This window comes from Durio zibethinus, chromosome 24 (assembly GCF_047325235.1).
Source record: "Durio zibethinus cultivar Kanyao isolate XHJ-2024 chromosome 24, ASM4732523v1, whole genome shotgun sequence".
Taxonomy (NCBI): domain Eukaryota; kingdom Viridiplantae; phylum Streptophyta; class Magnoliopsida; order Malvales; family Malvaceae; genus Durio; species Durio zibethinus.
Window position 1 is genome coordinate 15767383 of NC_143185.1, and position 72089 is coordinate 15839471.

Consider the following 72089-nt stretch of genomic DNA (forward strand, 5'->3'; position numbering starts at 1 on the left):
AAAAGACGTGGAAGGAATCAAATTTTCACATGATGACGTTATCATAATCATCGCTGTTATATATAATCATGTAGTAACAAATATTCTATTTGGCAATGGGAGCTTGACTGATGTTTATTATTACATAACAATACTAAGAATGAGAATCAAAGAAGAGATGTTAAAACCATTTACTACCATACTACTTGGCTTAAAAAATGAACCGATATCAATAAAAAGACTAATCAAGCCACCTATCACACTTGGTACCAAGTCGAAAAACATCACATAGGTCATAAAGCTCATAGTGATAGACGTGCTTTCAACTTTCAATATGATCTTAGGCTGACCTAGTTAGTCTATTACATGGCTAATTGGCCCAACTTCTCATTTAAAGATCAAGTTTTTGACATTGAATGAAGTTAAAGAGGTAAGAGGAAACTAGTCCACGGCATAATAATACTATGTCATAATGATAAAAGGTAAGACTAGGAAACAGACTAACAGTTCAACCAATGAGGAAAAGTTAAAAAAAACAAAGATGACTGACATAAAGATTAAGGAAGTGAAAAAAGCAAAACGAAACAACCTTAGTTAAAAGCAGCACGAAATTGACAAAAAAAAATGTGTTTTTAAGCCGTTCTGAGCTCTTAAGCTCTATACTTGTACAAGTCATAAACTTTTGCAATTTTTGAATACAATTACAGAAGTTGAGCTCTTAAGCCTGCATAAACACTTGTCAATAGAATCGAGTTTTCAAGCTAGCCATAAGAAAATTTGAAATACAAATCTTCGTTTTGATTCAGTTATACTTTTTTATTATATGCCATCCTACTAACAACAAAATACTATCAATTAGGATTTGTCTTTTTTACAAGAAACAATCTCGACCTAATTAAACAAAAAGAAATAATTGACCAGAAACCTAAGGTTGATGACAAAAAACCAGAACCAATAGAGGACATCATCTCTATACCATTCTTAGAGAATAATCCTTAAAAATGTACGCTAATTTAGGTCAAGCTTAACCATAAGAAACATCTAATTTAGCTATTAAAAAATAATACCGATCTGTTTGCATGGACATCATCAGATATGCTAAGGATTGATCTCAAGGAAATGGTTCATAGGTTACACATTGACCCAAACATGAAGCTAGTTTAGCAAAAAAATTAGATCTTTGCTCCAAATAGGCAAAAGGTTAATTAAATTAATATTTAAATTCAACTGATAATATAATAAATTCAACTCACCACATTAAAAATATGACTATATCCAACCCTCACTTATGGTTTATTTGGATGAGCGGTGAGATTGATTTCAATGAGATTAAAAATAATGAAAAAAGTGAGATTAGATATTGTAGCGGTAAGAATGGATACTGTAATGATGAGATTAAAATTTGTGATGGAATATATATTTGGATGCAAACGCAACGATAGTGATGAAGTGAAATGTAGTAAAAAGAAAAAATAATCATTAAAGACATTAAATAGAAACTTGTATAATAAAATTTTTAATATATTTTTTACATTTATGAATTAATTTTTATAATAAATAATAAATTTATTAAAAATTAATAATAATGTTTTACAATTAAAAAATTTTTAGCTTTTTATTTTATTAATTAATTTATTAATTATATAAAAGATTTATTAAATAATTATAATGATATTATTTGAAAATATTTAAATAAAAAACTAGAATAACTAATAAAACAAATAAATAATAAAAAAGATAAAAACAAAGCATACAATTGATATGGATATTCTCATCTCTGCACATAAATCTTAAGGGTAAAAAAGAAAAAAAAAAAAGAAGCATGGGTAATAAAGGAAAGAATGTGGCGATGAAAGTGAAATGTTTTCACTGAACCCTGAAGCTCCAATTAGTTTTTAAACCTCCAATGCAATTGAAAAGCATGAAACGCATTGAATTGTGCTTTTCAAACGCTTCATCAATCTAGTGAAATGCTTTAATGGATCTCAAAAAAGCTTCAGTTGAATCCAAATGAATGCTTAGTCAGGTCAGCCAATCAGTTGATGTTGAGCAGCCCTAAACTAAGCCAAAAAAGAAAAACCTAACCCCAGTCTGGTGTACTAGGCATTGGTCACATGGTCAAGTTTCCAGAGTTTACAAGGATTTTTTTTTTCATCAATCAAAACTAGCAAATGCAAATTTATGAGTCCAAACCAATGTATGATATTAGCTCTCTATTAATAAACCTCTTAACTATACATGAGTTAATAAGTAGCTATAGTTTATTTTGACAGTTTTCATGAATAATGACAATCTTTTTATTTCTTACTGTAGATACTACAGCAGATTGATATTTGTTTACTTCCTGTCTCGGACTTTGAACTAAGCTGTCTTGACTTGCCAGTGGTATTGGTGTAAGTTTATTTTGGTTTGGAATAGCTTATCCTTTTTGAATATTATCTAGATTAATTAACTTTTCATCTTTAGGATTAAAAGACTGAGTAGAAACTGTTCTAGATTTATTCTACATTTGTCATCTTTTTGATATTGAAACAGAAGATGCTAAAGATGATCCATGTCTTTCATTTCTAATATTTTTTGTAATAGTGCTAGTACTTCAGGTTTTACTACCATTTCAAAGTCATTGGCGGCAACATAGAATCTTTTAACAAAAATTCTTTGTCCATCTGTTTGGGTAGAAATTCTGAGATACGATGAATGAATAGTTTGAGTCAATAGAATTTTGGCATAATTAATCATGGATATTCTTGTTTGTAAGTGATATCTTAATGAATTTGAGTATTTCTGTATTACTTGGTTTAGTAGTTCAAAATTTTCAATTCCATCCATTGCTAGTTCCAAGGGAGGACCAGACATAAGTTTTTCAACTTCCCATATCTGGTAAGGTTGGAAGAATTTTTCTTAGTATGTTCCAAGGAGATTATGGTATGTTCTAAAGAGATTATGGATAGAAAAATGAATATAACAAAACAGTTTTTGATTTATTCCACATCTGTGATCCTTTTTGATATTGAAACAGAAGATGTTGAGGACGATCAATGTCTTTCATTTTTTTTTTGTAGTAGTGCCACTGCTTCAGGTTCTACTACCATTTCAAAATCATTGACGGCAACATAGAATCTTTCAACAAAAATTCTTCGTCCATCTATTTGGGCAGAAATTTTGAGATATGATGAACGACTAACTTGAGTCAAAAGAACTTTGGCATAATTCATCATGGATATTCCTATTTGGAAGTGATATCTTGATGAATTTGAGTATTTTCTAAATTACTTGGTTTAGTAGTTCAGAAATTTTCAATTCCATCCATTATTGGTTCCAATGGAGGACCAGACATAAGTTTCTCAACTTCCCAAATCTAGTAAGGTTAGAAGAATTTTTTATTTCTTGAATAGAATATGGTTTTCTTCAAAGAAATCTACGTCTTTCTATTTTAACAGATATGAAGAACAAAGATTTTTGAAAACCAATTCATCAAAAAACTACTTTTTTTTTAGCTGGTTTAACTAAGAATTCAACTAATTTAGTCATCTTTTTTCTAAAATTCGATTTGTTTTGAGAGAGATGGGATTTTCAAATATTGTTGAACATATTGTATATGTCAACAGGAAGACTAGGATTGTAGAAAGTTTTTATTTCTACATTTGTCATTTTTGTATCTTTCAACAATTTTTTTATTGATTGTACAATTTTTGAATAAGAAATAAGGGTCTATTAGTTTGGATCCTAAGAAAATGGTGAAAGATTTTAAGGATTTGTAGTACTGGTTGTATTACAGGTTTTTGTGGGAAGAAAAAATAGGGCATTTAAGGAATCTAATGCGGTAAATATCCTCTTTAAGGGTTAATAAAAGGTGTATATCCCTGGTTAAGATATGATTTAGTATTTGTAGAGGAAAAGAAAGAAGAGGAAACTTTTTTAGTTTGCCTTTTTTGTATTGTTCTCTATCCTTCTTGCTGCTGTAGAGGTTTTTTAACTCTATCCCTCTGGCCTGCTAAGATAATCTACAAAGAAAATTTTTATCACCATTAATAAATTCTAAAAATATATTGACATAAAAAATTATACCACCTAATCCATCTTGGATTAGTTTCTATTTTTCTATTTTTAAAGAAATCTCGAACATATTGGTTATCAGTTCTGATTGTAAAATGTTCAAGTGCAAGATAAATATGAAATTTAAAATTAGTATTTTTAATGGCTAATAATTCTTTTTCAAATATAATATATTTGATTTCGTTCTGTTTGAACTTGTTAGAATTATAACCATAAATAAGTTTATTGTTTTGAACTTTTGCTTTTAAAACACATCCCTAGTGTTCATTTAAAGCATCTGTTTCCAAGATTAGATAATCACCTTGTTTAGGTAAATATACTTTTGAAATAGTAGCAAGTTCTAATTTTATTTGTTTGATAATACCAGAATCTTGGTCTATCCAAGAAAATTCAATATCTTTTATCAATTTTTCTTGTAGAATTTTCTCCTTTTTAGAGAAATTTTTGAAGAATTGTTTTCCATAGTTAAAAGGACTAAGGAATTGTTGCAAATGTTTTATATTTTCTAGTTATTCTGGAAAATCTTTAATTTTTGAAATAATATGATCTTGAAGAGTAAAACCATATGATGAGAGATTTAATCCTAAAAATCCTATTTTAATTTTTTCTAACTCAATCTTTTTTGAACTGAGTATAATACCATGTTTGACAAACTCTTAAACAATAATATTAAGATGTTTTTTATGCTCAATTAGATTTTCAGAAAAAAACTAAAATATCATCAATATATACACAATAAAATTTTTTATGTTTTGCAAAAATTGTCCATTCACCTCGAAAGATTTGAAAGGCATTACATAATTTGAATGACATAATAGTCCATTGGTAATGGCTTGTTGGTGCACAAAAAGTAGTCAATGATTTTGACTCTTTGGTAAGCATTATTTGCCAAAAACTAAAATTACAGTTAAATTTACTAAAATATTTAGCATTTTTTGCTAAATTGATTAAAACATCTTTTTTAGGATAAAATATCCATCAAAAACAAAATTTTGGTTAAGCTTTTTATAGTTGATTATCATAGGGCTTGACCACGTTTTTGTTTAGAATGTTTTCTGACAAGAAATGCAATACTAAAATGAGGGCTATCTGTTTGTTCAATTAAACCTTTCTTGAAAAGTTTTAAAATTTGAATTTCAAACTTATCTATATCCTGTTTGATATAAATCATAGGTTTAACTCTAATAATTTTATCTAAGTCATTAATTTTTAGTTCAAAAAAACAAGAACGTTTTTCTCAAAATTTCAGTTGATTTTCACTGAAATTATCTTGGAAAATTTTATATAACTAACATTTTCATTTATTTGTTTTATCTTGGTCTGGTTGGCTTCAAGACAAAATTCTTTATTATCAACTCAATACCTCACTTGTTGTCAAGTTGGTATGAATGTTAGTAATACTTATCTTTGAGTTAATATCATAAATAAACTCTAATTATTGTATTTTTTAATGTGATATCTAAATTAAAAAATTTTAAATAGTTACTTAAATTTCATTTTTATTTATTAAGTTATTCCAATTTTAAAAATCATTAAAATAAGTGTTAATGTGGCAATCAACATTGATGTGAATTACATGTGATTACTATATGAGAATAATGCGGATACCACATGTCATATTTTAAAAAATAAAAATACAAAACTTTTTAAATAAAATAATAAAAAAAAAACTTTTTTTCTTTTAGTTTTTTTTTTTTTTAATATTACAAGATACAATCACATCACTATCACGTAAAAATCATGTCTCATCCACATCACTGTTAACTACATTAATGTTTATTCTAACGATCTTAGGGATTAAAATAATTTAATAAAATTAGATACCAATTTAACATTGTTTTTATTAAGTAGCACATTAAAAAAAAAAGGTGTAATAGCTCACAGCTATTTAGGGTATCCTCTCTAATTCTTTTATGTCTATTCCATCTTTGTTAGTCTCATACATGAAATCCATACCACATATGCATAATTGATGAATCATAAATTAAACATCACCACATCAAGCCTTTCTTTTCCTCTGAAGTGTTTTTTTTTTTTTTCTTCTTTTTGAAGGCAGCGAAAGGATGAACTTTATTCATGATGAAGAAAAGCTGAACAAATTTGTCTCAAAATAGTCAAAACAAAAAATGGCATAAAATATAAACTCTATACACTGTTAAGTGTATAGATCAAATATAAACTAAATTAAATGACACATTAGTATACCAGGACCATCTCGAATCAACATGAAAGCCCAAAAGTGGCCTTTGACAAAGTAAAACCAAATTAAATAAAAACAGACTTGGCATGTTTTTTCTTCTAGAAAAGAAGTGTGCAAAAAATGAGCCTTGTAAGCTATCAGCAGTTCCTCCACATTATCTGGAAACCTTGACATGAACTCCAAGAATTCATTCTCTGTATATTCCAAGATGTAAAGAAAACTCCAATACATTTTCAACAACTCCTTCTAACTAGTAATCTGCAAAACTCAATCTTGAGGAATCAAATGATCTCCCAAACTGCTCATCAAAAGAATTGGCCTAGAAACAGACTTTTATCATGTGTTTTCTTCTTCTTCTGAAGAAGAAGTGTGCAAAAGATGAGCTTTGTAAGCCATCAACAGTTCTTCCACATCATCTGGAAACCTTGATATGAACTCCAAGAATTCATTCTCTGTATATTCCAAGATGTAAAGAAAACTCCGATCCGTTTTCAACAACTTCTTGGACTTAACAATCTGCAAAACTCGGTATCTAGGAATCACACGATCTTTCAAACTACTCATCAAAAGAATTGGCCTTGAAGCCAAAACATTCTTATCAAACTTTGCCACATTAAGAAAGAACTCAATTCCTAACTTCATTTTCTTCTCAGAGACCCTAAAAACACCCGGGTTCTTCCTAAACATAACCAGGCAATGACTGTCTGAAAAACCAAAAGTCTTAAGTAATTCACATTTCTTCTTAAATGTTTGTTCACTCAAGCAACTCAAGGTATGAATAGCATGCACTAACATCCTCCAATCAGTCGAAATCCCCATATCTACAACCCTCGTAACGAGATCCCTTAATGCCGATTCTCGCATCCTAAAAATCCTAGGTTGTCTCGTTAACAACTTTGAGAGCTGAGACCCAACAATCCCACAGCTTTCCAAATACTCAATGTTTCTCGACAACTTTGATATGCCATCTCTAGCAATAAAACCATTGCATCTACTGAAGACCTTAAACAAGTCTTCATTATTATTCCCTAAAATTTTCTTGACAAATTGGATAGAAGGAATCAACTTTTTATCTAAACTACAAGTTAAAAGCGTAGAATTCCTAGAAAAGAACTTACCCAGATGGGGTTCCACAAGACCCAGATCTTGAAAAAGTTTGATTGTTCGCCTAAGATTCTTTTCTACATCAGCAAACAGAATTTGGGGCTCCAAACGGACAGCAAAGGCTATTTCGGCATTGGAAAAGCCAAGACTTTGAAAAAAATTGGCAACCGATTGAGCCTTTTGGACGGATTTGACATGAGAGTAACGGTTAGAGATTGAAACAGCTTGGGTTTCAGTGAAATCCAAGTTTTTTACAAGATAATTGAAAAGGGGCGGATTCGAAACAGAGGTGGAAGAAGAATATGAGAGAATAAAAATAAATGATTTGGGTTTTAACGAAAAATTGAGAAAATGGAAGATGCTTTGAGGGTTTGCATTAAGGTTTTTGAGGAATTCTGTGCAGCGGGTTTTAGGGTTTAAAATTCAATCTTCATAATGCAGAATTGCAAATTCAATTCTAAATACACTCTCGATCAAGTAACGACGACGTTTAGGGTAGAAGGATAAAATAAGCAGCGACGCCGTTGCTGGAAAAACAAACTTCTTTAAGGTGGACTTTTTATTCATTGGTCTAACATATGTTTTTGTTTTCTTATAGATAATGCAATTTATGATAAAATGTAATACCTTCCATTTTAATCATTATAATTTAACGCTAAAATTGCCATATGAAATTTATAAATTATTTAGATTTTAACCATTATTAACATTAATAATCTGTAAATTATACATACATGAATATACAAAGATAAATCAAATATATTTTTTTTCTTCATAGGGTCAAACTTACTTTACATAAAGGTATAGATAATAATAATATTGCTTCATTTATAAATTTGCAGCAAAAATAATAAGCTGAATTAAATCAAAACAATCTTCTATTAAAGTTTTTTTTTTTTTAATTTTATGATTTATCCAATCGAATTTTAAATTAAAATTTTAATATTATATCAGTGCATCTTATGATTGTAAGTCTAAAAAAATGCTAGGATACTTTGTTTTAAATTGGACATCCAAAAGAAAAGGCAATTAATCTAGATCTTATTTATTTAATCATGATAATTAGATATGATAAATCCAAAACTTGCGTTCTAACGAGAAAAACTAAAGTACTAGAGAAGGCAACAAATATAACCAGAAAAGATACTCTAGTAGAAATTACACAGCCATTTTCTCATGTTTTTAGGCGCCAGGTTGGTATAGCCAGGAGATGCTTAGCCCTACGACATACTAGACCACAATCCTCAGTCATGTCCAAGTCAGTAGCCAACATATCATCCGGGAGTTCCCAATCGAAGCAATGCACCAATTGTGCCACCACAAGCCGAACAATAGTGAGACCCAGTTGCATTCCAGGGCAGCCTCTGCGGCCAGAACCAAATGGGATTAGCTGGAAGTTGCGTCCACGAAGATCAATGTCACTTCCAACAAATCTCTCTGGATAAAACTTCTCTGCATCAGTCCAAACCTTTTGGTCCCTACCTATGGCCCATGCGTTTATGAAGATTCGTGAATTCTTGGGTATGTGATAGCCATTCACTATGCAGTCTTCCATAGATGCATGCGGGAGCAGCAATGGTACCACGGGGTGAAGCCTAAAGCTTTCTTTCACAACCATGTCTAAGTACTTCAATTTCTCCAAGTCTGATTCTTCGACCATCCTCTCCAGGCCTACCACATTTTCCAGTTCTTTTTGGACTTCCTTTATCAACCGTGGATGTCTGATGAGCTCGGACAGTGGCCACTCAATTGCAGCAGCTACAGTATCCATTGAAGCTACAAGCATGTCCTGCAAAAATTGTCATATAGAAATATTTTTTAGACCAAAAGGCCCAATGGAGTGAATGGAAAAGTAAATGTGCTCAAAAGAAGAGTACCGATATTATTGCTTTCATATTGTCTCGCTCGACATGGTACTCAACAGTTTCTTCTGATCCAATGAATCCCAGCATGACATCAACGAAGTCCATGATTCTGTTTTCACTTTTGGATTGAACATGCTCATCAATTATCTTCTCAAGGAAGTCGTCAAAGACCTTGGCAATAGTTTTCAGGCGCTTTGTTAGACCCTGAAGATCAAGTCCTTTAATTTGAGGAATGAAATCAGCTAAATTAAAAGCACCAATTGATTGAGTGCCCTGTCGAATTATAGCTTCGAAGTCTTTTTCGTTGAAATCATCATTACTATATTTCTTTCCAAGCACCATTCTACAAGAAATATCAGTAGTAAGAGATGAGACCTTAGTACTAAGATCAACAGCAACTCGAGCAGAAGCAGCCTCTTGAATATACTGAATTAAAAGAAAAAGCTCTTCCTTTCTCATGGAACTGAAAGAATTGATTTTGAGATTACTAAGCAACTCTAGAGTGCACGTCTTACGCATGTTGCGCCAATAGGACCCGTATGGAGAAAAGGACAAGTTCTGCTGATTGTAACCAACATGCTTGGCACCTTCATGAGGCGGCCTGCTAGCAAAAACAAGGTCATATGTCTTAAGGAATAGCTCGGCAGCTTCAGGGGATGAGACAACAATTACAGGCATCAGGCCAAAGCGTAAGTGCATTATCGGGCCATACTTCTGGGCTAACTGTTGAAGATCTTGGTGAGGTATGTTCCCCATCATGAAAAAGTTTCCAAAAATAGGAAGCCCTCTCGGACCAGGAGGTAATCTCTTATTTTTGGCCCTTCTTTTCCATCTCAATGCTTGAAAGAAAAAGATAAGTGCAGCAACTGCAAGAATTGTCCATGACCACTCCATCACCGGCAGCTTGAACAAAAGTTAAAGCAGGGAAGAAGCCTGAGACACGGTCCTTACTTCTGCAACTGGGTTACTGATATCATGGGGTGGAGCTTAAAGACAGAAGGGAAAACAAACAGAAGCAAAGTTCAATGACCACTTGCCTCTACTTAATCTAATATTTATCTTATCTAGAACAGTCATAGTACACAAAAAAATTCGAATTAAATGTCGTATAATGAATTAATATTTTGCTTTTTAAATATACAACAAATGATGTCACATTTCTATAATAATTTTTTGGAACAATCACAACATCACATTTGTTCAATTCAGTTTCATATCTGATCATGTCTGAAGCTAGAGTTAGAAAAACAGGAAAAAAAACAACTTCATTTTAAATGTTGCAGAAATGTTAAGTTATTTTTGAACAGTGATAGACCCTTAATGTCCGAATTCTCTGAATAGGTTTAAGCCGGCGCTGCATATAGGCTTGCATTGAGTCTAGAAAAATAATGTTTTAATATTTTCTCCTTCATCTTATCGCTTTCATCTAGTTGAATTTGATATCGAGTTGGGGATCACAATTTTTTCTTCTGTCAATTTTGTGTCTCCAAGCCAGCTGGTTCCAGCTCAGTGGTATCCTGTAGCTGAGTTATCAATTTTCTCCCTTTGTCTCTTATACTTGTTAGCATCATTGACCTTGAACACTTGATAACAAATTACTTAATTCATAATCTCAGTAGAATTCTCAGCACATCTCCTTTTTGTGCAATTAACTAGCAGTAATTATTCAAATACAAAATGGACAAAATGAACCTAAGCGCAATTAGTTGTCGAAGCGCGTCGTCTGGGTGCTCCCAATCAAAGCAATGAACAAAGTGTGCCACCACAAGCAGAGCCATAGTGGGACTCAGTTGTTTTTCAGGATAGCTTTTATGTTACGGACTTAAAGAGAAGTCATGAATTTCACATCAAACATAATAGAAGAATTTTTGAGGTATAAAAAGATTCACATCATTTTTACCTTGTGAGGTACTTTTTGTAGGATAAAATCGTGAGATCAAAAGAGTCAGAGCGGATAATACTTCACAAGGATTTGAACCATGACAAAAAAATTGATCTAAGACATCGAAAAGATGAATGTCTGAATCTCGAAACCGCACGAATTCGAAGTTTAAGTTTCGACCCGTAACATTTACGGTCAGAACCGAACTGGATTAGTTGCAAGTTGTGTCCTCGGATGTCAATGTCACCTAATAAATATCTATGGAAAAAGCTTCTGGGCCAAGGACCCATAGGATGATGAAGATTCGAAATTCTTGGGTATGTGAAAGCCATTAACTATGTAGTCTGCCAGAGCCCCACGAGGGACCAACAACGGTACCTTAGGTTTTCTCTTGCAACCATATCCAAGCAGTCCAATTTCTCTACATCAAATTCTTTCACCATTCTTTGCAGACCCACCACATTTTCCAACTCTTTTTGGACTTTATTCATTACCTGTGGAAGCTTGATGAGTTCGGATAGTGTCCATTCAATTGCAGTTGCTGAAGTGTCCATTGCCGCCACCGCCACAAGGATGTCCTGCAAGGGAATTGTCGGCAAGAAGTACGGTTTCTAGATTCAAGGATACCGTGAAAATTAGAGAAGAAAAATATAGATTTAATGGTTTTAAATTTCAAGTCCTATTTTTTATCTTTGGGAAAATCAAATATTGTTTGTTGAGATGTGGGAGATCATTTCCAAGATTATGGCTTCAATATTGTCTCACTCGACACGGAACTCAGTTTCTTCTGATCCCGTGAATTTCGACATAATATCAACAAAGTCCTCGGTTTCATTATCATCTTTGAATTGAACATGCCCATCAATTATCTTTACAAAGAATTTATCAAACACCATGGAAAACACTTTCATGAGCTTTGCTAGGTCTTGAAGATCAAGTGCTTTAATTTGAGGAATATAATCAACTAAATTAAAAGCCGCTCTTAGTTGCATTCCCTGATCTCTAATTACAGTTTTGAAGCCCCTCTCATCAAAATCATCATCCAAATATCTTTCTAAGCACCATTCTACAAGTCATGTCAGTAGTAAGAGATGGGAACTTAGCACTAAGATCAAAAGCAACACGATCACAGGCAGCGTCTCGAATGTAGTCAATGAAAACATGAAGCTTCTCCTTTCTCATGGACTCGAAAGAATTAATTATTTTAACGTTACCAAGTAATTCTAGAGTGCACATCTTTGATCTTACGCATGTTGCGCCAGACCCGTATGAAGAGAGGGACAAGTTCTGCTGATTATAAGCTATATATATATATATATATATATATATATACTTGCCAGCTTCAAAAGATGGCCTGATAGCAAAAACAAGGTCGTATGCAACAATTATACGCACCGGGCCAAAGCGCAAGTGCATGATGGAGCAATAATTTTGAGCTAAGGGTTCAAGATCTCGGTCAGGTTTGTCCTCTAACATGAGAAGGTTTTCAAGAATAGGAAGTCCTCTCGGACCAGGAAGTAGTTTCTTCTTGCCCCATCTTTCCGTGCCAATGCTTTAAAGAAAAAGATAAGTGCAGTAATTGCAAGTGCTATTTCAATCAAATACACCATTGCTGGAATTACTTTGCTGGGATTCAAATAAGGCTGAGATACCCGGTGCTTTATGTTAGGCCAAATGGCCCCAATCTAATCACACTAACGAAAAGCGAAATCAAATAATTAATCAAATATATAAGAGACAACAATTTAACATAGTTCAGTCTAATTAACATACATCTACATATGAGAAACAAGATTCACTAGTTGTAGAGAATTACAAACATATATAAAAACATATAAACCACTCAACAATCAATACCCATAGACCCTCTCAATCTCCTCTAGTTCTATGGAGTATTCTCAACCCAAACAAACACATACCCATATGCACACTTTCAATACAACCAAACACATACCCATATGTACCCATACATCATACTTATGTGGACCTTTTTAGTCTCTTCTAGTCCACTCATAAACAAATATACACACCCATAAGACGTAAATCTTCAGTAGTCTTATGAGGTGTCTATTCATAAAACTCTATAACTCTTATACATCTTTTTTTCATACATAACACTGTAGAAACTTCACCTATTTATAACTATATAAACTTGCCTATTAAGAATCCCTTTCCTTTTATAATTCTTTTTCTGCAAGTTAAACTTGCCTATTAAGAATCTTCTGTCTCTTAAAATTTTTTTTTTCAAGTCTTCTTGTCCATCAAGCAATATCTAACAAATCTCAAATAAATCTCTAACAAATTTCAAACAAATCTCTTATAGGATTTGAGTCATTATTTCTAACAATCTCTACCTTGACTTAAATTATATCAATCATCTGTTTTTATGCTAGACATACTTGGTTTCACCTGTAATGGAAGTATCACCATCATTTTCTTTTGTGTATTTTCATGCTTTACGTAAATCGATATTTAAAACACAAACTTGAACTTTTTTTTTTTACTTGGGCTTATCTAAGCTTGTCTCTTCCCATGTCTCGAACCATGCTCTGATATCACTTGTTGGAAATCACCATAGTTTTGATACCACTTGTTAAGCCAAATGGCACCAATCTAATCATACCAGCGGAAGCGAAATCAAATATTAATCAAATATATAAGAGACAACAATTTAACGTGGTTTGATCTAACGATCTACTTTTATAGATGAGAAATAAGATTCGCTAGTTGTAAAGAATTACAAACATACATCAAAACATATAAACCACTTAACAATCAATACCCATAGACCCTCTTAATCTCCTCTAGTTTTATGGATTATTCTCAACCCAAACAAACACATATCCATATGCACACTTTCAATACAACTAAACACATACCCATATGCACTCATACATCATACTGATGTGGACCCTCTCAGTCTCTTTTAGTTTACTCACAAACAAATATACACACCTATAAGAGATAAATCCTTAGTAATTTTATGGGGTGTCTATCCATAAATCTTACAACTCTCTTATATCTTTTTCTCATACCTCTCATCTAGTTCATTCACAAACAAATATACACACCTATAAGATGTAAATCTTCAGTAATCTTATAGGGTATCTATCCATAAATCTTACAACTCTCTTACATTTTTCTTTCATACCTAACCTTGTAGAGACTTCACCTATTTATAACTATACAAACATGCCTATTAAGAATCTCTTTTCTTTTAAAATTCTTCTTTTGCAAGTCAAACATGCCTATTAAGAATCATCTTTCTCTTAGAATTCTTCTTTTGTAATTCTTCTTGTCCATCAAGTAATATCTAACAAATCTCAAATAAATCTTTAACAAATCTCAAATAAATCTCTTATAGGATTTGAGTCATTATTCCTAACAATTTTTACCTTAACTCAAAGTTCATTAATCATCTGTCTTCATGCTAGACATGCTTGGTTTCACCTATAATAAAAGTCTCACCAGTCTTTTCTCTTGTGTATCTTCATGTTTTACGTAAATCGATCTTTAAAATACGAACTTAAACTTTTTTCTTGAATCGAGCTCTTCTAAGTTTATCTCTTTTTATATATCGAACCATACTTTGATATCACTTGTTGAGAATCATCACAGCTCTGATACCACTTGTTAGATCAAATGGCCCCAATCTAATCACACTAACAGAAGTGAAATCATACAATTAATCAAACACATAAGAGATAATAATTTAATGTGGTTCGGTCTAACTGCTTACGTCCATGGATGAGAAACAAGATCCACTAGTTGTAAAAAATTACAAACATACATCAAAACGTATAAATCACTCAACAATCAATACCTATAAACCCTCTCAATCTTCTCTAGTTCTGTGGATTATTCTCAACCCAAACAAACACATACCCATGTACACATTTTTAATACCACCAAACACATATCCATATACATCCATACATCATACCTATATGGATTCTTTCAGTCTCTTCTAATCCACTCACAAATAAATATACATACTCATAAGACATAAATCCTTAGTAGTCTTATGAGGTATCTACCCATAAAACCTTACAACTCTCTTATATCTTTTTCTCATACCTAACTTTGTAAAAACTTCACCTATTTATAACTATATAAACTGACCTATTAAGAATCCTTTTTCTCTTAGAATTCTTTTTCTACAAGTCAAACTTGCCTATTAAAAATCTTCTTTCTCTTAGAATTCTTCTTTTGTAAGTCTTCTTATCCATCAAGTAATATTTAACAAATCTTAAACAAATCTTTAACAAATCTCAAATAAATCTCTTATGAGATTCAAATAAGGCTGAAATACCTGGTGCTTCAATACGGTAGGTATCTCCACCAAGATAACAGGGTAAAAGCCTGAGACAGAGCCTTTACACTTACAGCTAAGGCATTTTGAAAGCTAAAAACTTGGAGCTTGAAGATAAAAGGGAAAATGATAATTAAAAAAAAAAGGTAGCGAAGTTCAACGCCTTAATATACATAATACATTGATGCCCAAAACATTTAGTGAAGAGTTAAAAGCTACAAAATTAATTCATATAAGATCAAACCAAAAGGCTTAACTCTCTGGGAATACTCAGGTTGTGAACTTGAGTATGATAGACATAGATGGCCAAATAGGTTTCGATTCTCAAAATAATTAAGAATATAGTTTTAATTTTTTATTTTTTTAATACAGTTTTAGTTTATGCAATTATTTTAATCGGTTATCATTGTACTGTAATTAAAAGATTAGTAGGATGTCCATTTTTGTTTTCAAGTACAATGAATTCAAACAGCTAGAGTCTCAAATGTCAATATCAATTCAATTTAAATATTTAATCTTTTGATAGATCAACAAACTTTTCAACTTAAAAAATAAAGATTTTAGCATCCAACACATTTAAATTTTAAATATTAATATTTGAAATTTTTTTCTTTATTTCATACAACAACTTACTTTATACTAAAAAAATTTATTGCCAAAAAATTGAATGCCATGAAGATTAAAACTCATCATCATAAGCCACTTTATTAGATCTGATCAAGAGTTAGGCTATGCACCCAAAACTTATAGATTCATTCAAATTTTGAGAGAATTTGGATAAAAAATTAAAACTTGTTAAATGAACTTGAACTTAATTTTTAGATTTATTTAAATTTCGATACAGATCTTAAACAAAAGATTTAAAGTCTGAACTCGATTTGACCTAATCCAAATTCATATATATATATATATATATATTTTTAATTTTTATATATATGTGAATTATATATAAACTAATTCACATATATATTATATATATTTTATTAAACTTAATTTTTATTTTTTATTTTAGATATATAATTTTTATTTTTAATTTTAATATATATGTAAATTAAATATAATCTCATTAAACTTAATTTAATTACATATTTTCTAATTTTTATTATATAAATAAAATTTAATGGGTGAATTTAAAATTTATTTATTTTTAATTTAGAGTGGATTTAAAAAATTTTGAAACCTAAAATTTCAAACTGAATCAGACTTGAATAAATATATAAATTATTAATATCAAATATAAATTTAGCTTAGCCCAATCCATTAACATTGTCTTACAAATGACATTGATTTATTTTTATTCTTATTTTCTCTTGATCATATTTATTTTTTTATATTGTAAAAGTGTTGCCATTTACCATCACATTAAATAGACTTAAAATATCTTTAGAGAATTTTATATTCCATTCAATTCTTGCATTTTATATTTAAACCACATATTAAATTTACTGGTGAACGTTTGCAAATCTCGGATCCGTGGCGCAATGGTAGCGCGTCTGACTCCAGATCAGAAGGTTGCGTGTTCGATTCACGTCGGGTTCAAAACCTCGATCCCAAGCGGATTCTTAATTTTGCTACTTTTGCCGCCCCCACACGGGGCAGCTCATGATTTCCTTCCATCCTAATACTCTGTCCATCCCAGCATTTTAACACAGAAGCCCCTATCTTCTACAAACAACGAACGGCGAAAAGAAAAGGAAAGAAAAAAAATTTAGGATTCCGAATATTGCTAAAGCTTTTTGTTTTACTAGTAATAAATTTCAGATATCAGGAATTTACGGTATAGCCAATAGGATTCCAGCTTAGGCTACAACCATGATTGTCCAAGGCTAAAAGACATAAATACAAGCCAGCCAGCGGGCGTTTCCCCCATCCCTGGAATGAAATGTAAAGGGAGGGAGTGAAGGACCTATATCTGGAGCATAATGCATTCCAAACATCCGATATCCCATCCAAAACCTGTAAAATATAAATTTTAAGTTGAAATATTACAATGAACTCTTCAGTCTATAACATCAATAGATGGATGATAGTTCAAATAGGCTTCAATGTTCTTCTTGTCTAAATCTTGCAAGAATACTGTGCTTATTGTCCAGATCTTGCAAGCATACACAAAGAATGGTGTGAGTAAAACTTCAAAGAAACCTAATTTTATTTGTCTACAATTAGATCGTGTTCGAATAGAGGATGTAAAATTGTGGCTCAGACAAAAGAGATAGAAAACGACCTATAAAATGAAAATATGCTGGAATTCAACTTTCTATGGAGAAGAAACCCTCAAGGACATGTAGTGAGAAAAAAAAAGTTATTAAAATGAAAAAGTCTTCAATCTACAAGATAATAACAAATGCAGAAATATCCAAGCACCCCTTAAATGTTGCAACTTCAAAGCTACTTGGTCATTGGAAGAACAAAGGCGGCCACTTTCTATTATTTTTCAAGATTCTGATGCTGGGTAAAGAGAACATACGAAGTCCTTGATCTGCTGACTGTCAGCCTGTAGAAGGTTTGTTCTTGCTGCCACCAACAAAGAAACTTTATTTCAGACAGAACCAATGTGAAAAATCAAAGTTAATGTTAGGACCACCAGTTTCAAAAATTTTAAAACTACCTGCTTCAGTTGACAACTCGAAGCCAACAAAAGACAGAATACCAGGGCAGTTAGCATAAGCTATGGACATACGATGTAAAACAGAAGTATGTACGTCTCTTCCATCTGCATTATAAATGGAGATGTTACCATCCTCGTGTTTCCACTGCCCTTCAAACTGTCCATTTTCTGCATCTCTTATAACTAATAGATTTGGAGGATTTGCATTAAAAAATTGCAATGCAGGTGTTCGCAGTTGCTCCTCACTACAATATGAGCGAAATCACGGACAGCCCTATTTGCAGCACATTGCCGCTCAACTGTCATAGAAAAAGAAAAAAAAAATTGAATGAAATCAACATAATGAGCAATGTCCAAAACACTTTCCATACAATTGACATTTTATTAGACTCTTACAATTTGTATATTCATGTTTGTCTATGTTGTGTCAAACATATATAAAACACAAAAATTACCGTCACAATTTGTGTCCATGCCAAACACAACCCTTTCTCTTATATTTTTTGGCTAAATTTACGTTTTCTCATAAAATTTTAATCCTGCTTTATTTTTTTATATTTTCTTTTATGATTAAAATTAACGTGCTTTAAAACAAAATAAATGGTAAATGCATGACCACCCAAACGATAATACCAATTCAAACATATTTGTTTCATATAAAAATGTGATTCAAGAATAACTATACCTTCTTGGTCAATTAATCCCACTTATTCTCCTCAGTTCGACCCTCATCTTTGTCATTTCCCTACACTTCGCATTCAGCTAATGCTGGAACTTTAAAAGTTTTCTTGGCTTTACGTTTTGCCATTTACACTAATTTTTTTTTGGTTTAACGCCTAAATTAGAATTAGCACATAATTTTTAGATTTAAATTCTGAAAAGAAAATTGAGGGAAAGCCTAATTCGGTGCCAAGATATTTTCCTCCACGACAAAGACCTAGTATTGTATGAAAAGGGCAATTAACAACAAGGCTTCAAGTAGAGTTGGCAACCCAACCCGTCTTTGGAGGGTTCCGACCCGACCCGACCTCCTAGGTTTTTTTTTTTTAATAAAAAAATTGAGTGTCGGGTCAAGTTGGGTTGGTTATTGCTAAGAAAGAGTCAGGTTCGGGTTTTAGGCAAAATTGACCCTACCCGATATTTATATAAAAATTAATTTTTTAATTAATTATTTAATTTTTTATTTATATATATTTATATAATTATATATTTAAATATTTATATTTAAAAAATAATATTTTATATTTTAAAAAATAATATTTTATTAATTTCGAATCAGATCGGGTACAATTTATACAAATGTCGGGTAGGATCGGAGTTAGGTATGAAAAAAAATAAAAAAATTTTTGGGTAAGGTCGGGTTCGGGGCAAGCTAAAACCCTCATCAACCTGACTCATTGCCAACCCTAGGCTCGAGTCATCTTTGAATCATTAATTCTTTTGAATTTCCTTTTTTTCTCTCGCTTCTCTTTTACGATTTGCAAAAGGTTTTGTTGGGGGCTTGGAATACAAAACTTGCGATCCAAAGTAGAGGTAATTATTCTCAATTTGGGCTTTGAATAGGCTTCACTTCACTTAGAACTTGAATATGTAGAAAGTTTGTCTTTTTTTTCACTCCAAGAAAAAACTTAGAGATATAAATTTTCTTTTCTATTTTCTAAAATTTAAAGCATGTATTGGATTTTCTAAGATAAATTGAAGTTGACAAAATATTTCGACGAACTTGACTACTGAATTTGTTAAATTTTGTTAAGATTTAGCCAACATATTTAGTTCACCCTAAACATTTAGTACATGATAATTATTTGTATCTCCTATTCAAAAAATTATATTTGAATTCTCCTTTTATCGATTAAAAAATTGAAGAAAATAAAACAAAATGATATATGTGATATTGGATAACACAATGAAAAATGTTATATTTTTTTTATCATATAAATATCATCTTGCCCGCTTCAAAATTCGTACTCTAAGACTTTTTAATAATTTTTTTTACGCTCTTTGATATATACTTGTAATTTTATCTTAATGGTTTAGGTCAATATTTTTTTGTACTTTTTTATAATTTTTTATATATAATATTATATTACAAATAAAGATTATAACCATTTTCAATATGTATCAAATAGTACATCCATATAAAAAATTAATATAAAAATCAATCAAGCAAAATCAACATAAAACTTGTGTGAATCTAAAAGTCATAGGATTTGAACTCTTCCTTACTTTTGGGACAAAGCTTGTTGGCAAACAGCTTCTTATATTTAGTTGTCTTTAGAATTGAATATGTTTAGGAATCAAATTAGGTCAAATCTAATTGATTTTTTGAAAAAAAAAGTTTATCTAAGTCTCGTTCATCTATCATGGAATTTTAATTTTTCATTATGATGAAAGTGTAAACATTTTTAATTCAATGCAAATATTTAGTATAAGAGTAAATACTTAGAACTAGTCTGCGCTATTTTTTTTATCCTTTACGTTTTAGTTTAGTGGTTAAAAAGATTTTATGAGAATATAAAAAATTCTAGTTTCGAGTCAAAATTTTTTTTTATAAGAGTTATACCTTTTCCTGATTAAAAAAAAAGGAATACTTTGAAATTTTTATTTCAAAAATAAAATACTTGTACTTTTATTTTCCAAAGTAAAATACTCTTTGTCTTGTAAGCACTTGATCATCATCACATCAACTATTGACTTCTCTCTACCTCTTGTTGTCTTTTTATACTTTCATTGTCTTTTCTTTTCTCAATTTTTCCCTTCATAATCATTTTGATTTGAAACTACCATTAAGAAAAGCATGATATTTCAACTCATCTCAAGTTAATTGAATTAACCATAAAAATAAACTAATTTTTTAAAAAAAATCTATGGCTCTTTTTTGTTTAATGAAGGGTATAAGTATAACCCTTAAAAAATTAAAAAAATCTTTGTAAACCAATTCACAGTTCATTTATAGGTAACAACATAAACAATTATTCAAGCTCTTTAGAAATTATCTTATTCTCGTTGTTGTTCAAGACTTTTTCCTACCAATCAATTAGCCATAGATTCTTTTGTCTAGATATATGCTTATGTTGCCAAGTCTATCAAAAAGATTTTATACGGCTCTCACCATTGGTGCCAAGGGATGATAGGTGATCTTTTGCTTTATTAATATGAAGGAGTTTAAAGAGTAGGATTCAATTTCAAGTCGATTGATTCCTAATTTTTTGGGCAATTCTATATAGCCCCCTAACTATGACAGGTCAATAAAACAATCATCAAGAGAGCTAAGAAATCCAGCTACTAGATTTACATTTTAATTCTCACTCTTTTAATGATCCAATGGCTCTGACATTTTTATTATATTATTTTTGTCCCAAGTCCCAATTGTCATAGACTTTAAGCTTAAACAATCTTATTTATGGTTTTCTCCAATTTCATAGAATTTCTCTTTTCTTTTTATTTCTATAATATTTATTGAGATATGAATATATTAATTATCTCTTTACTTTTTTAATTTATTTTTTTCTATATGACATTGTATGGATTTTTTGTGATACATGAAACCTCAAGTCAATATCTATTTTTGTAACGCCCTTAATCCCATATTAGAATAATGTGTGGATAAAAATTGATATATAAGTTAAGACTTAAACCCAAACTTGTGAGGCACCTTTTGTGAGACAAAACCATGAGACCTTCGGGTGAAAGCAGATAATATCTCGCAAGTTTAGTGCGGGTCTCCACAAATAATATAAGAGCGGTCACTAGTCAACAGGAATTAAATGCTACATCATGAGTCACTGAGGTTACACAGTGAAGCTGTATGAGTACTAACTATTAACATGATGGGAAGCTACCTCTAAAATCTCAACGTTCAATGTGATCTTGGTTATATTGTTAAACTCGACTTGATAAAGAAGTCAAGTTTTAAAAGTAAGAAAATTATAACGTCTACAATCCGACATTGAAAGTATGTGTGGATTTGACTTAATATATAAATTGAGACTTAATCCTAAATCTGTGAGGCATCTTTTGTGAAACAAAATTGTGAGACCTTCGGGTCAAAGTCGTCAATACCTCACAAGTTAGGTATGAGATTTTACAAATGGTATCAGAGCGGTCACCAGTTGACAGAAATTAAGTACCATATCGTGAGAGTCACTAAGTGCTACATGATGGGGTTGTGAGAGTTACTAAGTGCTACATAATGGGGAGTTACCTTTAGAATCCCAACATTTGGTGTGATCTTAGTCATGTGATTGGATTCGGCTTGACAAATAATGTCAAGCTTTAAAGGTAGAGAGATTATAATGCTTCCTATCCCATATTAGTATGATATATTTATAAAAAACTAAACCCAAACTTGGAGATGCCTTTTGTAGGACAAAACCATGAGACCTTCGAGTCAAAGTGGATAATGTTTTGCAGGTTAGGTGCATGCCTTTATAAATAGTATCAGAGCGATCACTAGTTGGCAAGAATTAAGTGCTACATGTGGGAGTCATTAAGTACTACACGGTGAGGAGCCACCTTTAGAATCTCAATGTCTAGTGTGATCTTAGTCTTATGGTTAGAATCTCAATGACAAGACATCAAGCTTTAAAGGTAAAGAGATTGTAATTTTCTCAATCCCATATTAAAAGAATGTATGGATAAGAAATGATATATATTAGAGGCTTAAACCTAAAACCTGTGAGATACCTTTTATAGGATAAAACCATAAGACCTTTAGGTCAAAGCAGATAATACCTCATAAGTTGGGTACGGATATTCTCAAATGGTATCAGAGTAGTCACTAGTTAGTGAAAACTAAGTGTTACATCATAGAAATCACTAAGTGCTATACGGTGGAGTCGTGGGAGTCACTAAGTGCTACATGGTAGGGAGCCACCTCTAGAATCCCAACGTCTAGTATAATTTTAGTCTTGTGGTTAGACTCAGCTTGATAGAGATGTCAAGATTTAAAGGTGAAGAGATTATAACACCTCCAATCCCCCATAAAAGAATGTGTGGATAAGTAATGATATATATGTAAAGGCTTAAACCTAAAACCTGTGAAGCGCCTTTTATGGGATAAAATCGTAAAATTTTTGGATCAAAGTAGATAATATCTCGTAAGTTAGGTGCGAATCTTTACAAATTATATTAGAGTGGTCACTAATCAGCAGGAACTAAGTGCTATATCGTGAGAGTCACTAAATGCTACATGATGGGGAGTCACAAGTAGAATCTCAATATCTGGTATGATCTTGGTCTTGTGGTTAGACTCGACTTAACAGGGATGATAAGTTTTAAAGTTTGAGAGATTGTAATGCCCTTAATCTCACATTGGAAAAACATGTGGATATGGTATAGTGTATATATATAGAGATCTAAACTAAAACTTGTGAGGCATCTTTTGTGGGACAAAACTATGAGACTTTCAGGTCAAAGTAGACAATACCTCACAAGTTAGGTGAAAGTCTCCCATTATGTTAAGGGATTAAATATTTTTTATTTGAAAATATAAATTATTTAATTTTTTATTTTAATAGAAATTAAAATTATTTAATTCACTTGATCATTTAATTTTAATTATTTTTAATAAAATATCACATGTCCTATTTTATAAAGTAATGGTAATCGTATTTTAGTAATTTAATAAGTGATTAATTTTATATTATATTAAAATTCAATATGTAATTTAATAAAAACATTATAATAATTTTGAAACAAAATGTCACATGTCAACTTCTTATAAAAGCACTCTTAAAAACATCTATGTAATTATGGTATAAGGGGTATTATAGTAATTTTGATCAATTATAATAGGAGGGGCATTTTCGTTACTATGGTATGAATGGTATCATAGTAATTTTGATCAAATATAGTATGAGAGATATTTTTATAATTATGGTAAAATGGCATTATAGTAATTTGGTCAATTATAGTTGGAGGGTATTTATGTAATTATAATAAAAATATTATAATAATTTTGACTAATTATGAGAGAGGAGTATTTCTGTAATTATGGTAAAAATGTATTATAATAAATTTGAATATGTATGAAAATCATATCAAATAAACAAAAGGGTTGTCATAACAGTTTTATGACTATTTAGACGAATTTATAAACAAATGGAGTCACTATTTTAGTTATGTGTGATTGCCATCTATTAAAACTTACCTTTTTATTAAAATTTTAAAAATTAATTTAAAATTTATTAAAATGATGATTTTAGGGTTTGAGAAATAATTTAAGTTCGAGAGTTGATTATGCATGTGGAAAGATTAGCACTTCCACGTCGCTCATTTAAAACGATATCAATTAAATTATATGTTATCATTTAATTTTAACAAAAATGATCTAATTTCCTTGATTTCTTTTATTTATCACAATTTGGCTTTTTTTGTTATTATCTTTTATTAATATTCAATTTTTATTTAGAAAAATAAATTAGAACTTTATTATCGAAAAAAATTCTTAAAATGCTTCAATATATTTATAACATTAAAAAAAAAAATTTTCATCTAAAGATTTCTTAAGCATCACTACTCGGAATACTTTAAATCTTATCTTAGGAATCTCGTATTTATTTGCCAAAAATTAAATGAAATGCATGTAATGTAAATGATAAAATATTAGTGTACATGTTTTATTTATCTATTTTTTTTAAAAATTGTTTATTGATTATTTATTATATTTTTTTAGAATTTTTTAAAAGAAAAGGAAAATTTTTATTGTATTAAAATTTTTTTATAAATACTCAAATATATTGATAGTATTTAAAAAAAAAATTTCACCTAGAAATTTTTTAGATATCACTACTTGGATTACCTTAAAATCTCATCATTAGATTTTCATTTTTATTCTAGATTTTTTTACACTTATTATTATTTTTATTATTTACTTTAAAGATTTAAAATTTAAGTATGCATAAATAAACAAATAAATAACTTAACAAAAATATATAAAAAATTAAATTAAAAAAAAAAGCAAATATCCAAAAATGTTGGTCAAAGTTAGTCAACGATTCAGTAGTGGTTCACTATTGGTTCGGACCGTTCGACCATTGACAAATGGTCCATAAGCAGTTCAGGTGCGGTTCAAAATAGTTCAAATGGTTCACGTCTATTCAAGAGTGGTCTGATTGAATCGATTCAAGGCTGTTGATAGGAGTGAGAACTGGCTTAAGTCCACGTGTGGGTCGCTTATGGTTTTTTTTTTTTTTCTATATAAGCCAAAGTTTTTTTTTAACTTTATTTTTAACTTTTCTAAAAAAAGAACCTTTAGGTTTTCAAAAAGAACCAAATAACTGGTAACCACACTATCTAGATTCCAATGTTGTTCTACAGCATCGTCTGCTGCTGGCTGCTAGTCACCAGCTTAGGTTAGCTCCAAACAATACCAAAAAATTTTCTTTGATGTCCTCTACCTATTTCTTACCTTAGTTTAGCCTAGAACGGCCCCAAAAGCTCTAGATCTAGATCGAAATCCCTCGACCTTAAAACCCAAAATGCCTCTGTTCTGTTGCTTCAAATGCCCCTTCCTTTTAGTATGTTCTCCACCTAGCTTTGGCCTATCTCTTATCGAAAGATCTGAGCCCAAAGCCTTTTCAAATCAAAAGCTTTTTTTTTTTGTATTTTTTATGTTATTTTCAGGCACTGTGGTTGCTCCCCTCAAAGAAGATTGTGATATTCTCTTTTTTTTTATGTGATTTATGGATTTTTTGTGGTTAGGCCAAATTTTTTTTATTTTTTTAATGGTTTTTTATTGGTTTTCTAGTGGGTATGTTCGATCGAAGAGATTTGGTTTTTAGAAAAGTCACGGCATGGTGGGTTTTTTCTTATTGGTGGGTAATTTTAGCTTGGGGCAATGGTGTTTCTTGGGTTGGCTTCAGGTGGTTGGTCGGCTTGTGGTGTTGGTTGGTCATGGTAATGGGTTTTTGTGGGTGAAGTATGGTTGTTTTATTGAAAACAAGTAGAGGTTTTACTCTAGAAGAGGCTAATAGTGTTGTAGGTAGTGGGTTTAGGGTTGATTTTTTAAAGTGGTGATGAGTTAGGCTCACGGTGGTAGTGGAAGATATATGGTGATAGTGTCTGTGGGTTGATAGAGGTAGGGATTTTTCCTTTGGTCGAGTGTTCTCATTCAAAATTGGCCTCTTTTTTGATGATTTATGGCTAGGGTTTTATTATGTTGTAAGATCGTTAGAAGGACTGAGGGAGAGAATAGACTATTGGGTATAAGGGTGGATAGGTGGTAGTTGAAATTCAGCTACGAAATGTGGTAATTGAGGCTAGGAAACATAGGGTAGGGTGGTGCTAGGGTAGAGCTGGTGACTGGATAGAATAGATGGGCTTGTCAGGGTTAGGGGAAGTGCAGGGTAGGGCTCTACGGTGGCTTGGCTTTATGGTGCCGTGTAAAGCACTAAGTTGTAGTTTCTTTCTTTTCATTTTTTTTGGGTTAATTTTTAATTGAAAATAAAAGGTTTCGAGTTGGGATTTTTCAACTTGGGTAGTGGGCCTTTAAGCCTAAATGTCTTACTCTAAGCTTTTAGGCCTGAATGACCCACGTAACAGACCCGTATGGTCAAGTCCAATCACAACTTGAATAGCTTAAAGTGGACTCAAATTGGACATAATATCGTAATTAATCTAGATAAAATTAGGTGTCTATAGTTGTCCATATTTGTATATTACTAAAAATCAAGAATAAGGCAAAGACATTGACAACAACTTTGTTCAGGCCCATTGACCTTAAACTTTTTTTTTTTTTTGAAATCTTGATTTCTTCTTCTTCTTATTCTTTTTTTTATTTTTTTATTTTTGTTTTTCTTGAAAAGCTCATCTTATTAGCAACTTCAAAGTTTTTGAAAATAAATTAAAACTAAAAGTTTCTCTTAATAGAGGCTCCATAATTTTAAAAATAGATTGTAATAACTTCGAGATTATTCTCAAGGGCCTTACAAATCTCAAAATTGAGATAGATTGTACTCAAAAGACTTACAAATCTTACTCGAAGATCTTAAAAAATCTCGATACTTATGAATGCTCCTCTCATTAAAGGCTTTATAACTTTAAAATTTTAAAGTTAAGTCTACAACTTTAACTCTATAACTTTAACTCTATAAAATTTTAAAAAATCTTTATACTTATAAATGCTCCTCTCATTAACTCTATAACTCGAGGGACTTACAAATCTTGACTTTAAATAAATTCAGTTCGAAAGACTTATGAATCTTGATTAGAGGACTTAGAGACTATGCCCGGAGGTCTCATAAATCTCGACACTTAAATGCTCATCTAAACAGAGGCTCCACAACTTTTAAAATTTAAAATATTATGCTTGAAAGACTTACAAATCATGACATTAAATAGATTCAGCTCGAAAGACTTATGAATTTTGTTCAGAGGATTTTGAGACTATGCTCGGAGGTATTATAAATCTCAACACTTAAATGCTCTTCTAAACAAAAGCTTTACAACTTTACAATTCTCAGCTCAAAGTGCTTATTTAAACAAAAGTTCAATAACTTTAAAATTTTAAATTTTCTGCCCAGAGGACTTATGAATCTTTCTCATCTTTGCCTGTAGATCTTGGGGATTTTGCTGGCAAAACTTAAAAATCGTTCTTATTTTCAATCGAAGGTTTTTAAATTTTCTCATCTTAAATATTTAAAAAATCTCATCACTTTTTATCTGAAAATTTTTTTTCTTCAAATCTATCAATCATTTCAATATTTCTTTCTTTAAATTTCACTTTTGTTTTTTCAATCCTTTTTTCAAAATTTTTTTCGCAAACATTGAAAAAGACGTCATTGTTTCAAAAACTTACAAATTGATAACTACAATGGTTAATCACAATGATGCAAATTCAAATCTACAAATGTTTACTTCAATGAAGTGAATGCACATGACCTTACCAAGATATGAATGCAAATACACTCTACAAAAGATGTAAATAAATTTTACGCAACTGCTCACTAAATGATGCAAATGCATGAATAAAAGATGATGCAAATGCTCGTCTAATAATGCAAACACATATATCCTAAAAATGTTTTTTTTTCAATGATGTAAAATGCAAATGCTTAAAAGAAACTTCTTTATAGAATTCTTTACAACTCCAAATCATTCAATCATTCCTTTTCCCACATCAAATCATCTTTTAACTTATTTCCATAAGATTTTCCTTTCCCTTCCATCGTATCTTTCTTTCCATTCCTTCATTTTCACTTCACATTTTCAAACCTAACCATGCCACATTCATGTGATCGGTGCCAATTTATTCCAATCAAAAATTCAAAAAATTCCTCTGTTGTTGTTATTTAATCAATCAAAAACATATACCAGAAACAAATGTGTCTCATTTCATGTTTTTTTGCCTAAATATCATATGCATTTATTCACCCTAAAGTTGATTTTTCCTTCTTTTTTTTTTTAAAAATAAAAATTATTTCAAAAGATTGGTTTTTCAATGAAACAATATTTTATTTTGTAAATCAAAACTCACATTGCATTTACAAGATTCTTGCCAAATGTAATTTTTCTTTTACACCAAAATTGATTTCTCTACTCTTTACAAAAATGCCTAACAAATAGCTCAAAATTGACCAGCAAAATTACCCCACTTAACTAAATCTCATGATCAAAGAAAACCAAAAACATGACTTTCAAATCTCTCAAGAATTGGTGTTCACTATTATGGATGAAAGAGTGATCTTTTCCGAATAGATTGAACAATCTATCATATCAAGGTTTTGGTTCATTAAGGAATGCCTTATAACTTGATAAAAAAATAAACAATCTTTCATCTAGACGCACAAATTAAACATGAATTTTCTAAAAAGCATGAATTCTTTGAAAACCAAACATGTGTGACATTTTCTTTAGTATCCAAATATGGCATTTTAATTAATGTTAAGACTAGTTGTGAAGGGTTAAAATTTTGAAGGGTTATTTCGGAATAGAAGAATAACGCTCAAATTTTCAAAATTCATCTCTTTAATGGTTTTCAAACTTTCAAAGCATCCACATTCTTGAACCTTTCAAAAGCACGGTTTACTTTATACCACTTTTTCTTATTTCGCTAGACACAAAGATTGGCTTCAAAGTCTTCAAATTTGCTCTAGAGTTTTTTTTTAGAATTTTCAACCTAGAGCTACATCATTTTTCTTTTTTTTTTTTTTTGATTGTTTCATCATGCACTTAATAGTCCAAATTTTATCCAAGATGGGTTGATAGTTCAAATGGTTGGACTGTGGAAAAAAGCAAAAGACTTACAAGTTGTATAGTAATCCCACAAGGAAAAGCTTTTCAGTTTAAGCATTTATACTTAATCAAAATGGAATTTTTAAAGCACGTAATGTAGGTCAAAGTTTGGGATTTTCAATGAAAATAATATATAGGCCCAAAATAAGTGTTTAAATATTATCAAACAAATAATTACTTCAGGATGCTTATCTTTTCATTTTCCTATTTTTGCCACTTCAACATTTTTTCCTTTTTTATTTTTCTTTTCCTTTTTCACCTTTGTTTCCCTTTTTCTTTTTTCTTTAAATAGATTTCAAACTTTTAGAAAACTTCTTATGGAACCTTTTCTCTCCATAATATGGAGGGTGGTCCTCAGTTAAAGTTCATTTACAATCAATTCATTAGGCTCAAAAGATAGCATAGGATTAATTTTCTTATTTGTGAAACGATAATCAAAAATTGCCATTTGTCATTTCAAGCACAATAACTTAAACTAAAAAGTAATTCCTTTTAAAAGAAATTTTTTTTTAATTTTTTTTTTAAAGAATTTTTTTAGTTTCCTTGACTTTTGAGTTCTTTTGGTTTTTCTTGGTTTCTTTCAACGATTTGTGCTTTTTTTTTAGGCTTTTAAAGTTTTTGTTTGAATTTATTTGAACATCTTGAGTGCATGATGTAACAATCATATTTGTTCTTCTTCTTTTTTTTTCTCTTTTTATCATTTTCTTCATGCTTACATAATTTATACATAATTCATCAAAAGGTACTCTAGTTCAATATGCCATACGAAAAAGGTTTATATGATGGGAATCATGTTGAAAAGGTCTTTAGATTGTTCATATCATCCCACAATGAAAGAAATAGTTATGGTGTAAGCCATGTTGTCTTCAGGGTAATGAATGGTTTTGTTCTTTCGGTTAATGTGCCCCAAGACATTGAACACTAATAACTTTAGGAAAGGAATTGAAACATTATATGTTTATGGCTAATTGATGAGATTCCAGTGAGTGGTTTTATTGTTAAAAAGTAAGCATAATCTTGACAAATATCAAATTACCAACATCAAATCTAAAAAAAAAAAAAAAAATTCATGTTTGCCAAATTTTCAAGAAATCTAAAAAGCCTTTTTTCAAAGTAATTGTTTTATTGATCATCGCCTAAGAAAAATTATCCCTTTTTATATGTCATGGTATGATCAAGTGAAGATGGGATTAAAACTTATGCCCTTTTAAAACATGATAGTGCTTGTAAAAGGTATTTTTTAGGGCAGGTTTATTCCAAATAATGATCAATAGTTTTTCGAAACCTATCATGATTTGAAAATCATTTTTTTAATTTTTCACTTATCCTTTTTTCTTGATTTGAAAAGTATACTATGTGGGTTTTATTTTTAAACAATTGCTTGAAAAAAAAATAAAAACAAAAATAAAAACTATAAAAACACTTATTCAAAAATCCAACAATATTGATTCCACGAATAGATACAACCTAGCAATATCATGTGCATGCCATGCATGTGTACCAAATAAAATTTCAAAAGCTTAAAATCTACTCTTTTTCAATCATCTAAGACCTAAAATTTCTTTTCATATCTTAACTCCTTAAATTTTGTAATTGGACTTGAGACAAAGTAAGTCTCTATTGTTCTATAAGCTCCAGAGTCAAAATGCCACCATTGATAAGATTTTCAATCTTTTCTTTCAACTATCTGTATTTTTAATTGAATGGTCGATTACCCCTATGTGAAAATCGCATTTGCTATTTGGATCATATCTTTTTGTTGATGACTTTGGGTTTATTTTCAAAGGCACAAGAGTGACGTATCGATTTTCTACTAGTAAAGGCAAAAGATTAAAAATAGGGATAAGAAGTTTCTCTTAACTAATTTTGGGTCTTTCTTGGCTTATTCTTGGTTAGGTAATAGATCCATATAGAAGGGTTGGATCATGAGCAATTTTTTGAGGTTAGAAGTTTGCTTGAAACTTTGACTGACATGGGTAGGGATTTGACAAGGCATTATTTATGGCATGATAGTAGGGGTGGTAGACTGGATGAGGATAATGTAGGGCAAAACTTCTATCTTGTTGCCCTTTATGGGTTACAGTTTGTACATCTTTTTCTTTCTAAGATGCCTTATCTTTCTTCGCTTATCTTGCATTGAGCTTTTCATTCTTGATCGCATTCTCTATTATCTTTCTAGAAATTACTATATCTGTAAATCTTTTCTTGGCATTCTCAATCATGTTGACATAATAAAGTGCTTAAAAAGTGTTAACAAACAAGAATGTGATCTCTTTCTCTATGAGCATCATCTAAACTTGGGTGGCTGTATCTTTTCACTTTTGAGCATACTTTTTAAAGCTTTTAGTAGCTTTTTTCTTCATATTTTGCAATGGCAGATTATCTGGACCAAATCTATAATATGCTTGTATTATGCGATAAATGCCTTAACTAACTTTTTTCATGAGCTAATGTGACTTCTATCTAATTGAACATACCATTTTATGACAGATCCCGTGAGGTTATCTTGGAAGACATGGACTAATAGTTTATCATTATAGGCATGAGCAACCATCTTTTGGTAGTACATAATGACATAGGTCATAAAGCATTCAGTCCCATCATACTTTTTAAATTCAAGAACTATGAACTTTGAAGGAATTATCATGTCTAGCTCCAATCATAATTCAACTGTATTCATTGATCCATAAATATCCATCCTCTTAATAACCCATAACCTTTCTTCTATCAAATTCATCTTATATTGAGATTGAGGCTCCTCTCTTTCCTTTGAAATATTTGTTTTGAGCTTTTCTGGTTCTCTAAGATCCTATAATTGGAATCCTCTAATGAAGGGTTTGGATTATGATTGCACTATTCGAAAAGTCTGGGCTTGATATAAGGTGCAACCCAGTAGATATAAAAGGTCGTCATTATCATTTTGTTATGGGTGTCCCTTTTAGGTAGCTTCTTCCCTTTGCCAATTTTTCTCATTATTTTCATCATCATGTTAAGCAATTCTTTTATTTCATCTTGTACTTTCTCTATCTCATCCATTCTAATGGCCCATTCTTCTTTCATAATCTTAGCTCAAATATTGCACAAAATAGTGGATAAGCTAATTTGAAACCTTGGATAGTTGAGCTATCTCGGACCTTTTATTACCACAATTTCAAAATTAGGCTTTTGTTTCATTTATTTACTTATGCCATGACAAAAAAATAGTTTTTTTTTTAATTTTTCATGACCTAAAAAAAAGGGAGAACTTAAAACTCTTTTTTTTACAAGATCCTTTTAATGTGTAAACTTTTTTAAAAAAAGCTATTTAAAAATGTACAATTGATGCATGATATGCATGGATGCAATAATAAATTTATGCATGAAAGTGAAAGGTGAAGCAAGATAAATTTTCATATATGCATGATCCTAAAAATAGAATCTAGAAAAAATGAGTTTTCATATATATATGATCCAAAAACAAAATCTTAATAATTTACAATTCTCTTAATTTCTTTCAATGAACCACCTTTCTATGTCAAGAATTTTTTTGAAACTTTTTTTTAATTTTTTATTTTGGACAAACAAATGATAAAAATAATTCTACTCATTTTTTGGACTAAATACTATTTTTTTTAATTTAGAGGAAAGATCTAAAAAAAATTTATTTCTTTAAAAACAAAAGAAAACTTATCCTTTTGTTTTTTTTAGGAAAGAAAAGAAAAAAACATTTTTTACAACTTTTTTTAAATGCAAAACATTTAAAAAAAAACCCATGAAAGATATAAAAATTTAGACATACATACACTAATTTAAATTAAACAAAAAAATAAAAGGCTTTTTTTTTGTGAAATTTTTGTTTAAATTTTGGTAGTAATATATAACCCTTTTATTATTGTAAAAAATAAATATGTTTCTTCACATGTAATAATTCGAGTATTTTCTATAAAATGGTTTAACATAGCTCTACCCTTGACTAGGCTTTTAAGGGTCATTGTATGCTAGGTTAAGATTTATACAACTAAAGGTTTCTAAATTATTTCTTACATTATCGTCCATTATAAACTAGTAAGGCACCATAATCTTCACCTATGACAGGTCACAAACTAAAAAGTTTCAATTTGAATGAAAGTATTTTACTTGTTATTACGAAAATTATCACCTCATGAGAGTATATGTACTTTAATTCCTTCTATAAGGGCAGAGCCTGGGTATAGAGCTTATGCATGTAGTACAATATGCTGTTGTGTGTGCAAATGCCCCCTAATTTGCTAAGGATAATATATACAGAGAAATAAAATAAAAAAATAGTACAATTAAAATGCAATGCAAATGATTCTTTTAATTGATTTATTATTTTTTATTATTTGATTTTTTTATTTAAAAGGAAACAAAATCAATATCAAGGAAATTAGAGTTAAACATCGATTAAGACTATTTACGTCAAAATTGAGAAAAACATGCAATTAATTTTGACCTGACTCTAAAAAAAATGCATCTCTATTAAAGTTACCAAGCTGTCGTAATGATTTTGGGAATGCTTAGATAAATTTAAAAATAAATAGTCGCCACCAATCTTTTTTGGCTATGTGTGATTGATCACCTATTAAAATTTATCTTTTTAATAAAATCTTAAAAATAAATTTAAAATTTATTAAAAAGATAATTTTATGGTCTGCAAAATAGTTTGAGCTAAAGAGTCGATTACATGTGAGAAAAAATTAGCACCTTCATAGCATCGTTTAAAATGATACCAATTAATTATATGTTATCCTTTAATTCTAACAAAAATGGTTTTAATTTTGGAATTTAAAAGTAATTTCCTTTATTTCCTTTATTTATCACAATTTGGCTTTTTTTGTTATTATCTTTTATTAATATTCCATTTTTATTTAGAAAAATAAATTAAAACCTTGTTATTGAAAAAATTCTGAAGATGCTCCTTGGTAGCATTTGAAAAAAATTTTCTCATCTAAAGATTCCTTAACTATCGCTACACGAAATACCTTTAAATCTCATCCTAAAATATTTATTCTTCAAAAATTAAATGACATGCATGCAATACAAATGATTAAATATTAGCTTGCATGTTTTATTTATCCATTTTTTAAAAAAAGTTATTTATTGATTATTTATTATATTTTTTAGATTAAAAAAAAAAGAAAAAATTTTATTGTATTGAAAATTTTTTATAAATACTCTAACACGTTGGTTGTATTTTAAAAAAAACATTTCACCTAGAAATTTCTTAGATATTACTACTCGAATTACCTTAGAATCTTATCATCGGAGGATTTTCATTTTTATTCTAGATTTTTTTACACTTATTATTTACTTTAAAGATTTAAAATTTAAGTATGCATAAATAAACAAATAAATAACTTAACAAAAATATATAAAAAATTAAATTTAAAAAAGTAAGAAAATACCTAAAAGGATGGTCAAAGCCAGTTTTGTAGCAATTCACTATTGGTTTGGACGATTCAGTCAGTTCAGAAATAGTCTGCAAATGATTCAGGCAAGTCCAGGCAATCTAAACATGGTTCAAAAACGGTTCAAATGGTTCACATTGATTTAAGAGTGGTCTGACTAGACCGATACAAAACTACTGAAAGGAGTGGAAACTAGTCGGATAAGCAGACCCTGAGTTGGGTTGGGTCCACGCACAGGTCACTAATGGCTTTTTTTTTCTATATAAGCTAATGTTTTTTTTTTACTTCATTTTAAGCTTTTTTAAAAAAATCCTTTGAGTTCTTAGAAAAGAACTAAATGGTCGGCAACTAAACTACCCAGAGTTTGGTGCCGACCCGTCTTGCCATCTGCCATCGACCACCAGTCATCGACGCCAGTTAGCTTAAAAAAAACACCTAAAATTCCTTTTGATGTCCTTTACCTATTTCTTACCTTAGCTTAGCCTAAAACAACCCCAAAAGCTCTAGATCTAGGCTGAAAGCCCTTGGTCTTAAAACCCAAAAAGCCTTGTTCTGCCACTTCAAATGCCTTTTTCTTCTAGTATATTCCCCACTTAACTTCAGCCTATCTCTCTCTAAAGATTCAGCCCAAAGCCCCTTCAAATTGAAAATTTCTTTTTTTTTATATTTTTCTATGTTGTTTCCAAGCGCTGTGGTTCCTCCCCTTAAGGAAAAATGTGATTTTTTCTTTTTTGTGTCTATGTGATTTATGATCTTTTAGTAGTTAGGCCAAAATTTTTTTAGTTTTTTTCAATTTTTTTGAATAATTTTTTATTGACTTTTGTATGGGTATGTTTAATTAGGGAGATTTAGTTTTTATAAGGGTCATGGCAATGTGGGTTTTTGCTTGCTGGTGGACAGCTTTAGCTTGAAGGCAATGGTGTTTTTTGGGGTGGCTAATGGTGGTTGGTTGGCTTATGGGGATAGTGGTCACAACAATGGGTTTTCATGGGTAAAATGTGGTTGTTTTATTAGAAACAGGTAAAGGTCTTGCTCTAGTAAAGGCTAATGGTGTCATAGGCAGTGGGTTTAAGGCTAGTTTTTTTTAGTAGTGGTGAGCTAAGCTCACAGTGGTAGTGGAAGATAGATGGTGATGGTATTTGTGGGTTGATGGAAGTAGGGATTTTTCCTTTGGCCAAGTGTTCTCGATTTAAAATTGGCCCCCTTTCTGATGATTTGTGGCTAGGTTTTTATTATGCTGTTAGATCATTAGAAAGACTAGGGGAAAACATGAATTATTAGGCATTAAGGTGGGTTGGTGGTAGCTGGAATTCAGCTACCAAAGGTGTCGATTGAGGCTGGGAAACATAGGTTAATGGGGTACTAGGGTGGAGCTGGTGACTAGATAGAATAAATAGGCTCATCAAGGGTAGAGAAGGTGCAGGGTAAGGCTCTAGGGTGGCTCAACCTAATGGCACCAAGTAAGGCACCAAGCTGTAGTTTTTTTCTTTTTTCTTTTAGGTTAATTTTTAATTGAAAATAAAAGGTTTTGAATCAGGCTTTTTTAACTTGGGTAATGTGCCTTTAAGCTTAAATGGCCTACTCTAAGTTTTCAGGCCCGAATGATGCACGTAATAGGCCTATATGATCAAATTCAATCATGACTTGAACAGCTTAAAATGAACCCAAATCAAACATACAATTACGATTAACCCAAACAAAATTAGGTGTCTATAGAGGCATTATAGTAATTTTCATGAGAATTATTTTAATATATGTTATTTAAGGTTTAATAAGTAATTTAATAGGATATTATAATAAATTTCAAAAAATTTTCACATGTCAAATTTTAGCCAATTATATTAGGAGGGGTATTTTGTAATTATTATAGTAGGATATTATAGTAATTTTAACTAATTATAAAAAACGAAGTATTTTTGTAATTATAGTAAAAAAGCACAATAGTAAATTTGGATACCTATTGATATTATATCAAATAAACAAAAGGTTATTATAATAATTATCAAGGAGATTGTTTTAACATATATTATTAATTTTAAAACAAAATGTCATATGTCAACTTCCTATTAAGCATTCATATGGGCATTAATTATGATAGGTGAGATATTATAGTAGTTTTAATCAATTATAAGATAAAGGTATTTCTGTAATTATGATAAAAATGTATTATAGTAATTTTGACCAACAATAAAAAAGGTATTTTCGTAGTTTAATAATAAGATAAGGGGTATTTCTATAATTCAATAATAAGTGAAGAGGTATTTCCATAATTATAATATATGGAATTTTAGTAAATAGTTATAAAAGAATGAATATTTTTGTAATTATTAAATAAAAGCATCATAGTCAATTTATGAGAAAGAATATTTTTATAATTATGATATAAAAGTATTATAATAAATAATTATAAAAGAAAGGATATTTTCATAATTATCATATGAAGGTAAAATAGTCAATTTAGACATATCAATTTCTTATCAAATAATAGGAAGGATAATTTGTTAATTTTCTTAAGATTTCTTTTATATATGTATGTTTGTATATATGTGTGTATAGCTGTCAATTAGTTTAAATTAACAGGTTAAAAGAAGCAATCATTCTCTCTATTGTGACTGTTAAAGGTAATGTTAGGTCCAAAGGGTATTTTTGTTATTTTTCCTAATTAGAGATTGTCAATAGATAACTAGGGGCATTTTTTGTTTTTGGGTTGATTTGACATGTGAATCTAACTTACAATGTCAGTGCCACATCAACTCGACCACGTCATCGCTCATCTCTTAAGCTCTTCACCTTTTGCCTATAAATAAGACTCATTACGTACTATCCAAGCATATGACTTTTCTTTTATTTTTGCTTTATTTTCCTCTCATTCCAACCTTTCTTATTCTAACTTCTAACTTAAGCGTCGGAGTGCAAACACAAAAAATACTATTTACTTTTGCTTTTAGCCATTTACTTTTTTGTAATTTTAGGGTTTTGTCCTTCAACTCAAAACTCAACACAAATATTTGGTGTGTCAGGTAGAAGCAAAAATGCATCTTTTAGTTGAGCAAAACAATATGTTGCCTAAAAAGAAAGTCTCTGAGGAATGAGAGCCAATCGTCCCAACTAGGATCAAAACCTCATAACAGCCAACCTATGGATTAACTTGCGTGGGTACAAGCAAGGCTAACTATGAAATAATTTGAGGCCTTGATCGAACATATCCAAGCCCTAAAATAGATGCTCCAAAGCATAACACTATCCTAAACCTCAAAAGTACTTAATTTGGTCACCCTTGGTAAGCAACCAAGCTATGAGAAAGTTGAAGCTTTTTAAGCCTCTAAGGAGGAGAAACATATCATTCCAACTACCCATCACCACCACCCTAATCATAACTCTACCCATGCCACCACCTAAAAATCCAAACAACCTTTAACTCCAATGAAACAAAGATCTGGAAGCCAGGATGCAAGCTATAGAGAAGGAATAGAAAGAAAAAGCAATAGCTTTTGAAAACATGCAAAAATCTTGGAAACCTCACCTTTTACTAAAGAAATCGATCGAACCATGCTTCAAAATGCCAACTTTGGAAACCTATTATGGTACCTTTGATCTTTTTGATCATTTAAAGCTTTATCAAACTAATATGATGATACAAGGTATAGATAAAACTATCATGTGTAAAAGTCTAGCCACGACCTTTAAAAGATTAGCTTAGTCTTGGTCTTGGTATTATAGTATGAAATCGAGGTCCATTATCACCTTCAAGGAGCTCAACCATTTCTTTTTGCCAAGATTTGTAAGCAGCTGAAGAACTAAAAAAACCATTCTAAGCTTGATATTGATCCATCAAGGTAGAAATGAGTATATAAAAGACTATGTTACGTGTTTTAATGTGAAAGCTTTACAAGTGAAAGATCTATAGTAGACAACTATACTGGCTACCATCACTAACGGACTCAACGATAGAGAAAACTACCTAAAGCTCACACAATCCCTCAAACTACCAAAGACATTGCTGACGTGCTATTTGTCATGGAAAAATACATAAATGCTAAAATTACAATAAAAAATTGAATAGAGAAAGACACATCTCTCATTCGTGGTGGACGAGATGAGAGAAGCTCATCTCCTTTCCTCAATTGGAAAAAAGGCAAGGAAGTTTATAATCGTCATCGAGAGAAAGACCAAAATGGTACATTAGGGCCTAAAGCTCGAGCCGATAATGAAGCTACATTGTACTAAACATTTTCAAAGAAAGGATTCTGATGTAAATTAAAAAGGACCCTGAGCTTAGATGGCCCAAGTTGTTGAGGCAAAACACCTATTGAGATCATAACAAAAATATGAGTTTTATAGAGATTTCAGCCACAACACTGAAGATTAGTTAACCTGAAGAATGAAATAGAAAGTCTTATCAAAAGAGGTCAGCTAGGAAAGTTCATGGTTTGATGAAAAAAAAGTCAAGATAGGCCAGACTACAGAATAAGGAATCATAGAAAAAAGCTAGTGAGGAATAAAAAAGATAGACTAGATGGAAATTGAGGTAGTGAATATCAGAGAAACGAGCAAGAAGAAAAAGGTTGAACGATAGACAATAAGCCCATCACATGCATAATCACTATGATTATTGGAGGAAGTTTTACTTTGGCTAAAAAAAAATTTAAATTAGGGAATGATCATTGCCATAAGGTCCTTAGCCAAGAAAGAAAAGAGCTAGAAAAATGAATCGATCTTTTTCACGTCAAAAGACATGGAAGGAATCAATTTTTCACATGATGACGTTATCATAATCATGGCTGTTATATATAATCATGCAGTAACAAATATTCTATTTGGCAATGGGAGCTTGATTGATGTTTATTATTACATAACAATACTAAGAATGAGAATCAAAGAAGAGATGTTAAAACCATTTACTACCATACTACCTGGCTTCAGAAATGAACCGGTATCAATAAAAGGACTAATCAAACCACCTATCACACTGGGTACCAAGCCGAAAAACATCACATAGGTCATAAAGTTCATAGTAATAGATGTGCCTTCAACTTTCAATATGATCTTAGGTTGACCTAGTCAGTCTATTACGTGGTTAATTGGCTCAACTTCTCATTTAAAGATCAAGTTTTTGACATTGAATGGAGTTAAAGAGGTAAGAGAAAACTATTCCACGGCATAATAATACTATATAAAAGGTAAGACTGGAAAACAGACTATCAGTTCAACCAATGAGGAAAAGTTAAAAAAGACAAAGGTGACTGACATAAAGATTAAGGAAGTGAAATAAGCAAAACAGAACAACCTTAGTTAAAAGCAATAAGAAATTGACAAAAAAAAATGTGCTTTTAAGTCGCTCTAAGTTCTTAAGCTCCATACTTGTCCAAGTCATAAACTTTTGCAATTTTTGAATAGAATTACAGAAGTTGAACTCCTAAGCCTGCATAAACACTTGTCAATAGAATCGAGTTTTCAAGCTAGCCATAAGAAAATTTGAAATACAAATCTTCGTTTTGATTTAGTTATACTTTTTTATTATATGCCATCCTACTAACAACAAAATACTATCAATTAGGATTTGTCTTTTCTACAAGAAACAATATTAACCTAATTAAACAAAAAGAAACAATTAACCAAAGACCTAAGGTTGATGACAACAAACCAAAACCAATAGAGGACATCGTCTCTATACCATTCTTGGAGAATAATCCTTAAAAATGTACGCTAATTTAGGTCAAGCTTAACCATAAGAAACACCTAATTTAGCTATTAAAAAATAATACCGACCTGTTTGCATGGACATCATCAAATATGCTAAGGATTGATCTTTAGGAGATGGTTCATAGGTTACACATTGACCTAAACATGAAGCTAGTTTAGCAAAAGAATAAGATCTTTGCTCCAAATAGGCAAAAGGTTATTTAAATTAATATTTAAATTCAACTGATAATATAATAAATTCAACTCACCACATTAAAAATATGACTATATCCAACCCTCACTTATGGTTTATTTGGATGAGCGGTGAGATTGACTTTGATGAGATTAAAAATAATGAAAAAAGTGAGATTAGATATTGTAACGGTAAGAGTGGATACTGTAATGATGAGATTAAAATTTGTGATGAAATATATATTTGGATGCAAACGCAATGATAGTGATAAAGTGAAATGTAGTAAGAAGAAAAAATAATCATTAAAGACATTAAATAGAAACTTGTATAATAAAATTTTTAATATATTTTTTACATTTATGAATTAATTTTTATAATAAATAATAAATTTATTAAAAATTAATAATAATGTTTTACAATTAAAAAATTTTTAGCTTTTTATTTTATTAATTAATTTATTAATTATATAAAAGATTTATTAAATAATTATAATGATATTATTTGAAAATATTTAAATAAAAAACTAGAATAACCAATACAACAAATAAATAATAAAAAAGATAAAAACCAAGCATACAATTGATATGGATATTTTCATCTCTGCACATAAATCTTAAAGGTAAAAAAGAAAAAAAAGAAAGAGCATGGGTAATAAAGGAAAGAATGTTGCTATGAGAGTGAAATGTTTTCACTGAACCCTGAAGCTCCAATTAGTTTTTAAACCTCCAATGCATTTGAAAAGCATGAAATGCATTGAATTGTGCTTTTCAAACGCTTTATCAATCTAGTGAAATGCTTTAATGGATCTCAAAAGAGCTTCAGTTGAATCCAAATGAATGCTTAGTCAGGTCAGCCAGTCAGCTGATGTTAAGCAGCCCTAAACTAAGCCGAAAAAGAAAAACCTAACCCCAGTCTGGTGTACTAGGCATTGGTCACATGGTGAAGTTTCCAGAGTTTACAAGGATTTTCTTTTTTTTTTTTCATCAATAAAAACTAGCAAATGCAAATTTATGAGTCCAAACCAATGTATGATATTAGCTATCTATTTATAAACCTCTTAACTATACATGAGTTAATAAGTAGCTATAGTGTATTTTGACAGTTTTCATGAATAATGACAATATTTTTATTTGTTACTGTAGATACTACAACAGATTGATGTTTGTTTACTTGCTTTCTCGGACTTTGAACCAAGTTGTCTTGACTTGTCAGTGCTATTGGTGTAAGTTTATTTTGGTTTGGAATAGCTTATCCTTTTTTAATATTATCTAGATTAATTAACTTTTCATCTTTAGGATTAAAAGACTGAGTAGAAACTGTTCTAGATTTATTCTACATTTGTCATCCTTTTGATATTGAAACAGAAGATGCTAAAGATGATCCATGTCTTTCATTTCTAATATTTTTTGTAATAGTGCTAGTACTTTAGGTTTTACTACCATTTCAAAGTCATTGGCAGCAGCATAGAATCTTTTGACAAAAATTCTTTGTCCATTTGTTTAGGTAAAAATTCTGAGATACGATGAATGAATAGTTTGAGTCAAAAGAATTTTGGCATAATTAATCATGGATATTCTTGTTTGTAAGTGATATCTTGATGAATTTGAGTATTTCTGTACTACTTGGTTTAGTAGTTCAAAATTTTCAATTCCATCCATTGCTAGTTCCAAGGGAGGACCGGACATAAGTTTCTCAACTTCCCATATCTGGTAAGGTTGGAAGAATTTTTCTTAGTATGTTCCAAGGAGATTATGGTATGTTCCAAAGAGATTATGGATAGAAAAATGAATATAACAAAACAATTTTTGATTTATTCCACATCTACCATCCTTCTTGATATTGAAACAGAAGATGTTGAGGACGATCAATGTCTTTCATTTTTTATTTTTTTGTAGTAGTGCCACTGCTTCAGGTTCTACTACCATTTCAAAATCATTGATGGCAACATAGAATCTTTCGACAAAAATTCTTCATCCATCTGTTTGGGCAGAAATTTTGAGATATGATAAACGACTAACTTGAGTCAAAAGAACTTTGGCATAATTCATCATGGATATTCCTGTTTGGAAGTGATATCTTGATGAATTTGAGTATTTTCTAAATCACTTGGTTTAGTAGTTCAGAAATTTTCAATTCCATCCATTATTGGTTCCAAGGGAAGACCAGACATAAGTTTCTCAACTTCCCAAATCTAATAAGGTTAGAAGAATTTTTTATTTCTTGAATAGAATATGGTTTTCTTCAAAGAAATCTACGTCTTGCTATTTTAGCAGATATGAAGAACAAAGATTTTTGAAAACCAATTCATCAAAAAGCTACTTTTTTTTAGCTTGTTTAACTAAGAATTCAGCTAATTTAGTCATCCTTTTTCTAAAATTCGATTTGTTTTTAAAGAGATGGGATTTTCAAATATTGTTAAACATATTGTATATGTCAACAGGAAGACCAGGATTATATAAATTTTTTATTTCTACATTTGTCATTTTTGTATCTTTCAACAATTTTTTTATTGATTGTACAATTTTTGAATAAGAAATAAGGGTCTATTGGTTTGGATCGTAAGAAAATGGTGAAAGATTTTAAGGATTTGTAGTACTGGTTGTATTACAGGTTTTTGTGGAAAGATAAAATAGGGCATTTAAGGAATCTAATGCGGTAAATATCCTCTTTGAGGGTTAATAAAAGGTGTATATCCCTGGTTAAGATATGATTTAGTATTTGTAGAGGAAAAGGAAGAAGAGGAAACTTTTTTAGTTTGCCTTTTTTGTATTGTTCTCTATCCTTCTTGCTGCTGTAGAGGTTTTTTAACTCTATCCCTCTGTCCTGCTAAGATAATCTACAAGAAAATTTTTATCACCATTAATAAATTCAATACTAAAAGTATATTGACATAAAAAATTATACCACCTAATCCATATTGGATTAGTTTCTATTTTTCTATTTTTTAAGAAATCTCGAACATATTGGTTATCAGTTCTGATTGTAAAATGTTCAAGTGCAAGATAAATATGAAATTTAAAAATAGTATTTTTAATGGCTAATAATTCTTTTTCAAATATAATATATTTGATTTCGTTCTGTTTGAACTTGCCAGAATTATAATCATAAATAAGTTTATTGTTTTGAACTTTTGCTTTTAAAACACATCCCTAGTGTTCATTTAAAGCATCTGTTTCCAAGATTAGATAATCACCTTGTTTAGGTAAATATATTTTTGAAATAGTAGCAAGTTCTAATTTTATTTGTTTGATAATACCAGAATCTTGGTCTATCCAAGAAAATTCAATATCTTTTATCAATTTTTCTTGTAGAATTTTCTCCTTTTTAGAGAAATTTTTGAAGAATTGTTTTCCATCGTTAAAAGGACTAAGGAATTGTTGCAAATGTTTTATATTTTCTAGTTATTCTGGAAAATCTTTAATTTTTGAAATAATATGATCTTGAAGAGTAAGGCCATATGATGAGAGATTTAATCCTAAAAATCCTATTTTAATTTTTTCTAACTCAATCTTTTTTGAACTGAGTATAATATCATGTTTGACAAACTCTTAAACAATAATATTAAGACGTTTTTTATGCTCAATTAGATTTTCAGAAAAAAACTAAAATATCATCAATATATACACAATAAAATTTTTTATGTTTTGCAAAAATTTTGTCCATTCACCTCGAAAGATTTGAGAGGCATTACATAATTTGAATGACATAATAGTCCATTGATAATGGCTTGTTGGTGCACAAAAAGTAGTCAATGATTTTGACTTTTTGGTAAGCATTACTTGCCAAAAACTAAAATTACAGTTAAATTTACTAAAATATTTAGCATCTTTTGCTAAATTGATTAAAACATCTTTTTTGGGATAAAATATCCATCAAAAACAAAATTTTGGTTAAGCCTTTTATAGTTGATTATCATAGGGCTTGATCACGTTTTTGTTTAGAATGTTTTCTGACAAGCAATGCAATACTAAAATGAGGGCTATCTGTTTGTTCAATTAAACCTTTCTTGAAAAGTTTTAAAATTTGAATTTCAAACTTATCTATATCCTGTTTGGTATAAATCATAGGTTTAACTCTAATAATTTTAGCTAAGTCATTAATTTTTAGTTCAAAAAAACGAGAATGTTTTTCTCATAATTTCAGTTGATTTTCACTGAAATTATCTTGAAAAATTTTATATAACTAACATTTTCATTTATTTGTTTTATCTTGGTATGGTTGGCTTCAGGATAAAATTCTTTATTATCAACTCAATACCTCACTTGTTGTCAAGTTGGTATGAATGTTAGTAATACTTATCTTTGAGTTAATATCATAAATAAACTCTAATTATTGTATTTTTTAATGTGATATCTAAATTAAAAAATTTTAAATAGTTACTTAAATTTCATTTTTATTTATTAAGTTATTCCAATTTTAAAAATCATTAAAATAAGTGTTAATGTGGCAATCAACATTGATGTGAATTACATGTGATTACCATATGAGAATAATGCGGATACCACATGTCATATTTTAAAAAATAAAAATACAAAACTTTTAAAATAAAATAATTTAAAAATAATAAAAAAAACTTTTTATCTTTTAGTTTTTTTTTTTTTTTTAATATTACAAGATACAATCACATCGCTATCACGTAATAATCATGTCTCATCCACATCACTGTTAACTACATTAATGTTTATTCTAACGATCTTAGGGATTAAAATAATTTAATAAAATTAGATACCAATTTAACATTGTTTTTATTAAGTAGCACATTAAAAAAAAAAAGGTGTAATAGCTCACAGCTATTTAGGGTATCCTCTCTAATTCTTTTATGTCTATTCCATCTTTGTTAGTCTCATACATGAAATCCATACCACATATGCATAATTGATGAATCATAAATTAAACATCACCACATCAAGCCTTTCTTTTCCTCTGAAGTGTTTTTTTTTTTCTTCTTTTTGAAGACAGCGAAAGGATGAACTTTATTCATGATGAAGAAAAGCTGAACAAATTTGTCTCAAAATAGTCAAAACAAAAAATGGCATAAAATATAAACTCTATACACTGTCAAGTGTATAGATCAAATATAAACTAAATTAAATGACACATTAGTATACCAGGACCATCTCGAATCAACATGAAAGCCCAAAAGTGGCCTTTGACAAAGTAAAACCAAATTAAATAAAAACAGACTTGGCATGTTTTTTCTTCTAGAAAAGAAGTGTGCAAAAGATGAGCCTTGTAAGCTATCAGCAGTTCCTCCACATTACCTGGAAACCTTGACATGAACTCCAAGAATTCATTCTCTGTATATTCCAAGATGTAAAGAAAACTCCAAAACATTTTCAACAACTCCTTCTAACTAGTAATCTGCAAAACTCAATCTTGAGGAATCAAATGATCTCCCAAACTACTCATCAAAAGAATTGGCCTAGAAACAGACTTTTATCATGTGTTTTCTTCTTCTTCCGAAGAACAAGTGTGCAAAAGATGAGCTTTGTAAGCCATCAACAGTTCTTCCACATCATCTGGAAACCTTGATATGAACTCCAAGAATTCATTCTCTGTATATTCCAAGATGTAAAGGAAACTCCGATCCGTTTTCAACAACTTCTTGGACTTAACAATCTGCAAAACTCGGTATCTAGGAATCACACGATCTTTCAAACTACTCATCAAAAGAATTGGCCTAGAAGCCAAAACATTCTTATCAAACTTTGCCACATTAAGAAAGAACTCAATTCCTAACTTCATTTTCTTCTCAGAGACCCTAAAAACACCTGGGTTCTTCCTAAACATAACCAGGCAATGACTGTCTGAAAAACCAAAAGTCTTAAGTAATTCACATTTCTTCTTAAATGTTTGTTCACTCAAGCAACTCAAGGTATGAATAGCATGCACTAACATCCTCGAATCAGTCGAAATCCCCATATCTACAACCCTCGTAACGAGATCCCTTAATGCCGATTCTCGCATCCTAAAAATCCTAGGTTGTCTCGTTAACAACTTTGAGAGCTGAGACCCAACAATCCCACAGCTTTCCTAATACTCAATGTTTCTCGACAACTTTGATATGCCATCTCTAGCAATAAAACCATTGCATCTACTGAAGACCTTAAACAAGTCTTCATTATTATTCCCTAAAATTTTCTTGACAAATTGGATAGAAGGAATCAACTTTTTATCTAAACTACAAGTTAAAAGCGTAGAATTCCTGGAAAAGAACTTACCCAGATGGGGTTCCACAAGACCCAGATATTGAAAAAGTTTGATTGTTGGCCTAAGCTTCTTTTCTACATCAGCAAACAGAATTTGGGGCTCCAAACGGACAGCAAAGGCTATTTCGGCATTGGAAAAGCCAAGACTTTGAAAAAAATTGGCAACCGATTGAGCCTTTTGGACGGATTTGACATGAGAGTAACGGTTAGAGATTGAAACAGCTTGGGTTTCAGTGAAATCCAAGTTTTTTACAAGATAATTGAAAAGGGGCGGATTCGAAACAGAGGTGGAAGAAGAATATGAGAGAATAAAAATAAATGATTTGGGTTTTAACGAAAAATTGAGAAAATAGGAAGTTGAGAAAATGGAAGATGATTTGAGGGTTTGCATTAAGGTTTTTGAGGAATTCTGTGCAGCGGGTTTTAGGGTTTAAAATTCAATCTTCATAATGCAGAATTGCAAATTCAATTCTAAATACACTCTCGATCAAGTAACGACGACGTTTAGGGTAGAAGGATAAAATAAGCAGCGACGCCGTTGCTGGAAAAACAAACTTCTTTAAGGTGGACTTTTTATTCATTGGTCTAATATATGTTTTTGTTTTCTTATAGATAATGCAATTTATGATAAAATGTAATACCTTCCATTTTAATCATTATAATTTAACGCTAAAATTGGCATATGAAATTTATAAATTATTTAGATTTTAACCATTATTAACATTAATAATCTGTAAATTATACATACATGAATATACAAAGATAAATCAAATATATTTTTTTTCTCCATAGGGTCAAACTTACTTTACATAAAGGTATAGATAATAATAATATTGCTTCATTTATAAATTTGCAGCAAAAATAATAAGCTGAATTAAATCAAAACAATCTTCTATTAAAGCTTTTTTTTCTTTAATTTTATGATTTATCCAATCAAATTTTAAATTAAAATTTTAATATTATATCAGTGCATCTTATGATTGTAAGTCTAAAAAAATGCTAGGATACTTTGTTTTAAATTGAATATCCAAAAGAAAAGGCAATTAATCTAGATCTTATTTATTTAATCATGATAATTAGATATGATAAATCCAAAACTTGCGTTCTAACGAGAAATTCTAAAGTACTAGAGAAGGCAACAAATATATCCAGAAAAGATACTCTAGTAGAAATTACACAGCCATTTTCTCATGTTTTTAGGCGCCAGGTTGGTATAGCCAGGAGATGCTTAGCCCTACGACATACTAGACCACAATCCTCAGTCATGTCCAAGTCAGTAGCCAACATATCATCCGGGAGTTCCCAATCGAAGCAATGCACCAATTGTGCCACCACAAGCCGAACAATAGTGAGACCCAGTTGCATTCCAGGGCAGCCTCTGCGGCCAGAACCAAATGGGATTAGCTGGAAGTTGCGTCCACGAAGATCAATGTCACTTCCAACAAATCTCTCTGGATAAAACTTCTCTGCATCAGTCCAAACCTTTTGGTCCCTACCGATGGCCCATGCGTTTATGAAGATTCGTGAATTCTTGGGTATGTGATAGCCATTCACTATGCAGTCTTCCATAGATGCATGCGGGAGCAGCAATGGTACCACGGGGTGAAGCCTAAAGCTTTCTTTCACAACCATGTCTAAGTACTTCAATTTCTCCAAGTCTGATTCTTCGACCATCCTGTCCATGCCTACTACATTTTCCAGTTCTTTTTGGACTTTCTTTGTCAACCGTGGATGTCTGATGAGTTCGGACAGTGTCCACTCAATTGCAGTAGCTGAAGTATCCATTGAAGCTGCAAGGATGTCCTGCAAAATTGTTATAAACAAACATTTTTTAGACCAAAAGGCACAATGGAGTGAATGGACAAGTAAACGTGCACAAAAGAAGAGTACCAATATTATTGCTTTGATATTGTCTCGCTCGACATGGTACTGATCAGTTTCTTCAGATCCAATGAATCCCAGCATGACATCAACGAAGTCCATGATTCTGTTTTCATCTTTGGATTGAACATGCTCATCAATTACCTTCTCAAAGAAGTCGTCAAAAACCTTGGCAATAGTTTTCAGGCGTTTTGTTAGACCCTGAAGATCAAGTCCTTTAATTTGAGGAATGTAATCAGCTAAATTAAAAGCAGCAATTGTTTGCATGCCCTCTCGAATTATAGCTTCGAAGCCTTTTTCGTTGAAATCATCATTACTATATTTCTTTCCAAGCACCATTCTACAAGAAATATCTGTAGTAAGAGATGAGACCTTAGCACTAAGATCAACTGCAACTCGAGCAGAAGCAGCCTCTTGAATATACTGAATTAAAAGAAAAAGCTCTTCCTTTCTCATGGAACTGAAAGAATTTATTTTGAGGTTACTAAGCAACTCTAGAGTGCATATCTTACGCATGTTGCGCCAATAGGAACCGTATGGGGAGAAGGACAAATTCTGCTGATTGTAACCAACATGCTTGGCAACTTCATGAGGTGGCCTGCTAGCAAAAACAAGGTCATATGTCTTGAGGAATAGCTCGGCAGCTTCAGGGGATGAGACAACAATTACAGGCATCAGGCCAAAGCGTAAGTGCATTATGGGGCCATACTTCTGGGCTAACTGTTGAAGATCTTGGTGAGGTTTGTTCCCCACCATGAAAAGGTTTCCAAAAATAGGAAGCCCTCTCGGACCGGGAGGTAATCTCTTATTTTTGGCCCTTCTTTTCCATCTCAATGCGTGAAAGAAAAAGATAAGTGTAGAAACTGCAAGAATTGTCCATGACCACTCCATCACCGGCTGCTTCAACAAAGGTTAAAGCAGGGCAGAAGCCTGAGACACGGTCCTTACTTCTGCAACTGGGATACTGATACCATGGGGTGGAGCTTAAAGACAGAAGGGAAAACAAACAGAAGCAAAGTTCAATGACCACTTGCCTCTACTTAATCTAATATTTATCTTATCTAGAACAGTCATAGTACACAAAAAAATTCGAATTAAATGTCGTATAATGAATTAACATTTTGCTTTTTAAATATACAACAAATGATGTCACATTTCTATAATAATTTTTTGGGACAATCACAACATCACATTTGTTCAATTCAGTTTCATATCTGATCATGTCTGAAGCTAGAGTTAGAAAAACAGGAAAAAAAACAACTTCATTTTAAATGTTGTAGAAATGTTAAGTTATTTTTGAGCAGTGATAGACCCTTGATGTCCGGATTCTCTGAATAGGTTTAAGCCGGCGTTGCATATAGGGGTGTAAATGATACATTAGTACTCGCAAGCTACTCGAGTTCGATTCGAAGAAAACTCGAATTCGATTCGATTATTATCGAGTCGAGCTCGAGTAGCTCGACTTATCGATCGAGTCGAATTCGAGTATTCTTATATCCGACTCGAGTAGCTCGCGAGCCTAATCAATTTTTTCTATTATATATTTATTTTTATTATTTTATTTATAAAATTACTTTTTTACCCTTAGCTTAAAAAACCCTAAAATTTTATTTTCTTTCTTTCCCTCTTCTCCTTCAATCTTTCTCCCCGTCTCTCTCACTCACCAACAGACACTTGCGGCGCCTTTTCTTCCCGAATCCCACTCCATTGTCTTCCAAGCTTGTTCTACCCTTTCGAAAGCCCTTTCTCCTCTCTCTAAAAAGCTTGAATAGAACCCGATCTTGAACAGAACCCGATCCCTCAATGTAGCCCTGCTCGTTCCACCCATTCGACGTTTGCAGCAGCTTCAACAGAACCCGATCTTAAACAAAACCTGATCCCTCAACGAAGCCCTGCTCGTTCCACCCATTCGATGTTTGCAGTAGCACCCATTCGACGTTTGCAGTAGCTTGAACAAAACCCGATCTTGAACAGAACCCGAACCCTCAACGAAGCCCTGCTCGTTCCACCCATTCGACGTTTGCAGTAGCTTGAACAGAACCCAATCTTGAACAGAACCCGATCCCTCAACGAAGCCCTACTCGTTCCACCCATTCGACGTTTACAGTAGCTTGAATAGAACCCGATCTTGAACAGAACCCGATCCCTCAACGTAGCCTTGCTCGTTCCACCCATTCAACGTTTGCAGTAGCTTGAACAGAACCCGATCTTGAACAGAACCCGATCTTGAACAGAACCCGATCCCTCAATGTAGCCCTTTCTCCTCTCTCTAAAAGGTAAGCTCGTTCCACCCATTCGACGTTTGCAGTAGCTTGAACAGAACCCGATCCCTCAACATAGCCCTTTCTCCATGACATACTTTTTGAGTGCCATTTTTTTATTAAATGTTTTTATGTTAGGCTTCCAATTCATGCTAAAAGGTGGTTTAAATAAGAATGCCTTAATTAAATACCCTTATGAATGCCTAAATTAAATACCCTTATGAATATTGTGGGGATGCAGATCGAGAACAACAATGAAAGGGGGCAAGGTGTTATAGCTATTTGTTAGTATTGATATTCTCAATTCTGATTTGTTTGTCAAACACTATCATATTATACTTTTATTTTTGTTGCAAACTTGTGAAAAGCAGTATGTTCTTTGTGAAGTTGCATTTAAATACTGAATTTTGTAAACCAAAAGTCTTTATATTATTAGCAAGAAAGTAATTGAATTTGGGCCACTTCAAGACTTGCACAATATGCTTTATCAGTAGAAAAACTTTTGGATGGTTCATATTATTTAACAAAAAAAAAAAAGGTTATTGGCTCTATTGTTTTTAGTCATAATCATAATTTGAGCTTCCATATAGTTCATCACTAATTTATTGGGGACTGTTTAATGTGAATACTTTTCTTCTTTATGAATATTAGATTTGTTAGAATATAACCTGACACTTATTTCTAATGAGATTGAGTTAATGTTATATAACTACTAAATAGGCATGTATAATTGTAAAAATTAATAAGAAATATTCATTTTAAGAAATTGATTTTAGAAATTGAAATTATTATCGAAGTAGGTAATCTTAAATTTATTAAAATTCCTACAATATTAGTATATTTTCCTAAAGAATAAAATTTTATACTCTTTCAATAATTTGTTCTCGCAACTTGTTTAGCATGTTTCTGGCAATAAAATTTATCGCACATGTTTCTAACAACTTGTTTGCCTTATTGTTTGATCCTAAAATTATATTATTGTTTTGATTTGTCTTTTTTTTTTTTTTTTGCTATAGGGAACTAAACATGTCATCAACCACACCGGATATCTCTTCTATACCAGTTCAGCCGACAATAAATTCTTTTACTAGTCGAATTGTGTCAGGTGATGGTAATGATTCAATGAATGAAGCTTTAGATGCCACTAATGGTAACACAGATAAAACACCAGTCATTGATGCCAATGATAGAGAATGTGATAATGCTGACCCTGAAGAGTGTGAAAAAAGTAATGAGAAAAAGAGGCAAAAGACATCTGTTGTTTGGTCAGAGTTCAAAGAAGTCACTCTTTCTGATGGTTCAAAAAAAAAAGTGTGTCCATTGCAAGAAGAAGCTAGCAATAAATACAAGTAAAAGTACAACTCAATTTAAGAGGCATTTAATAACTTGTGTTAAGAGAAAAATTTTTCAGAATCAACAATAAATGATCAACTTTCAGCCAGTAAACACATATGGTGATGTACAAATACTACCTGCTCTCACAGATGGCAAGTTTGATATGGTAAAGATGAGAGAAGCAGCTGCACATTGGATACTTATGCACGAGCATCTTTTTTCGATTATAGAAGAGGAAGGTTTTAACATGATGCAAAAACGTGGGATGCCTGAATGGGAAAAGGTATCACGCAATACTATTAAAAAGGATTGCATGCAAGTTTATGAAGCAGAAAAGAAGAAATTAAAGGCATTGTTGAAGACTGTCAGTAAGATTAGTTTGACAACAGATTTGTGGAAATCAAGTAATCAAAAGATTGAGTACATGGTTCTTACAGCACACTTTGTAGATTCTAATTAGATATTGCAAAAGCGTGTTATTAGCTTTGTTCACATACCTCCTCCTCGTCGTGACGTTGAGATTGCTGATTGTATTTTTAAGTGTCTAAAGGAATGGGAAAATGAAAACAAGGTGTTTACACTTTCTGTGAACAATGCTTCAAGCAATGATGTGGCGATTAAAATTCTTAAAGACACTTTTTCAAGAAATAGGATATTGCTTTGTGGAGAAAAATTATTTCATGTTCGGTGTTGTGCACATATCTTAAATCTCATGGTTCAAGATGGCCTTTCTGAGATTAAGAATGTGATTGGTGATGTTCATGAAAGTGTCAATTTTATTAATCAAAATGAGGTAAGACTTAACTCATTTTCTGACATAGTATAGCAGTTACAGTTACTTGATGGGAAACTCATTCTCGATTGTAAAACACGTTGGAATTCGACATTTGAGATGTTGTCGATTGCAATCAAATTCAAAAAAGTGTTTTCTAGACTCAAAGAGCGAGAATCTCATTATGAATGTTGTCCAAGTCATGAAGATTGGAAAAAAGTGGAGAAAGTTTGTGAGATTTTAGAAGTTTTTAATTCAGCCACTAAAATCATCTCTGGAAGTGATTATCCAACTTCAAACCTGTTTCTGAATGAAGTTTATCGTGTGAAAATGTTGTTGGATAAAAGGATGAATGATGAAAATGAATTTGTTCAAGCAATGGTTCGTAAGATGAAGAGTAAATTTGATAAGTATTGGGGAGAATGTAATTTGTTGATGTCTATAGCAGCAATCTTGGATCCAAGGTGCAAAATGAGGGTGATTGAGTTTTGCTTTCCTCGAATGTACCCTGATAGAGAAGCAAGAAAAAATATTGCTAAAAAAAATATTGCTAAAGTTCGAGATGCCCTTTATGAGATTTATGATGAATATGCTCGTGAGTATCAATTTGGCAATGAGCATAGTGCTGAAACTCAAGTGCATGATAATGGTATTAGAGGTATGAATATAGAAGCTTCTTCTTCTGGTTGGTTTGAATTTGCAAATTATGTAAAATCAGTTGAAACTACTCAACCACAACAATGTGATTTAGATGTCTACCTAGCTGAAGGCTGTTTTATCTGTGAAGGAGATTCCACTAAGTTTCATGCTTTGGAATGGTGGAAAACGAGCACTTTGAAGTATCGTATTTTATCCAAGATGGCTCGGGATATACTTGCTATTCCTATCACTACAGTGGCTTCAGAAGCTATCTTTAGTGCAGGAGGTAGAGTTATTGATACTTATCGTACTTCTTTATCTCCTGACACAGTGCAAGCATTACTTTATGGAGGAGATTGGTGTCGGAATCTTCATGGAGTGAAGAAGAAGAACAAAGTAGTTTTTTTTATTATTATTTTGTTATTAGGTGACTATCATTGCTTTAATCTAACTTTTAACTATTATTTTCCTTTACTTTATCTATGTAGAAAGAGAAGAAATCAATTGAGATTGCACTCAAAATCCCCTAAAGTGAGGATATCTAATGTCTTCTATACACGTATGAAATATTATTATTAAATACTTTTAATTTGTCACAACATTACTAAAGAAAAATAGGTAGTAACTAGTCTAGATTGAGCTTTTTGCATTTTAATTTACGAACCATAGGTTAACTAATGATAGAAACTCATGTTAAGGTAATTGACAAGATACTGTTTATATTTTTTTGCATTGATTATAAGACAACTGACAAGATAAAATCCATGTTGATGCTAATGTTAAAAATTTAAAGTTATTGATCATTGTAATAATATTACAATCTTTTTCTTGCATGGGTACTTTTATCATTATTCTTATTGTTAATTATAATTTCTTTGTTTTATAATTATTCTTTTGTGTAAGTTTATTGAAAAGCAATATGAGCCCAATGTTCATTTTAAGACATAATATTGTGAAGGCAGCATATGTATTATTGTTGGTTTGTTGTAACTTATTTGTGAACTTATTTGCGAACTTATTTGCTTGGATATTTAATATCTTTCAATTAGGATTTTAATTTCTAAGTTCATTATGTCTTATATTTGTGTGTTGTATTTGAATCATTTAATGAGACTTTTATTTGCTTAAATTTGGTTGTTGTGTAAGTTATTATTATTATTGTTGTTGTTGTTATTGTTGTTGTTGTTATCTTGAAAATATAATATTTATTAGGTTTGATAAAAATTAGTTGTAAAAGATCTCGAGCTCGAATAATCGAGTTTTTTTTCGAGTATAAAAATCGACATTTTTTTTTATATATTAATCGAGCTTAATCGAACGAGCTCGAATAGCTCGATTTCGAATACGAATCGAGTTCGAGCTAGAAAAATGAAACTCGATCGAGTTCGAGCCGAGTATCGAGCAGCAAGTTTAAAGTCGAACTCGAGCTCAACTTTATCATCATATCGGCTCGACTCGACTCGACTCGATTACACCTCTAACTGCATATAGGCTTGCATTGAGTCTAGAAAAATAATGTTTTAATATTTTCTCCTTCATCTTATCGCTTTCATCTAGTTGAATTTGATATCGAGTTGCGGATCACAATTTTTTCTTCAGTCAATTTTGTGTCTTCAAGCCAGCTGGTTCCAGCTCAGTGGTATCCTGTAGCTGAGTTATCAATTTTCTCCCTTTGTCTCTTATACTTGTTAGCATCATTGACCTTGAACACTTGATAACAAATTACTTAATTCATAATCTCAGTAGAATTCTCAGCACATCTCCTTTTTGTGCAATTAGCTAGCAGTAATTATTCAAATACACAATGGACAAAATGAACCTAAGCGCAATTAGTTGTCGAAGCGCGTCGTCTGGGTGCTCCCAATCAAAGCAATGAACAAAGTGTGCCACCACAAGCCGAGCCATAGTGGGACCCAGTTGCTTTCCAGGGCAGCCTTTACAGCCAGAACCGAACGGGATTAGTTGCAAGTTGTGTCCTCGGATGTCAATGTCACTTAATAAATATCTATGGAAAAAGCTTCTGGGCCAAGGACCCATAGGATGATGAAGATTCGAAATTATTGGGCATGTGAAAGCCATTAACTATGTAGTCTGCCAGAGCCCCACGAGGGACCAACAACGGTACCTTAAGTTTTCTCTCGCAACCATATCCAAGCAGTCCAATTTCTCTACATCAAATTCTTCCACCATTCTTTGCAGACCCACCACATTTTCCAACTCTTTTTGGACTTTATTCATTACCTGTGGAAGCTTGATGAGTTCGGATAGTGTCCATTCAATTGCAGTTGCTGAAGTGCCATTGCAGCCACCACCACAAGGATGTCCTGCAAGGGAATTGTCGGCAAGAAGTACGGTTTCTAGATTCAAGGATACCGTGAAAATTAGAGAAGAAAAATGTAGATTTAATGGTTTTAAATTTCAAGTCCTATTTTTTATCTTTGGGAAAATCAAATATTGTTTGTTGAGATGTGGGAGATCAGTACCAAGATTATGGCTTCAATATTGTCTCACTCGACACGGAACTCAGTTTCTTCTAACCCGTGAATTTCGACATAATATTAACAAAGTCTTTGGTTTCGTTATCATCTTTGAATTGAACATGCCCATCAATTATCTTTACAAAGAATTTATCAAACACCATGGAAAACACTTTCATGGGCTTTGCTAGGTCTTAAAGATCAAGTGCTTTAATTTGAGGAATATAATCAGCTAAATTAAAAGCCGCTCCTAGTTGCATTCCTTGATCTCTAATTACAGCTTTGAAGCCCTTCTCATCAAAATCATCATCCAAATATCTTTCTAAGCACCATTTTACAAGTCATGTCAGTAGAAGAGATGGGAACTTAGCATTAAGAGTGCACATCTTTGATCTTACGCATGTTGCGCCAGACCCGTATGAAAAAAGGGAGAAGTTCTGCTGATTATAAGCTATATATATATATATATATATATACTTGCTAGCTTCAAAAGATGGCGTGATAGCAAAAACAAGGTCGTATGCAACAATTATATGCACCAGGCCAAAGCGCAAGTGCATGATGGGCCAATAATTTTGAGCTAAGGGTTCAAGATCTCGGTCAGGTTTGTCCTCTAACATGAGAAGGTTTTCAAGAATAGGAAGTCCTCTCGGACCAGGAAATAGTTTCTTCTTGCCCCATCTTTTTCGTGCCAATGCTTTAAAGAAAAAGATAAGTGTAGCAATTGCAAGTGCTATTTCAATCCAATACACCATTGCTGGAATTACTTTGCTGGGATTCAAATAAGGCTGAGATACCCGGTGCTTCATGTTAGGCCAAATGGCCCCAATCTAATTACATTAGCGAAAAGCGAAATCAAATAATTAATCAAATATATAAGAGACAACAATTTAACATGGTTCGGTCTAATTAACATACATCTACATATGAGAAACAAGATCCACTAGTTGTAGAGAATTACAAACATATATCAAAACATATAAACCACTCAACAATCAATACCCATAGACCCTCTCAATCTCCTTTAGTTCTATGGAGTATTCTCAACCTAAACAAACACATATCCATATGCACACTTTCAATACAACCAAGCACATACCTATATGTACCTATACATCATACTTATGTGGACCCTCTCAGTCTCTTCTAGTCCACTCATAAACAAATATACACACCCATAAGACGTAAATCCTCAGTAGTCTTATGAGGTGTCTATTCATAAAACTCTACAACTCTTTTACATTTTTTTTTCATACATAACATTGTAGAAACTTCACCTATTTATAACTATATAAACTTGCCTATTAAGAATCCATTTCCTCTTAGAATTCTTTTTCTGCAAGTTAAACTTGCTTATTAAGAATCTTCTGTCTCTTAGAATTTTTTTTTCAAGTCTTCTTGTCCATCAAGCAATATCTAACAAATCTCAAATAAATCTCAAATAAATCTCTAACAAATCTCTAACAAATCTCTTATAGGATTTAAGTCATTATTTCTAACAATCTCCACCTTGACTTAAATTATATCAATCATTTATTTTTATGCTAGACATACTTGGTTTCACCTGCAATGGAAGTATCACCATCATTTTCTTTTGTGTATCTTCATGCTTTATGCAAATCGATCTTTAAAATATGAACTTGAACTTCTTTTTTGAATTGAGCTCATCTAAGCTTGTCTCTTCCCAGTCTCGAACCATGCTCTGATATCACTTGTTAGGAATCACCACAGTTTTGATATAACTTGTTAAGCCAAATGGCACCAATCTAATTATACCAGCGAAAGTGAAATCAAATATTAATAAAAAATATAAGAGACAAGAATTTAACATGATTTGGTCTAACGATCTATTTTCATAGATGAAAAATATGATTCACTAGTTGTAAAGAATTACAAACATACATCAAAACATATAAACCACTTAACAATCAATATCCATAGACCCTCTTAATCTCCTATAGTTTTATGGATTATTCTCAACCCAAACAAACACATATCCATATGCACACTTTCAATACAACCAAACACATACCTATATGCACTCATACATCATACCTATATGGACCCTCTCAGTCTGCTCTAGTTCACTCACAAACAAATATACACACCTATAAGATGTAAATTTTTAGTAATCTTATGGGATGTCTACCCATAAACCTTATAACTCTCTTATATCTTTTTCTCATACCTCTCATCTAGTTCATTCACAAACAAATATATACACCTATAAGATGTAAATCTTCAGTAATCTTATGGGATATCTACCCATAAATCTTACAATTCTCTTACATCTTTTTTTCATACCTAACCTTGTAGAGACTTCACTTATTTATAACTATACAAACTTGCCTATTAAGAAACTCTTTTCTTTTAAAATTCTTCTTCTGCAAGTCAAACATGCCTATTAAGAATCATCTTTCTCTTAGAATTCTTCTTTTGTAATTCTTCTTGTCCATCCAGCAATATCTAACAAATCTCAAATAAATCTTTAACAAATCCCAAATAAATCTCTTATGGGATTTGAGTCATTATTCCTAACAATTTTTACCTTGACTCAAAGTTCATTAATCATCTGTCTTCATGCTAGACATACTTGGTTTCACCTACAATAAAAGTCTCACCATTTTTTTCTCTTATGTATCTCTTATGTATCTTCATGTTTTACGTAAATCGATCTTCAAAATATGAACTTGAACTCCTTTCTTGAATTGAGCTCCTCTAAGTTTGTCTCTTTTCATATCTCGAACCATGCTTTAATATCACTTGTTGAGAATCATCACAGCTTTGATACCACTTGTTAGACCAAATGGCCCCAATCTAATCACACTAACAGAAGTGAAATCATACAATTAATCAAACACATAAGAGATAATAATTTAATGTGGTTCGGTCTAACTGTCTACGTCTATGGATGAGAAACAAGATCCACTAGTTGTAAAAAATTACAAACATACATCAAAACGTATAAATCACTCAACAATCAATACCCATAGACTCTCTCAATCTCCTCTAGTTCTGTGGATTATCCTCAACCCAAACAAACACCTACCCATGTGCACACTTTTAATACAACCAAACACATATCCATATACATCCATACATCATACCTATATGGATTCTTTCAGTCTCCTCTAGTCCACTCACAAATAAATATACATACTCATAAGACGTAAATCCTTAGTAGTCTTATGGGGTTTCTGCCCCTAAAGCCCTACAACTCTTTTACATCTTTTTCTCATACCTAACTTTGTAAAAGCTTCACCTATTTATAACTATACAAACTGGCCTATTAAAAATCTCTTTTCTCTTAGAATTCTTTTTCTACAAGTCAAACTTGCTTATTAAGAATCTCTTTTATCTTAGAATTCTTCTTTTGTAAGTCTTCTTATCCATCAAGTAATATCTAACAAATCTTAAACAAATTTTTAACAAATCTAAAATAAATTTCTTATGAGATTCAAATAAGGCTGAAATACCTGGTGCTTCAATGTGGTAGGTATCTCCACCGAGATAACAAGGTAAAAGCTTGAGACAAAGCCTTTACACCTACAGCTAGGGCATTTTGAAAGCTAAAAACTTGGAGCTTGAAGATAAAAAAGAAAATGATAATTAAAAGAAAAAGGTAACGAAATTCAACGCCTTAATATACATAATACATTGATGCTCAAAACATTTAGTGAAGAGTTAAAAGCTACAAATTAATTCATGTAAGATCAAGCTAAAAGGCTTAACTCTCTAGGAATACTTAGGTTGTGAACTTGAGTAAGATAGACATAGATGGCCAAATAGGTTTCGATTTTAAAAATAATTAAGAATATAGTTTTAATTTTTTATTTTTTTAATACAGTTTTAGTTTGTGCAATTATTTTAATCGGTTATCCTTGTACTGTAATTAAAAGATTAGTAGGATGTTCATTTTTGTTTTCAAGTACAATGAATTCAAACAGCTAGAGTCTCAAATGTCAATATCAACTCAATTTAAATATTTAATCTTTTGATAGATCAACAAACTTTTCAACTTAAAAAATAAAGATTTTAGCATCCAACACATTTAAATTTTAAATATTAATATTTGAAATTTTTTTTCTTTATCTCATACAACAACTTACTTTATACTAAAAATATTTATTGCCAAAAAATTAAATGCCATGAATATAAAAACTCATCATCATCACTTTATTAGATCTGATCAAGAGTTAGGCTATGCACTCAAAACTTATAGATTCATTCAAATTTTTAGAGAATTTGGATAAAAAATTAAAACTTGTTAAATGAACTTGAACTTAATTTTTAGATTTATTTAAATTTCGATACGGATCTTAAACAAAAAATTTAAAGTCTGAACTTGATTTGACCTAATCCAAATTCATATATATAGAAGGTTGCATGTTCGATTCACGTTGGGTTCAAAACCTTGATCCCAAGCGGATTTTTATTTTTGCTACTTTTGCCGCTCCCACACGGGGCAGCTCATGATTTCCTTCCATCCTAATACTCTCTCCATCCCAGCATTTTAACACAGAAGCCCCTATCTTCTACAAACAACGAACGGCGAAAAGAAAAGGAAAGAAAAAAAATTTAGGATTCCGAATATTGCTAAAGCTTTTTGTTTTACAAGTAATAAATTTCAGATGTCAGGAATTTACGGTATAGCCAATAGGATTCCAGCTTAGGCTACAACCATGATTGTCCATGGGTAAAAGACATAAATACAAGCCAGCCAGCGGGCGTTTCCCCCATCCCTGGAATGAAATGTAAAAGGAGGGAGTGAAGGACCTATATCTGGAGAATAATGCATTCCAAACATCCGATGTCCCATCCAAAACCTGTAAAATATAAATTTTAAGTTGAAATATTACAATGAACTCTTCAGTCTATAACATCAATAGATGGATGATAGTTCAAATAGGCTTCAATGTTCTTCTTGTCTAAATCTTGCAAGAATACTGTGCTTATTGTCCAGATCTTGCAAGCATACACAAAGAATGGTGTGAGTAAAACCTGAAAGAAACCTAATTTTATTTGTCTACAATTAGATCGTGTTCGAATAGAGGATGGAAAATTGTGGCTCAGACAAAAGAGATAGAAAACGACCTATAAAATGAAAATATGCTGGAATTCAACTTTCTATGGAGAAGAAACCCTCAAGGACATGTAGTGAGAAAAAAAAAAGTTATTAAAATGAAAAAGTCTTCAATCTACAAGATAATAACAAATGCAGAAATATCCAAGCACCCCTTAAATGTTGCAACTTCAAAGCTACTTGGTCATTGGAAGAACAAAGGCCGCCACTTTCTATTATTTTTCAAGATTCTGATGCTGGGTAAAGAGAACATACGAAGTCCTTGATCTGCTGACTGTCAGCCTGTAGAAGGTTTGTTCTTGCTGCCACCAACAAAGAAACTTTATTTCAGACAGAACCAATGTGAAAAATCAAAGTTAATGTTAGGACCACCAGTTTCAAAAATTTTAAAACTACCTGCTTCAGTTGACAACTCGAAGCCAACAGAGGACAGAATACCAGGGCAGTTAGCATAAGCTATGGACATACGATGTAAAACAGAACTATGTACGTCTCTTCCATCTGCATTATAAATGGAGATGTTACCATCCTCATGTTTCCACTGCCCTTCAAACTGTCCATTTTCTGCATCTCTTATAACTAATAGATTTGGAGGATTTGCATTAAAAAATTGCAATGCAGGTGTTCGCAGTTGCTCCTCACTACAATATGAGCGAAATCACGGACAGCCCTATTTGCAGCACATTGCCGCTCAACTGTCATAGAAAAAGAAAAAAAAAATTGAATGAAATCAACATAATGAGCAATGTCCAAAACACTTTCCATAGTTTAGTTGCTTAACTTACCATTTGCAATTGAGATTTTATTAGACTCTTACAATTTGTGTATTCATGTTTGTCTATTTTGTGTCAAACATATATAAAACACAAAAATTACCGTCACAATTTGTGTCCATGCCAAACACAACCCTTTCTCTTTTTTTTTTTTTTTGACTAAATTTACTTTTTTTCATAAAATTTTAATCCTGCTTTATTTTTTTTATATTTTCTTTTATGATTAAAATTATTAACTCTACCTTTTATATCCAAAATGTGCTTTAAAACAAAATAAATGGTAAATGCATGAACACCCCAACGATAATACCAATTCAAACATATTTGTTCCGTATAAAATATGATTCAAGAACAACTATACCTTCTTGGTCAATTAATCCCACTTATTCTCCTCAGTTTGGCCCTCATCTTTGTCATTTCCCTACACTTCGCATTCAGCTGATGCTGGAACTTTAAAAGTTTTCTTGGCTTTACATTTTGCCATTTACACTGATTTTTTTTAGGTTTATCACCTAAATTAGAATTAGCACATAATTTTTAAATTTAAATTCTGGAACGAAAATTGAGGGAAAGCCTAATTCGGTGCCAAGATATTATCCTCCACTACAAAGGCCTAATATTGTATGAAAAGGGCAATTAACAACAAGGCCTCAAGTAGAGTCGACAACCGAACCCGTCTTTGGAGGGTTCCGACCCAATCCGACCTCCTAAGGTTATTTTTTTTTTATTAAAAAAATTGAGTTTTGCGTCTGGTTGGGTTGGTTATTGCTAAGAAAGAGTCAGGTTCGGGTTTTAGGCAAACCTGACCCCACCCGATATTTATATAAAAATTAATTTTTTAATTAATTATTTAATTTTTTATTTATATATATTTATATATTTATATAATTATATATTTAAATATTTATATTTAAAAAATAATATTTTATTAATTTCGAGTCAGATCGGGTACAATTTATACAAATGTTGAGTCGGATCGGGGTCGGGTATGAAAAAAATAAAAAAATTTTCGGGTCAGGTCGAGTTCGGGGCATGCAAAAACTCTCCTCAACCCAACTCGTTGCCAACCTTAGCCTTGAGTCATCTATGAATCATTAATTCTTTTGAATTTCCTTTATTTCTCTCACTTATCTTTTACGATTTGCAAAAGGTTTTGTTGGGGGCCTGGAATACAAAACTTACGATCCAAAGTAGAGGTAATTATTCTCAATTTGGGCTTTGAATAGGGTTCACTTCACTTAGAACTTGAATATGTAGAAAGTTTGTCTTTTTCTTCACTCCAAGAAAAAACTTAGAGATATAAATTTTCTTTTCTATTTTCTAAAATTTAAAGCATGTATTGGATTTTCTAAGATAAATTGAAGTTGACAAAATATTTCGATGAACTTGACTACTGAATTTGTTAAATTTTGTTAAGATTTAGCCAACATATTTAGTTCACCCTAAACATTTAGTACATGATAATTATTTGTATCTCCTATTCAAAAAATTATATCGATTAAAAAATTGAAGAAAATAAAACAAAATGATATATGTGATATTGGATAACACAATGAAAAATGTTATATTTTTTTTATCATATAAATATCATATTGTCCGCTTCAAAATTCGTACTCCAAGACTTTTTAATAATTTTTTTTACACTCTTTGATATATACTTGTAATTTTATCTTAATGGTTTAGGTCAATATTTTTTTGTAATTTTTTATAATTTTTTATATATAATATTATATTACAAATAAAGATTATAACCATTTTCAATATGTATCAAATAGTACATCCATATAAAAAATTAATATAAAAATCAATCAAGCAAAATCAACATAAAACTTGTGTGAATCTAAAAGTCGTAGGATTTGAACTCTTCCTTACTTTTGGGACAAAGCTTGTTAGCATGCAGCTTCTTATATTTAGTTGTCTTTAGAATTGAACATGTTTAGGAATCAAATTAGGTCAAATCTAATTGATTTTTTGAAAAAAATAGTTTATCTAAGTCTCCTTCATCTATCATGGAATTTTAATTTTTCATTATAATGAAAGTGTAAACATTTTTAATTCAATGCAAATATTTAGTATAAGAGTAAATACTTAGAACTAGTTTGCGCTATATTTTTTTATCCTTTACGTTTTAGTTTAGTGGTTAAAGAGATTTTATGATAATATAAAAAATTCTAGTTTCGAGTCAAAATTTTTTTTTTATAAGAGCTATACCTTTTTTTGATTAAAAAAAAAAGAATACTTTGAAATTTTTATTTCAAAAATAAAATACTTTTACTTTTATTTTCCAAAGTAAAATACTCTTTGTCTTGTAAGCACTTGATCATCATCACATCAACTATTGACTTCTCTCTACCTCTTGTTGTCTTTTTATACTTTCATTGTCTTTTCTTTTCTCAAATTTTCCCTTCATAATCATTTTGACTTGAAACTACCATTAAGAAAAGCATGATATTTCAACTCATCTCAAGTTAATTGAATTAACCATAAAAATAAACTAATTTTAAAAAAAAATCTATGGCTCTTTTTTGTTTAATGAAAGGTATAAGTATAACCGTTAAAAAATTAAAAAAATCTTTGTAAACCAATTCATAGTTCATTTATAGGCAACAACATAAACAATTATTCAAGCTTTTTAGAAATTATCTTATCCTCGTTGTTGTTCAAGACTTTTTCCTGCCAACCAATTAGCCACAGATTCTTTTCTCTAGATATATGCTTATGTTGCCAAGTCTATCAAAAAGATTTTATACGGCTCTCACCATTGGAGCCAATGGATGATAGGTGACCTTTTGCTTTATTAGTATGAAGGAGTTTAAAGAGTTGGATTCAATTTCAAGTCGATTGATTCCTAATTTTTTGGGTAATTCTAGATAGCCCCCTAACTATGATAGGTGAATAGAACAATCATCAAGAGAGCCAAGAAATCCAGCTACTAGATTTACATTTTAATTCTCATTCCTTTAATGATCCAATGGCTCTGACATTTTTATTATATTATTTTTGTCCTAGGTCCCAATTGCCATAAACTTTAAGCTTAAACAATCTTATTTATGGTTTTCACCAATTTCATAGAAATTCTCTTTTTTTTTTTTATTTCTATAATATTTATTGAGATATGAATATATTAATTATCTCTTTACTTTTTTAATTTATTATTTTCTATATGAAATTGTATGGATTTTTTGTGATACATGAAACCTCAAGTCAACATCTATTTTTGTAACGCCCTTAATCCCATATTAGAATAATGTGTGGATAAAAATTGATATATAAGTTAAGACTTAAACCCAAACTTGTGCGGCACCTTTTGTGAGACAAAACCATGAGACCTTCGGGTGAAAGCAGACAATACCTCACAAGTTTGGTGTGGGTCTCCACAAATAATATAAGAGCGATCACTAGTCAACAGGAATTAAATGCTGCATCATGAGTCACTAAGTGTTACACAGTGAAGCTGTATGAGTACTAACTATTACACGGTGGGAAGCTACCTCTAAAATCTCAGCGTTCGATGTGATCTTGGTCATATTGTTAAACTCGGCTTGATAGAGACGTCAAGTTTTAAAAGTAAGAAAATTATAACGTCCATAATCCAACATTGAAAGTATGTGTGGATTTGACTTGATATATAAATTGAGACTTAATCTCAAATCTGTGAGGCATCTTTTGTGAAACAAAATTGTGAGACCTTCGGATCAAAGCTGATAATACCTCACAAGTTAGGTACAAGATTTTACAAATGGTATCACAGCGGTCACCAGTTGACATGAATTAAGTACTACATTATGGAAGTCACTAAGTACTACATTATGGAAGTCACTAAGTGCTACATCAAATATACTGATAGTATTTTAAAAAAAAATTTCACCTAGAAATTTCTTAGATATCACTACTTGGATTACCTTAAAATCTCATCATTAGATTTTCATTTTTATTCTAGATTTTTTTACACTTATTATTATTTTTATTATTTACTTTAAAGATTTAAAATTTAAGTATGCATAAATAAACAAATAAATAACTTAACAAAAATATATAAAAATTAAATTAAAAAAAAGCAAATATCCAAAAATATTGGTCAAAGCTAGTCAACGATTCAGTAGTGGTTCACTATTGGTTCGGACCGTTCGACCATTCTCAAATGGTCCATAAGCAGTTCAGGCGCGGTTCAAAAATAGTTCAAATGGTTCACGCCTATTCAAGAATGGTCTGATTAGATCGGTTCAAGGCTGTTGATAGGAGTGAGAACTGGCTTAGGTTCACGTGTGGGTCGTTATGATTTTTTTTTCTATATAAGCCAAAGTTTTTTTTTAACTTTATTTTTAACTTTTCTAAAAAAAGAACCTTTACGTTTTCAAAAAGAACCAAATGACCGGTAACTACACTACCTAGATTCCAATGTTGTTTTACAGCATCGTCTGCTACTGGCTACTAATCACCAGCTTAGGTTAGCTCCAAACAATACAAAAAAATTTCCTTTGATGTCTTCTACCTATTTCCTACCTTAGTTTAGCCTAGAACGACCCCAAAAGCTCTAGATCTAGGTCGAAATCCCTCGACCTTAAAACCCAAAATGCCTTTATTCTACTGCTTCAAATGCCCCTTCCTTTTAGTATGTTCTCCATCTAGCTTTGGCCTATCTCTTCTCGAAAGATCTCAGCCCAAAGCCTTCTCAAATCAAAAACTTTTTTTTTGTATTTTTTATGTTGTTTTCAGGCACCGTGGTTGCTGCCCTCAAAAAAGATTGTGATATTCTCTTTTTTTATGTGATTTGTGGATTTTTTGTGGTTAGGCCAAAATTTTTTTAATGGTTTTTTATTGGTTTTCTGGTGGGTATGTTCGATTGAAGAGATTTGGTTTTTAGGAAAGTCACGACTTGGTAGGTTTTTGCTTATTGGTGGGTAGTTTTAGCTTGGGGCAATGGTGTTTCTTGGGTTGGCTTCAGGTGGTTGGTCAGTTTGTAGGGGTAGTTGGTCATGGTAATGGGTTTTCGTGGGAGAAGTATGGTTGTTTTATCATTTTCTTCCTTCTTTGTTCTTCCTTCTTTTTTTTTTCTTTTTATCATATTCTTCATGCTTACATAATTTATACATAATTCATCAAAAGGTACTCTAGTTCAATATGCCATACGAAAAAGGTTTATATGATGAGAATCATGTTGAAAAGGTCTTTAGATAGTTCATATCATCCCACAACGAAAGAAATAGTTATGGTGTAAGCCATGTTGTCCTCAAGGTAATGAATGGTCTTGTTCTTTCGGTTAATGTGCCCTAAGACATTGAACACTAATAACTTAGGAAAGGAATTGAAACATTATGTGTTTATGGCCAATTGATGAGATTCCAGTGAGTGGTTTTATTGTTAAAAAGTAAGCATAATCTTGACAAATATCAAATTACCAACATCAAATCTAAAAGAAAAAAAAATTCATGTTTGCCAAATTTTCAAGAAATCTAAAAGGCCTTTTTCGAAGTAATTGTTTTATTGATCACCGCCTAAGAAAAATTATCCCCTTTTATATGTCATGGTATGATCAAGTGAAGATGGGATTGAAACTTATGCCCTTTTAAAACATGATAGTGCTGGTAAAAGGTATTTTCTAGCACAAGTTTATTCCAAATAATGATCAATAGTTTTTCGAAACCTATCATGATTTGAAAATCATTTTTTTTAATTTTTCACTTATCCTTTTTTCTTGATTTGAAAAGTATACTATGTGGGTTTTATTTTCAAATAGTTGCTTGAAAAAAATAAATAAAAACAAAAATAAAAACTATAAAACACTTATTCAAAAATCCAACAATATTGATTCCGCGAACAGATACAACCTAGCAATATCATGTGCATGCCATGCATGTGTACCAAATAAAATTTCAAAAGCTTAAAATTTACTCTTTTTTAATCATCTAAAACCTAAAATTCCTTTTCATATCTTAACTCCTCAAATTTTTTAATTGGACTTGAGATAAAGTAAGTCTCTATTGTTCTATAAGCTCCAGAGTCAAAATGCCACCATTGATAAGATTTTTAATCTTTTCTTTCAACTATCTGTATTTTTTAATTGAATGGTCGATTGCCCCCATGTGAAAATCGCATTTGCTATTTGGATCATATTTTTTTGTTGATGACTTTTGGTTTATTTTCAAAGGCACAAGAGTGACGTATCGATTTTCTACTAGTAAAGGAAAAAGATTAAAAATCAGGATAAGGAGTTTCTCTTAACTAATTTTGGGTCTTTCTTGGCTTATTCTTGGTTAGGTAATAGATCCATATAGAAGGGTTGGATCATGAGCAATTTTTTGAGGTTGGAAGTTTGCTTGAAACTTTGATTGGCATGGGTAGGGATTTGACAAGGCATTATTTATGGCATGATAGTAGGGTGGTAGACTGGATGAGGATAATGTAGGGCAAAACTTCTATCTTATTGCCCTTCATGGGTTATAGTTTCTACATCTTTTTCTTTCTAAGATGCCCTATCTTTCTTTGCTTATCTTTCATTGAGCTTTTCATTCTTGATCGCATTCTTTATTATTTTTCTAGAAATTACTATATCTGTAAATCTTTTCTTGGCATTCTCAATCATGTTGACATAATAAAGTGCTTGAAAAGTGTTAACAAACAAGAATGTGATCTCTTTCTCTGTGAGAATCATCTTAACTTGGGTGGCTGTATCTTTCCACTTTTGAGCATACTTTTTAAAGCTTTTAGTAGCTTTTTTCTTCATATTTTGTAATGACAGATGATCTAGACCCAATCTATAATATGCTTGTATTGTGCGATAAATGCCTTAACTAACTTTTTTCACGAGCTAATGTGACTTCTATCTAATTGAACATACCATTTTATGACAGATCCCGTGAGGCTATCTTGGAAGACATAGACCAATAGTTTATCATTATAGGCATGAGCAGCCATCTTTTGGTAGTACATAATGACATAGGTCACAAAGCATTTAGTCCCATCATACTTTTTAAATTCAAGAACTATGAACTTTGAAGGAATTATCATGTCTAGCTCCAATCATAATTCAACTGTATTCATTGATCCATAAATATCCATCCCCTTAATAACCCATAACGTTTCTTCTATCAAATTCATCTTATACTGAGACTGAGGCTCCTCTCTTTCTTTTGAAATATTTGTTTTGAGCTTTTTTGGTTCTCTAAGATCCTGTAATTGGAATCCTCCAATGAAGGGTTTGGACTATGATTGCACTATTCGAAAAGTCTGGGCTTGATATGAGGTGCAACCTAGTAGATATAAGAGGTTGTCATTATCATTTTATTGTTGGTGTCCCTTTTAGGTAGCTTCTTCCCTTTGCCAATTTTCCTCATTATTTTCATCATCATGTTAAGCAGTTCTTTTATTTCATCTTGTACTTCTCTATCTCATCCATTCTAGTGGCCCATTCTTCTTTCATAATCTTAGCTCAAATATTGCACAAATAGTGGATAAGCTAATTTGAAACCTTGGATAGTTGAGCTATCTCGGACCTTTTATTACCACGATTTCAAAATTAGGCTTTTGTTTCATTTATTTACTTATGCCATGACAAAAAAAAATAGTTTTTATTTTAATTTTTCATGACCTGAAAAAAAGGAGAACTTAAAACTCTTTTTTTTACAAGATCCTTTTAATGTGTAAACTTTTTTAAAAAATGCTATTTAAAAATGTATAATTGATGCATGATATGCATGGATGCAACAATAAATTTATGCATGAAAGTGAAAGGTGAAGCAAGATAAATTTTCATGTATGCATGATCCTAAATATAATATCTAGAAATAATGAGTTTTCATATATATATGATCCAAAAACAAAATCTTAGTAATTTAGAATTCTCTTAATTTCTTTTAATGAACCACCCCTCTATGTCAAGAATTTTTTTGAAACTTTTTTTTTAATTTTTTATTTTAGACAAACAAATGATAAAAATAATTCTACCCATTTTTTGGACTATAATACTATTTTTTTTAATTTAGAGAAAAGATCTTAAAAAAATTCTTTTTTAGAAAAAGAAAACTTATCCTTTTGTTTTTTTTACGAAAGAAAATAAAAAAACATTTTTTACAACTTTTTTTAAATGCAAAACATTTAAAAAAAAACCCATGAAAAATATAAAAATTTAGACATACATACACTAATTTAAATTAAACAAAAAAATAAAAGGTTTTTTTTTTGTGAAATTTTTGTTTAAATTTTGGTAGTAATATATAACCATTTTATTATTGTAAAAAATAAATATGTTTCTTCACACGTAATAATTCGAATATTTTCTATAAAAAGGTTTAACATAGCTCTACCCTCGACTAGGCTTTTAAGGGTCACTGTATGCTAGGTTAAAATTTATACAACTAAAGGTTTCTAAATTATTTCTTACATTATCGTCCATTATAAACTAGTAAGGCACCATAATCTTCACCCATGACAGGCCAAAAACTGAAAAGTTTCAATTTGAATGAAAGTATTTTACTTGTCATTACGAAGGTTATCACCTCACGAGAGTATAGGTACTTTACTTCCTTCTATAAGGGTAGAGCCTGGGTATAGAGCTTATGCATGCAGTGCAATATGCTGTTGTGTGTGCAAATGCCCCCTAATTTGCTAAGGATAATATATACAGAGAAATAAAATAAAAAAAATAGTACAATTAAATTGCAATGCTAATGATTCTTTTAATTGATTTATTATTATTTTTTATTATTTGATTTTTTTATTTAAAAGGAAACAAAATCAATATCAAGGAAATTAGAGTTAAACATCGATTAAGACTATTTACATCAAAATTGAGAATAACATGCAATTAATTTTGTCCTGACTCTAAAAAAAATGCATCTCTATTGAAGTTGCCAAGCTGTCGTAATGATTTTGGGAATGCTTAGATGAATTTAAAAATAAATAGTCACCACTAATCTTTTTTGGCTATGTGCGATTGATCACCTATTAAAACTTATCTTTTTAACAAAATCTTAAAAATAAATTTAAAATTTATTAAAAAGATAATTTTATGGTCTGCAAAATAGTTTGAGCTCATGAGTTGATTACATGTGAGAAAAGATTAGCACATTCGCAGCATCTGTTTAAAATGATACCAATTAATTATATGTTATCCTTTAATTCTAACAAAAATGGTTTTAATTTTGGAATTTAAAAGTCATTTCCTTTATTTCCTTTATTTATCACAATTTGGCTTTTTTTGTTATTATCTTTTATTAATATTCAATTTTTATTTAGAAAAATAAATTAAAACCTTGTTATTGAAAAAATTCTGAAGATGCTCTTTGGTAACATTTGAAAAAAATTTTCTCATCCAAAGATTCCTTAACTATCGCTACACGGAATACCTTTAAATCTCATCCTAAAAGGCTTACATTTATTCTTCAAAAATTAAATGACATGCATGCAATACAAATGATTAAATATTAGCTTGCATGTTTTATTTATCCATTTTAAAAAAAAAGTTATTTATTGATTATTTATTATATTTTTTAGATTTTTTAAAAAGAAAAGAAAAATTTTTATTGTATTGAAAATTTTTTATAAATACTCTAACACGTTGGTTGTATTTTAAAAAAACTTCTCACCTAAAAATTTCTTCGATATTACTACTCGAATTACCTTACAATCTTATCATAGGAGGATTTTCATTTTTATTCTAGATTTTTTTACACTTATTATTTACTTTAAAGATTTAAAAATTAAGTATGCATAAATAAACAAATGAATAACTTAACGAAAATATATAAAAAATTAAATTTAAAAAAGTAAGAAAATACCTAAAAAGATGGTCAAAGCCAGTTTTGTAGCAATTCACTATTGGTTTGGACGATTCAGTCAGTTCACAAATAGTCTACAAATGATTCAGGCAAGTCCAGGCAATCCAAACATGGTTTAAAAATGGTTCAAATGGTTCACATTGATTTAAGAGTGGTCTGACTAGACCGGTACAAAGCTATTGAAAGGAATGGAAACTAGTCGGACAGGCAGACCCTGGGTTGGGTTGGGTCCACGTTCAGGTCACTAATGGCTTTTTTTTCTATATAAGCCAATGTTTTTTTTTACTTCATTTTAAGATTTTTTAAAAAAATCCTTCGAGTTCTTAGAAAAGAACTAAATGGTCGACAACCAAACTACC

At 31.0% G+C, this 72089-nt stretch overlaps 2 protein-coding genes, 1 non-coding gene and 5 pseudogenes across 3 annotated transcripts; 2 read left to right on the forward strand and 6 right to left on the reverse strand.

The window, feature by feature from the left end:
* Positions 1–6010: 6010 nt before the first annotated feature.
* On the reverse strand, positions 6011–7844 carry LOC149511969 (transcription termination factor MTERF8, chloroplastic-like; annotated as a pseudogene).
* A 515-nt stretch (positions 7845–8359) lies between these two features.
* LOC149511970 (cytochrome P450 71AU50-like) lies at positions 8360–10312 on the reverse strand. The gene is made up of 2 exons (XM_089753903.1): positions 9217–10312; positions 8360–9128 (listed from the first exon to the last, which is right to left on the reverse strand). Exons 1-2 carry the CDS (start codon positions 10096–10098, stop codon positions 8514–8516), a joined length of 1497 nt encoding a protein of 498 aa, XP_089610029.1. The 5' UTR covers positions 10099–10312; the 3' UTR covers positions 8360–8513.
* A 1032-nt stretch (positions 10313–11344) lies between these two features.
* Positions 11345–12696, reverse strand: LOC149511971 (cytochrome P450 71AU50 pseudogene; annotated as a pseudogene).
* A 4169-nt stretch (positions 12697–16865) lies between these two features.
* Positions 16866–16937, forward strand: TRNAW-CCA (transfer RNA tryptophan (anticodon CCA)). Its single transcript has one exon. It is a non-coding gene; the product is annotated as a tRNA-Trp (tRNA).
* A 667-nt stretch (positions 16938–17604) lies between these two features.
* Positions 17605–18814, reverse strand: LOC149511973 (uncharacterized; annotated as a pseudogene).
* Positions 18815–45495: 26681 nt separating this feature from the next.
* LOC111316396 (transcription termination factor MTERF8, chloroplastic-like) lies at positions 45496–47292 on the reverse strand (annotated as a pseudogene).
* Positions 47293–47759: 467 nt separating this feature from the next.
* LOC149511974 (cytochrome P450 71AU50-like) lies at positions 47760–49638 on the reverse strand. Its single transcript, XM_089753812.1, has 2 exons — positions 48624–49638; positions 47760–48536 (listed from the first exon to the last, which is right to left on the reverse strand). Exons 1-2 carry the CDS (start codon positions 49503–49505, stop codon positions 47922–47924), a joined length of 1497 nt encoding a protein of 498 aa, XP_089609938.1. The 5' UTR covers positions 49506–49638; the 3' UTR covers positions 47760–47921.
* A 2359-nt stretch (positions 49639–51997) lies between these two features.
* Positions 51998–54443, forward strand: LOC149511975 (zinc finger BED domain-containing protein RICESLEEPER 2-like; annotated as a pseudogene).
* The last annotated feature ends 17646 nt before the right edge of the window (positions 54444–72089 follow it).

Coding starts and splice junctions, on each gene's coding strand:
- LOC149511970 (XM_089753903.1), bottom strand. CDS start 10,098: ATGGAGTGGTCATGGACAATTCTTGCAGTTGCTGCACTTATCTTTTTC. Junction 9,129..9,216: donor ATATGAAAGCAATAATATCG/GTACTCTTCTTT, acceptor CAATTTTTGCAG/GACATGCTTGTAGCTTCAAT.
- LOC149511974 (XM_089753812.1), bottom strand. CDS start 49,505: ATGGAGTGGTCATGGACAATTCTTGCAGTTTCTACACTTATCTTTTTC. Junction 48,537..48,623: donor ATATCAAAGCAATAATATTG/GTACTCTTCTTT, acceptor ACAATTTTGCAG/GACATCCTTGCAGCTTCAAT.